The sequence below is a fragment of the Haliotis rufescens genome, unplaced genomic scaffold (assembly GCF_023055435.1).
Source record: "Haliotis rufescens isolate VD_foot unplaced genomic scaffold, xgHalRufe1.0.p SCAF_13, whole genome shotgun sequence".
In the NCBI taxonomy this organism is placed as follows: Eukaryota; Metazoa; Mollusca; class Gastropoda; order Lepetellida; family Haliotidae; genus Haliotis; species Haliotis rufescens.
The window spans coordinates 20,355,039-20,427,127 of record NW_025963813.1 but is presented as its reverse complement, the minus strand read 5'-3'; the positions used below and the strand labels follow the sequence as shown (position 1 = coordinate 20,427,127).

The following is a 72,089-nucleotide window of genomic DNA, read 5'->3' as shown; positions in this document are numbered from 1 at the left end:
GTAGGAAGCATCTATCCGGGAACAATATAACAATGTGCAGCACAAGTAAACTCGACACGTCAACCTGTCAACGCACAACGCATCTCCATGTATATGTGGCAGAAAAATCAAAGTGTCATTTTTCATACGGAATGCTTGGACAGTATTCGGGTATCATACCACTGGATGAATTACAATTCAGATAAAGGAACAAAATTCACGAATCAAGTTTCTATCGCCTATCACGTATTACCCTCCAAGTTTGACTGATGGTCATATCTGTCCGACTCGACATTATCAGGGTTCCACATGTTCACTACAACTGTCTTTCGGCAGACACTGGATCAGATGTGCCAAAATAGGCTTCATGAACGATAGGATCTTGTATCGCTCCAAGGGCATCTGCATTGGAGGAAGAACATCTAAGTACCAACAACCATCTGCTCCTGAAGCTGTGATGAAGTGGATGCCACGTTAGATCAGAGCATCGCACAGAATAAACGGATGGTCTTAGTCCTCACACAGTAGTCGCGAAGGGACGAAACCGCCGGATTGCCTTAATTGCGATCCTTTCCGCCAAGCCAGGATGGCAGTGGTGGTTGCCATAGAGGTTCGTGAACAGGAGGACACTCTGTGCCATTAGGTCATTAAACAGAGCCTCACTTGACTGTCAAAGCCTTACACAAACGTGTAATACGAAATGGTATTATTGACGTCATCCCCTTGTACACATGTCACGCAGGGTCACCACGCACTATATTAAGCTAACCATATCAACTGCATGACGTGATGTTCATGTATTCTGGCCTACTGGCATATATAATTCTCCTCCTATGACACTATAAAGACCCGACTGTGCTGCAATTCATGTCTTCATAAATTCATCACCTGTAATTAACTTCCACACCACTGTTAATTGTATGGCGTATTAACAGCCTCGTTTCAACATATTGTAATCGTGGAAAGATGAACAAGACATGATGAGACACACTTATTTATTCTGCTATTTATCTGTTGCATATATGTTCGATGTATATAGCTATGTGTATATTTTTTATTAATGTGACATCATTTGATCATTCATTGTTTTACTTTAGCCTATTAAGCATAAAGTTTACTTTTAGGAAGAGAATATATGGATGTCAACTTCTTTATTATGAGGAACACAACGTTTCGGAATATATCCTTACTCCTCTATTCACCTGATGAAGGAGTTAGCATATACTCCGAAACATTGTGTTCCTCACAATAACGAAGTTGACATCCATATTTCTCTTCCTTGTGTGTATCACTTCTAATGCCTTTCAAAAGTTTTTTTGTTTTGTTTATTTATTTAAACTATGTATTGATTTCCAGAATGTATTGCTATGTGTCAGCATACTCATTTATTTATCTAACTGACATGGTGATTTGTATATTTCGCTCTAGACAATTCTTATCAATTTTTAATGTTTTCATGTTACCGCATGCAACAAATCCCTGCAGTTATTGCAATCACTACCGCCAAAAGTGTTGACTTGTATTGTGTTCTCAGAAATGAGATAAAATGTTTACGAATCACATCAACATGGAGGGGCGTGTGTTTTAGACTCCTGCAATATGACACATTGACAGAGATCCACCACAACAAACCTCCTGTGCCTGTGTATATAGGCTCCCTCGGTGTGTTGCCGTGGCAGACAGGATGTCCTTCACCTTGCTAATGGTAGACCAGACAGGAGCAGAAGACAGGTCATAGGTCAACAAGGACTAATTCACAGAGTTGGTCCTGATTTCGTCCTCCGTGACATTTATACTAAGACATCATGTTATTCCGCTTTGAATATTTTAGTTTATGTTTCTCGAAACTGTAGGATTATAAATCAATGGTAGCTGGAAAACCGCTGCTCAAGTTGAAACAGATGTGATTCACTCTGCCAGTTTGTTTAAAAACTCTTTATTCGGAAGGGTTTACGACACAGTGGCCCTTGATACTGGCATGCTGGGATCATGGTTAATTCATTTCTCATTCTCATTTAGCTGAATATAGCCATGACAATACAGTATATAATTGAGCTGGAAACTCTGCTCACCGCAGGTATGTCTAAGCTGAAATCTCTGCTCACCTCATGCACATCTGAGCTGGACACTCCTCTCACCGCAGGTATGTCTGAGCTGGAAACTCCGCTCACCTCATGCATAGCTGAGCTGGAAACTCCGTTCACCGCATGTATGTCTGAGCTGGAAACTTCGCTCACTGCATGTATGTCTGAGCTGGAAACTCCGTTCACCATGTGCATATCTGAGGTGGACAATCCGCTCGCCTCATGTATATCTGAGTTTTAAACCCTGCTCACCACGTGTATGTCTGAGCTGGAAACTCCGTTCACCTCATGCAGGTCTGAGCTGGAAACTCCGCTCACCGCATGTATGTCTGAGTTGGAAACTCCGTTCACAACGTGTATATCTGAGGTGGACAATCCGCTCACCTCATGCATATCTGAGCTTGAAACTCCGCTCACTGCATGCATGTCTGAGCTGGAAACTCCGCTCACCGCATGTATGGCTGAGCTGGAAACTTCGCTCACCGCATGTATGTCTGAGCTGGAAACTCCGTTCACAACTCGTATATCTGAGGTGGACAATCCGCTCGCCTCATGTATAATTGAGCTTGAAACCCTGCTCACCACATGCATGTCTGAGCTGGAAACTCCGCTCACTGCATGCACGTCTGAGCTGGAAACTCCGCTCACCGCATGCACATCTGAGCTGGACACTCCTCTCACCGCAGGTATATCTGAGCTGGAAACTCCGCTCACCTCATGCATAGCTGAGCCGGATACTCCGCTCGCCTCATGCACATCGGAGCTGGACAATCCACTCGCCTCATGCATTTCTGAGGTGGAAACTCCGCTCAGCGCAGGTATGTCTAGTCTGGACACTCCACTCACCTAATGCATATCTGAGCTGGACATTCCGCTCGTGTATGCATATCTGAGCTGGAAACTCTGCTCACCGCAGGTATGTCTGATCTGGACACTCCGCTCATCACATGTATGTCTGAGCTGGAAACTCCATTCACCGCATGTATGTCTGAGCTGGAAACTTCGCTCACTGCATGTATGTTTGAGCTGGAAACTCCGTTCACAACGTGTATATCTGAGGTGGACAATCCACTCACCCCATGAATATCTGAGCTTGAAACTCCGCTCACTGCATGCATGTCTGAGCTGGAAACTCCGCTCATCGCATGTATGTCTGAGCTGAAAACTTCGCTCACTGCATGTATGTCTGAGCTGGAAACTCCGTTCACAACGTGTATATCTGAGGTGGACAATCCGCTCGCCTCATGCATATCTGAGCTTGAAACTCCGCTCACTGCATGCATGTCTGAGCTGGAAACTCCGCTCACCGCATGTATGTCTGAGCTGGAAACTCCGCTCACTGCATGCATGTCTGAGCTGGAAACTCCGCTCACCGCATGTATGTCTGAGCTGGAAACTTCGCTCACTGCATGTATGTCTGAGCTGGAAACTCCGTTCACCATGTGCATATCTGAGGTGGACAATCCGCTCGCCTCATGCATATCTGAGTTTGAAACCCTGCTCACCACATGTATGTCTGAGCTGGAAACTCCGCTCACTGCATGTATGTCTGAGCTGGAAACTTCGTTCACTGCATGTATGTCTGAGCTGGAAACTCCGTTCACCATGTGCATATCTGAGGTGGACAATCCGCTCGCCTCATGCATATCTGAGTTTGAAACCCTGCTCACCGCATGTATGTCTGAGCTGGAAACTCCGCTCACCGCATGTATGTCTGAGCTGGAAACTTCGCTCACCGCATGTATGTCTGAGCTGGAAACTCCGTTCACAACTCGTATATCTGAGGTGGACAATCCGCTCGCCTCCTGTATAATTGAGCTTGAAACCCTGCTCACCACATGCATGTCTGAGCTGGAAACTCCGCTCACTGCATGCAAGTCTGAGCTGGAAACTCCGCTCACCGCATGCACATCTGAGCTGGACACTCCTCTCACCGCAGGTATGTCTGAGCTGGAAACTCCGCTCACCTCATGCATAGCTGAGCCGGATACTCCGCTCGCCTCATGCACATCGGAGCTGGACAATCCGCTCGCCTCATGCATTTCTGAGGTGGAAACTCCGCTCAGCGCAGGTATGTCTAGTCTGGACACTCCACTCACCTAATGCATATCTGAGCTGGACATTCCGCTCGTGTATGCATATCTGAGCTGGAAACTCTGCTCACCGCAGGTATGTCTGATCTGGACACTCCGCTCATCACATGTATGTCTGAGCTGGAAACTCCATTCACCGCATGTATGTCTGAGCTGGAAACTTCGCTCACTGCATGTATGTTTGAGCTGGAAACTCCGTTCACAACGTGTATATCTGAGGTGGACAATCCACTCACCCCATGAATATCTGAGCTTGAAACTCCGCTCACTGCATGCATGTCTGAGCTGGAAACTCCGCTCATCGCATGTATGTCTGAGCTGAAAACTTCGCTCACTGCATGTATGTCTGAGCTGGAAACTCCGTTCACAACGTGTATATCTGAGGTGGACAATCCGCTCGCCTCATGCATATCTGAGCTTGAAACTCCGCTCACTGCATGCATGTCTGAGCTGGAAACTCCGCTCACCGCATGTATGTCTGAGCTGGAAACTCCGCTCACTGCATGCATGTCTGAGCTGGAAACTCCGCTCACCGCATGTATGTCTGAGCTGGAAACTTCGCTCACTGCATGTATGTCTGAGCTGGAAACTCCGTTCACCATGTGCATATCTGAGCTGGACAATCCGCTCGCCTCATGCATATCTGAGTTTGAAACCCTGCTCACCACATGTATGTCTGAGCTGGAAACTCCGCTCACTGCATGTATGTCTGAGCTGGAAACTTCGCTCACTGCATGTATGTCTGAGCTGGAAACTCCGTTCACCATGTGCATATCTGAGGTGGACAATCCGCTCGCCTCATGCATATCTGAGTTTGAAACCCTGCTCACCACATGTATGTCTGAGCTGGAAACTCCGCTCACCGCATGTATATCTGAGCTGGAAACTTCGTTCACCGCATGTATGTCTTAGCTGGAAACTCCGTTCACAACGTGTATATCTGAGGTGGACAATCCGCTCGCCTCATGTATAATTGAGCTTGAAACCCTGCTCACCACATGCATGTCTGAGCTGGAAACTCCGCTCACTGCATGCAAGTCTGAGCTGGAAACTCCGCTCACCGCATGTATGTCTGAGCTGGAAACTTCGCTCACTGCATGTATGTCTGAGCTGGAAACTCCGTTCACCAAGTGCATTTCTGAGGTGAAAAACTCCGCTCAGCGCAGGTATGTCTAGGCTGGACACTCCACTCACCTCATGCATATCTGAGCTGGACATTCCGCTCGTGTATGCATATCTGAGCTGGAAACCCTGCTCACCGCAGGTATGTCTGATCTGGACACTCCGCTCATCACATGTATGTCTGAGCTGGAAACTTCGTTCACCGCATGTATGTCTGAGCTGGAAACTCCGTTCAAGTGTATATCTGAGGTGGACAATCCTTTCGCCTCATGTATAATTGAGCTGGAAACTCCGCTCACCTCATGTATGTCTGCTTTGGAAACTCCGCTAACGGCATGTATGTCTGAGCTGGAAACTCCGCTCACTACATGCATGGCTGAGCTGGAAATCCGCTCACCGCATGTATGTCTGAGCTGAGGGCTCTGTTCACCATGTGCATATCTAAGCTGGACATTCCGCTCACCTCATGTAAGTCTGAGGTGGAATCTCCGCTCACCCCATGTATGTCTGAGCTGGAAACTTCGCTCAATGCCTGTATGTCTGAGCTGGAAACTCCGTTCACCATGTGCATATCTGAGGTAGACAATCCGCTCGCCTCATGTGCAATTGAGCTGGAAACTCCGCTCACCTCATGTATGTCTGAGTTGGAAACTCCGCTCACTGCAGGTATGTCTGAGCTGGAAACTCTGCTCACCTCATACATATCTGAGCTGGAAGCTCCGTTCACAACGTGCATATCTGATCTGGACACTCCGCTCACTGCATGTATGTCTGAGCTGGAAACTCTGCTCACTGCAGGTATGTCTGATCTGGACACTCCGCTCACCTCATACATATCTGAGCTGGACACTCCGTTCACCATGTGCATATCTGAGGTGGACAATCCGCTTGCCTCAAGTAAATCTGAGGTGGAAACTCCGCTCACCTCATGTATGTCTGAGTTGGAAACTCCGCTCACTGCAGGTATATCTGATCTGGAAACTCCGCTATCCACATGTATGTCTGATCTGTACACTCCGATCACCTCATGTATGTCTGCGCTGGAAACTCCACTCACCTCATGTATTTTTGAGCTGGAAACTTCGTTCACAACGTGTATATCTGAGCTGGAAATGACGCTCGCCTCATGTATAATTGAGCTGGAAACTCCGCTCACCGCATGTACGTCTCAGCTGAAATATCTGCCCACCTTATGCATATCTGAGCTTGAAACTCCGCTCACCTCATGTTGGAGGAAATAAAGTATATCTATCTATCTATCTATCTATCTATCTATCTCATGCGTCTAGCTAATCATAATGAACATAAACAGGGCGTGCATTTCTGTACAATCTAACGAGACTGCCTTCGTGGTCTCGTGGTAGAGCGTCTGCCTGGATAGCGGAAGGTCAGGGGTTCGATCTCATGTCCCGTCTACCAAAGTATTTAAATTTAAATGATGGTACTTGTTGTTACTCTGCCTCGCGCTCTGGATTAAGGGCCTACAACTAGGACTTTTCGGGTCGGAGTCAGTTTACTATGTCTGAGTGGGGCATTCATGTTAAACTGCGGAATATAAAATTGGCATTGGGCTGGACTAGAACGATCAGACACACACACACGCGCGCACGCACACACACACACACGCACACGCGTGCAGGCACGTCGTTATATAAGTGTAATAATCTCGAACACGACGTTAAACTACATTTCCTCTCACCTCACTTCAATTTAACGTTCAACGGTCACAATCCGTATTTTAACCCCAAGATCATATTTTCAACAACTAGGTTGATATAATGTCTTTGCTTGCGACTCGTGACACAATTTGGTTTACATTTTAAAATATTCGACATTTTATCTCATAAATAACTCTTTAATCAAACTGAAAGGAATACACACTTTTCTCCCACTGAATGGTACTTCACCTTCACCTTTGTTTTTATATGCCGGCAGAATTAGGCTGAAACTGATCTATATTCGCTGTAAGTCTCGTCAAGCTTAAATGTCAGATGAAGGCTGTCATATGTTTTTGTCTTATTACTTGGCAATAAACCTATTCCATAGAATTTCATTCCACTCATAAAATACTAATATTTCAACTTCTACATATATTCCATGTATCAGGATTATACAGTACCTACACCAGTCAGTCAGTTAGTGAGGGAGCATCTATGTCTATTGCTTGGGGCTGCCGTTGGCCACATTCACGTCGGCCTGTGCATAATCGACCGTTTATACATTCTTCATCTGTCTTCTGCCGATCTGAACCGATGGGTCAAGATTATATACTATACATCAACCAGTTTGTGAAAGTAAATAACATGTTATGCAGACATCAGTTTTACATAATACAAATATCACATGACTAGTTGTCGAGCTCCCTTGATTACTTTTTCACAATACGCCAAACTGCAAACAGTCTATGGTCTCACGTGCTTCAAACAATCTAGGGCGGCGTGTAACACAATCAGATTAACATGGTCAAGCTGGCTTATTGTGGTATTCGTTCAAAATCTCCCACAGAGTATAGCAGAATATCCACCATTAGTATCATATTTAAATGTATTGAAGAAATACAGGGTTGCAAAGTAAGTTCGCTGCCACTGAGTATCTCGCCACCGTGCTGGGACACAATGTAGTGCATGTTAGACACTCTCCACGGGGCAGCACAAGTTATGCTGACAGAAGATACACGCCACACAACCTGCTTGGAACCAAGTGGTCTTTGTAACGACAGCACAGTATGCATACCGAAGTTTTATTTGTGCAACTTGGTGCTATTGTTACCACCCTTGATGATCATCTACCAGTATATCTTGTTATAGGTTTGCTGCTTTTCACTGTGCGTATCGAATGTAGACATGTCGATGCCATGTGCCTGCACGTCACGTTCCACGTGGTGTTTTGCATACATTAGTACAATATAGGAATGGGTAGAGAGTGTAGGCCTATTCAAAAGATCATGCATTAACGAGCCTCTGAAGAGAAAATCTACACAACGTGTCGTCAGGTGTTGCACACGGGCCAGCATTGTCCAGGAATAACAGCACTTTGTGACATGTCATGACACATCGGATTCCCTCCTGTTTCCCTGAAAACAAACAGTGCAGTGAACGCCTCTCCTGTGTGGACGTGAGGATAATGTCCCATTTTGTGCTTTTGTACTGGGAGTCTATATGGTGGTTCGAGTGATCTTTGTTAATCTGGACTTAAATTGGCAAGCAACAATTGCTCTTGTCATACACAGAGAGGGGGGGGGGGGGGGGGGGAGGGGCGAGAGAGAGAGAGAGAGAGAGAGAGAGAGAGAGAGAGAGAGAGAGAGAGAGAGAGAGAGGTGACAAACATGACATACACACCTGCCTGATAGCCTGTGCGCATGCATACATACGTCTGCTGAGTCTTATTTCGTAAGGTTATCGGACTTGACTGCTAAATATTCTCAACCAACTCAACCGAAAAGAAGTTCAGAACAGCGAATCTAGCAATATGACAATCTTAATTCCAAATTAAGGTACAACAGTCAGAGTTGGGCACACACACGTTTAAGTGTAGATCCTTACGATGTTATTTTCCTGCACTTCGAAAGAGAAAGAGTCTTCACCATTGCCACATGTCACACGATGTGGTAACAGAGAGCTGTGATTTCAACCCGCTGCTTCCAGGAATGTCAGTACAATGCATTAATTCGTTAATACTGTGAGAGGAAGTATGTCCTGTCGCCATTCATATAAAAGTTTCTTTCCATTCAGCTGCCCGCACTCTTCATATGTCAGAGCTTGTCGTGTTGCTGGCAATAAAGGTGTAGCTCATCGTGACGAGGGAAATGTATTAAAACGTATGTGGTTTTAAACGTATGGGCCCGGAAAGAGAAGTCTCTCCATTATGACGCCCATTGGCGTGAATTGATGAGAAAGGTTTCCGATGACAATGATGTATGTAATTGATACTGCTATGGCGAGTGGTACACCCGTTTGGGCCTGGCTGTTTATATTCCAATTTTACTTTTCCCCTCTCTACTCTTATAATGAAATGTCATGATCAGTTCATTAAAGCAGTCATCTCACATATCCGAAAACTGTCATATTAGTTACTTCGTCTCACGTCATACTAAAGTGCTAAAGTCATGTGCTCTCTTCATTCATACCTAGCACATGTTGCCCTACGGCATCGCAATTAACTCGCCAGAAACCTATAAGTGTGTGTTCGAATCCCGGTTCGCCCCATAACGCTTCTAGGTTTGTCAGCACCATACCCGTGCACGTGGGTTTCACTTCGGGCTTTCCTCCCACATTAAGCTGATATAACTGGAATACTGTTAAACCCAACTAAAGGGATACCTGGCACATTGTTGTTTTATTGTGTTTCAAGATGATGACACGTAGAGATTGCTTAGTGTGTGGGTAGCTGACTGGGGTATGGTGACTCAGTCCTCTGAGACCCCGGAATTCACCGTCATAGTTGCGTCCCTCCGTGTGTTCGAATCTTAGTCTTCTGGCCATGTGGCCCGGTTTGTCATCAGCACCCCCGGGGAAGCGGGTGACGTCTAACACCTGCATCACTTCGGGCTTTCCTTCCACACCAAGCTGGCAGGCCGTGATATACAGAGAATACTACACTTAATCTCGAATGTCAGAAGTATGTTTGCACACACAAATAACAGGAGCAGTTTGTTTATGCGTATCTTAGCAATGTCAACAAGGATATATGGCAAGATGATATAGCCTGATTGCACTATGTATAACTAATATAGAATGAAAAGCGAATTTGGTTTGATTTAGTAAAGTGTTAATCTCGAATCAACGAATAAAACAATGTCAGCCTTGTATGACGCACACGTGACGTACGGATTTAGTATTTCACAACCAGTCTCTTTACAACGTGGATAACTAAACTGAAATACTGTCCAATGCCGCGTTAAACAAAACTCACTCACTCACTCAATAGAGGCCTGACTATTATCATAACTTTATATACATCTTTAAGCGGCACCTTCAGACCGACTGTAAGCTTTAAATTCGTAACTTAAGGAATTTTTATGAGGCTTCGAAGTTTTGAAATGTAACCTAACGGATGTCACTGAGGTGTTTGGGAATGTGCACGGCACCATACCAGACGTAACCAGCCGGACATTAAACGTTCACTGTCAAGGATATAATTTGCCGCATCATACCCGTGTCGGTGGCCGTGTTAGACATACACAGTGGTCACTGGGACATCTCGGCCAGAGGTGCCGCCATGTCGATGAGTGACAGAACGTGTTATGTGTAACGCTGCAATACACACCCAGCTGACTGCGGCACAGATGTGCTGACAGGTGCTTGGTGTGTGCTGTTTACCGTACAGAAGACGTCTCAATCAGAGTCTAATCTACTTACCACACTATCGGATGTCGGTGGCGGTGTGAACTTTTGACATGGATTGATCGTAGATTTTCATTGCATAAATACTTTCGGTAGGGGTGACAAGACATACGACTCCCGCCCTTAACATGTGTAATGTAAGCATCATGTTCCGAGCGTGTTCTGTGTTAATTAATTCATCTGAGACACCATCCATACTAAAACATGGAATTGCGGATAAACGCTTTAATCTGAATAGCTGCGTTTTGAAACGTGATCTTTTTGTAGATCACAAAGTATATATTTCACTTAAGTTGGTTTGATTGTATGTGTTAGAGTGTGGTTGGACTGTATGTAAGCTGTGAGCATTTAGAGGTGTTATGTAAGATTGCTTGGGTCAGGAGTGAACGTCTTTTGTTGTATGAGCTGTGTGATTGAATGGGTATTTAAGAAGACTGTCAACTACATTTCAGTGCATTCTATGAGAATTCTTACCTTGGTTAGACAGTTTTTGTTTTGGTGTGTTGTCCCAATCTTGTGGCGTAAGTTACATTTTATTTGAATATTGTTTATGCATACATCCTTGTAGCTTGATCATGTATGTATTATCTGTATAGTGACACTGTACATATAATATGTAATGATATAATAGTAAACGGATGTAGGGATATGTCTTTTGTCGTGTGTATTCATCGTGGTTTAAGTCAATACAATCTTAGAGATCTCACAAAAACAAAGTCTTGATTTGGCCGTTTTTTTGGCAGTCGTCGTTGTGTTGAATACAACCACCATAATAATATTATCATGTACATTTACTTTTGATATTTACATTGGTTATTCTAAGTAGTTCTTGCTCAATGTATGTTAATTAACTCTATGCTTTTTTAGTTATTCTCAGTATTGTACAGGCTTGATGTATGTTTGTAGTTATTCTGAGCATCTTCCCATGCTCATTTGCATGGTGAATAACTATGTGTGTACCATTCTGAGAAAATAATGCTCGATGTAAGGTGAATGGTTACAAGTGTATACTCTTTCGTGTTTACGTTTGCTGTATAGTGTCCGGGGACCCAGAGGGGCACCTGTATGGAATATGAGGAGGCAGGGACATCATTTCATGAAGCCTGACCCCAGGGCAACAGATGGCCGAGAATACGAGAATCTAATCTGGACTGGATGAGACCTGTGTGAGCCAGTGTGCAAGTGTATAGTGCGATGACGTGGAAGGAGGCGTGGAAAAAATGTCTTTGTGCATATTGTGTACATAATGTGAGATAATTGATTGTTGACATGCATGTATTGAAGTGTTGGAAGTATAAGATGTAAATGTATTGAGGTATTGATGTTGAGATCTATTGATATTCGGATATTGATGTTGTGATATATTGATGTTCGGATACTGATGCAATGATATATTGATGTATTAGGAGATAGAGTATTAGTACAATAGTAGTGTATTTGTTGGTAGGTTTGAGTAACCTTGTGTATTTGGAAAGTGTATGTTAGAGTCACAGAGTCTGTGTGAAGTATGTGAAGTGGGTGAAGGGTGATTGTGGAAGATAGCTGGAATGGGGGTGAGTGCGTTGGTTACGCCATTATAAACATAATTCTTAACTTTAGTTAATAAATATATTCTTAATCCAAATTTGGGTTGTGTTATTTTTCCGTGTTGTGACAATTACTATTAACTAACGGTATTAAGCGATGTTTAACTCGACATTCAATGACACAGCCGGAACTACTTTCAATCTACCCTAATATGGTGCTATGGATTTCAGAGTAGCAGCATGAAGATCGGTGAACCGAAAAGTTGACAACATTGAGCCACTCATGATAACAGTTGAATCCACTTTCGCAAGGTCACGTCATCAGGTCAACATGTTATTTTAGTTGAAAAGCCAAATAGCCCCCTACTGTATGAGAGACTTAGACTGGACAGGGGGTCAAATAAATAAAACTAGAACAAAGGTATAAATAAAAAGTTCTGCAAGATAAAGTCATTTTATATGTTGACCCGGGCTACTACTTCGTCAGTCAAGACAAAGGTAAAGTCCTTTTCTACAATTTTAACTTACGAACGATATTTTGAACCACACCAGATCGATATCCTCTTGGTTTGCATGAAACATCGAATTTGTAAAGCACACAGCATATCCCAGATATTATAAAAGTAGGTCGTCATCACTAGTTTTACCTATAGGAAGCCAATATAACACGCGAGAATTAATATAAATTCGTTGAATATGTATATATATGCGTGTGCGTGTGCGTGTGCGTGTATGTATGTATGTATATCACATTTCTTGTCTGGACAATGAGGATGTTCATTGTTTTGTAGTTTTGCTGCAAAAAATGAATAGGATAATCACACAGGTATCTTATTCATCTACTTGCAATAATCATGTTTGGGTTTCCTTTACCTGCGTGCAAGACATGTTACACTGTTGTCACTGGGGGTGCTTATGAAACCATACGCTCAGCGTCAGTTCTTATAAAACCTCTGTATTTATATCTTGTGATGGGTATGTATTCCGTTTTTTAGAAATATTTAAATGTTTTCAACAGTTTTTAAAATTTACAAAATTCTGGAAGGAATGTATCTATGTATCGAGGTCCCCCAGCACATTCTTTCGATAATTCTGGGCCATTGTGTTGAGATTTTGTGGAATGCGTTAATTCTTCAAGTGTTGACTTACTGCCTGTGATCAGTTTGTGAATGCGTTACTGGTATATTTAATGTTGCCAAAATGTCTTGACCTATATAGCCTTGCTTTTGCACATCCTTCCCGGCTGAAGGTTCTCGATTTCTCGTTCTCGAATTGACTTTAATTCTGTCATGTTTGGTTTCCCGGTTTTTTTATCTTTCATCTCCAGCTCTTCTCTCTGTTTTCTATTTGTTCTTCTCTTCGTGTTTGTGAAGTATGCAGGGTAGCAAATGACATTCTCTCACTTTAATCAAAATGTATGTTAATGGAATTATAATAATTTTTGTCAAAAGGAAGATTCTATTTCTTTTTTCATATTGCGTGGGTTCTACTTATTTTTTTTGTTATTAGTTATCACCAATTTGTATTATCATGCAAGAGTAGAGTTTGTTATATGTAGAATATTTCTTGTTCTGACAGTGTTATAACAGAGATACCCTATTTGTAAAACCGCCACTTCTGTAATTCCTGGGTTTGTGAAGTTAGAAAATATTCCAGATTTCTAGATTTTACCACCACATCCATCTTGTGTCGTCTCTGTTTACGCCTCTTTATATGTCCGTTGGTTTTCACTAATTTCAATTAAGTGTTTCTTTCTGTTTTACCATTACTCTTCTCATAGTCCGTTGTCAAGTTTCATAAAGAATATGACGTCACCTGTTTTCAGACATCTAAATTTTCAAGGATAAAAACTTTCATTAAGAAAAAAATCGCATTTGAGCAGATACTGGTATCTGGATACGATATCTGTATATTATACTAAAAACTTATAATTATGTTCATCGGTAACCGTAGTAGGACTGCGATTGAGTTACAGCTAACATCCATGGTTGTTTTTTACTGTGCTTTGATACATTGTAATCCTATTCTACTGGGTATAATGTGTCAGTCTAGTGCGATACGGAAATGGCTTGTGAAAGATTATAGCAGAATTTCTATTTATCATACTCAAACAATATAGGTATCTTGCGGAAACAAATGTGAATACTCTCTAACTGAAAATATGTTTCCTACTGTAGCAAATACACAGTGAAATAGACTGACACGTCGCTCCGATAGGGCGTTGTAACCAGTCACAGGCGTTAACAACTCTGAAGTCTGTCTACCAAATCGAAGAAGACGTTATACTTATCGGAACTCCTAGCAACTGCAATTAGTTAGAATATTGCTGGTTGCACAATAAAGAAAACATGCTACGTGAATACTAAACTGTTAGGATGCGTCTGTTCACGTTGATTAAGGCAATGTATCGAGGTTTATACAGTAAAGTCCCGTTAATCCGACATCGTTGGTTGCATATGATTATGTCGGATTAACGAGAATGTCGGATAAACGAAATTAAGTAGTATCAACGTTCGTGATCGAAAATCGGACAACTACACGATAGGTAACGATACAAACAAGTAATAAAAAAATAAAAATGAAATATTCATATTGTTTAATTACATTGTTAGCGGAATATGTTTTCTAATCATGCAAACTTTAAAGGTAAGCACAAAATAACTGTTACGGACTGTAGGACTTATTCAAAATAATTTTAAAAGGATAGTCTGGATTATGGAAGTCGACAGTTTGAAACTGGTACCGCAAAGCTTGAGAAAGCTGCTTTCTTAGTGGCTAACGTTGACTTCCTGAACATTAGGCATTGAGACTTGACTGTATGTAGCATATTTGTCATTTTGTCAACAATGTATCAAGGGTTAGATGTAGCATATTTGTCGAATTGTAAACAATGTTTCAAGGAAAGTACTGTTCAGTGACCCGGTGATGAGTGTTTCAGAGCAAGTGAGGGTTTAATGGGCAAGTGGTGACTATTTCAGAGCAAGTGACGGTTTATTAGGCAAGTTATGACTGTTTCCGAGCAACATTTTGTTTAGTGGGCAAGTGGTGACTGTTTCAGAGCAAGTGACGGTTTAATGGGCAAGTGGTGACTATTTCAGAGCAAGTGACTGTTTAATGGGCAAGTGGTGACTATTTCAGAGCAAGTGACGGTTTAATGGGCAAATGGTGACTATTTCAGAGCAAGTGACTGTTCAGTGGGCAAGTTGTGACAGTTTCAGAGCAAGTGGCTGTTTAATGGGCAAGTGAGGACGGTTTCAGAGCAAGTGACTGTTTAATTGACAAGTGGTGACTGTTTCAAGGCAAGTGAGTGTAAAGTGGGCAAGTGGTGACGGTTTCAGAGCAAGTGACGGTTTAATGGGCAAGTGCTGACTATTTCAGAGCAAGTGACGTTTTAATGGGCAAATGGTGACCGTTTCAGAGCAAGTGGCTGTTTAATGGGCAAGAAATGACTGTTTCAGAGCAAGTGGCTGTTTAATGGGCAAGTTATGACTGTTTCAGAGCAACTGTTTGTTTAGTGGGCAAGTGGTGACTGTTTCACAGCAAGTGACTGTAAAGTGGGCAAATGGTGACGGTATCAGAGCAAGTGACTGTTAAATTGGCAAGTGGTGACTGTTTCAGAGCAAGTGACTGTTTAATTGGCGAGTGGTGACTGTTTCAGAGGAACTGATTGTTTAATGGGCAGGTGGTGACTGTATCAGAGCAAGCGACTGTTATATGGGCAAGTGGTGACTGTTTCAGACCAAGTGACTGTAAAGTGGGTAAGTGGTGACTGTTTCAGAGCAAGTGACTGTTTAATGGGCAAGTGGTGTCTGTTTCAGAGCAAGTGATTGTTTAATGGGCAAGTGGTGACTGTTTCAGAATAAGTGACTGTTTAATTGGCAGGGGAGACTGTTTCACAGCAAGTGATTGTTTAATGGTCAAGGGTGACTGTTTCAGAGCAAGTGATTGTTCAATGGGAAAGTTATGACTGTTTCAGAGCAAGTGATTGTTTAATGGGCAAGTGGTGACTGTTTCAGAGCAAGTGATTGTTTAATGGTCAAGGGTGACTGTTTCAGAGCAAGTGATTGTTCAATGGGAAAGTTATGACTGTTTCAGAGCAAGTGACTGTTTAATGGGCAAGTGGCGACTGTTTCAGACCAAGTGTTTGTTTAGTGGGCAAGTGGTGACTGTTTCAGAGCAAGTGACTGTAAAGTAAGCAAGTGGTGACTGTTTCAGAGCAAGTGACTGTAAAGTAAGCAATTGGTACGGTTTCAGAGCAAGTGACTGTAAAGTAAGCAAGTGGTGACTATTTCAGAGCAAGTGACTGTTCAGTGGGCAATTGGTAACTGTTTCAGAGAAAGTGACTGTTTAATGGGCAAGTGGTGACTGTTTCAGAGCAAGTGATTGTTTAATGGGCAAGTGGTGACTGTTTCAGAGCAAGTGACTGTTTAATGGGCAAGTGGTGACTGTTTCACAGCAAGTGAGTGTAAAGTGGGCAAGTGGTGACTGTTTCAGAGCATGTGCCTGTAAAGTGGGCAAGTGGTGATTGTTTCAGAGAAAGTGACTGTTCAGTGGGGAAATGGTGACTGTTTCACACCAAGTGAGTGTAAAATGGGCAAGTGGTGACAGTTTCAGAGCACGTGACTGTTCAGTGGGCAAGTGGTGACTGTTTCACAGCAAGTGAGTGTAAGGTGGGCAAGTGGTGACTGTTTCAGAGCAAGTGCCTGTAAAGTGGGCAAGTGGTGACTGTTTCAGAGCAAGTGACTGTTTAATGGGCAAGTGGTGACTGTTTCAGAGCAAGTGACTGTTTAATGGGCAAGTTATGACTGTTTCAGAGCAAGTGACTGTTTAATGGGCAAGTGGTGACTGTTTCAGAGCAAGTGACTGTTTAATGGGCAAGTGGTGACTGTTTCAGAGCATGTGACTGTTAAGTGGGCAAGAGGTAACTGTTTCAGAGCAAGTGACTGTTCAGTGGGCCAGAGGTAACTGTTTCAGAGCAAGTGACTGTTTAATGGGCAAGTGGTAACTGTTTCAGAGCAAGTGACTGTTGTGTGGGCAAGAGGAGACATTTTAATGACATGTAACTGTTCATTGGGGAGGTGATCAATATAATATCAATATGTATACCATATATATTTAGTAATAATTAAATAAGTGGAGTAAGTCTGGCCTTACATACTGGTCTGGCCTCAAGCTTGTGGACGCACATTACACATAACCTTTGTTGTGCAAGTGTACAGCCGATAAATACACTTTCGGGCAAAAGAAATAATACACTTGAAAATTTGGATTCGACAAAAAAAAATTCAAACAATATCGAAACGTTACTAGGCTGAAAACATTCACCGAAACTACGCAAACGTTAGGTAAAAAACACAACTGTGATGCAACACTCGTATCAAATACATTAATACAATCGAAAAGCCATTTCTGTTCTTTGTCATTTTGCCACCATCAAGCATGGGTGTAACTCCTCCAGTGCAACACTCGAGGTACAATATGGATATATAGTAACCATGTCCCAGGTCTGATCAAGTGTGCTAGATATACTCCAGGATATGCGGCAACAACACAGTCAAACACAACACACACACATGCAGATACACGTTACATGACACTGGCTTTGCCTCATTTGTATCCGTGTATTATGAGAATGAATTCTGCGACATTATTCACACAATCGCAAGCACGCACGCACGCACACGCACACTATGTTAGTAACGTTCTTTATGAGATGCTTACTTCATTGGAGCATGAATCACACGATGTCACCGTACGCTATAATTCAGACTAGTGTATATACTTCAATGGTATGTTTCATTGTCTTGGAGGCTGGCGGGTTGTGGTTTGGTCGGGTTTTAAAGATTAAACGAGAGTTATTTCCAAGTTGAGAAAACTACTTTCCTCGTGGTTCACTATGCATTACAGAAGGATTTGTCAGTGGAAATGACTTATCATATTGACATATATGTACCGTTACGAATGGCATTTACCAGCCTTCTTGTGTGACCCGAAATCACCTGTCGCACCCGGGCGGACACAGTGACAATTCCTCCGTGATAAAGGACGTTTTCTCCCTTACGTAGAATGCTATGTACTGAGGATGAAATTTCGACTGAATTCCTTTTTTGTACTTTCAAATACATTCATTGTGCAGTAGGAGTATTACATGATACACATGATACATACAGTGTATGAGTATAACTAAATAATACATATAAAACACATAATGCTTGTATTGTTGTCAAGTAATTGATTTCTACAGCAATAAGTAATTGATATTCTGACTGAACAGAGGATGATGTTTTCCAGCTCTAAGACAATACCCAGGGATGAAGTAAACAAATGTCCTCGAACCATGTCTGTCTCCTCTTTCAAACCTACATCCTTCAACATTGTACAACGATACCTGACATCAAAGCGATCTAATTTAGGCGTTATGTTATTAATCCACAAAACATTGCTCAAGTGTCGGTGTTATATTCTTAGCCAACAGCGCAACGATCTAGTGAAGACTTTACGTCATCAGTTAATACCACAACGATCTAGCGGAGACGTTATGTGATCAGTTAACACCACAACGATTTAGTGAAGGCGTTCTGTTATTAATCAACAGAAACATGATTTAGGGAAGGTCTGCTGTTATCCTTCATCAGCACAACGACCTGTGGAAGATGCTATGTTATTTATAAACATCACAACGATCTGATGTATTCCCGATGCTATTAACCAAAAACACAACGATCTCGATCAGACGTTTTGTTATTATTCAACAACTCAATGATTTCGAGAAGATGTTATGTTAACTAAACAACAATAAAACGATCTCGAGAAGACGTCATTTCATTAATCAACGGCACAACGATCTCGAAAATCTTGACAATTGAAAGAAACATGCCATGTGTAAGAATAATTATTCTCGTTACTGTGTGTTGATGGCCAGGATTAAAATGTCAGAGATAGTATTACCTTTTTCTCGTGCGGAGAAATCGAGTGTCTAAATCAAGGCGTCACTTAGAATCAGTGCATTGCAGTTTGTTTGTTGTTTAACGCCATAACGCCAGCAATATTCCAGCTATATGATGGCGGTATGTAAATAATCGAGTCTGGACCAGACAATCCAGTATTTGACATCATGAGCATCGATCTGCGCAATTGGGATCGATGACATGCATCAACTAAGTCAGCGATCCCGTTAGTCGCCTTTTCTGACAAGCACTGTCGCCTTTTACAGCAAGCATGGGTTGCCGAAGACCTTTCCTACCCCGGGTCTTCACGGGTCGGCTCATTACAGTAGATGCATCCGATGTTGCTTCATCCAGTTACTAAATGGATTAAAGGATTAGACAGGTTCTTGGATCACAGATAATCCAGTTTAGATTGCCGAGCTGAGTACCTTTTCCCGAGAGCGACATAGGCTCGGCAGAAAAATGTCCATTTGGGCGAGAGTATCGCTCTCGCGACAATATGCCTTCCTATCACCCGTCACGCCATGACGGGTCAATGTGGCAGCCTAATGGTAAGAGAGTTCGAGTTACACCATCGGGGAAACCAAAAAAAATTCTTAGATTGCAATATACATTGTTCTTGAAGGATTCCGTGGCACCTGATCTGCATTCATCTGTTTCAGGTGGCTGTAGTGTGATATACCTGGATGACACAATCATATCTCTGCCACCGTGACTGTGGGCGGAATTAAATAGGACAAACCTGCAAATAACAATGTAATCTCGGAAGTCACCGCGAACCTGTGCAACCACAGGAATATATAACCATGGTGAGATGTGAGATGAGATGGGGTTTAACGTCGCCTTCAAATATTACATTGGTATGGCGACGTGCATGCATGTGTATGTGACTGCTGGTACCAGTCCGAACTTCTGCTCGTTGCACAGCGTTCACCAACTGAGATTCCATGCCGAAGTTTAATATGCATATAATACTCAGTCACATCATACTTGCTTTAGATTTATTTTATCTGTCCTCTCAGGACATGTCATCATGAGGAGATGTAACCACGAGGAGATGTAACCATGAGGGGATGTAACCATGAGGAGATGTAACCATCACGGGATGTAACCATGAGGGGATGTAACCATGAGGGGATGTAACCATGGGGAGATGTAACCACGAGGGGATTTAACCATGAGGAGATGTTACCATTGGAAGATGACATCATGAGGAGATGTAACCATTAGGGGATGTAACCATGGGGAGATGTAAACATGAGGGGATGTAACCATGGGGAGATGTAACCATGGGGAGAAGTAACCATGAGGGGATGTAACCATGAGTGAATGTAACCATGAGGGGATGTAACCATGGGGAGATGTAACCATGAGGAGATGTAAACATGAGGAGATTTAACCAATAGGGGATGTTACCATGAGGAGATGTAACCATGAGGAGATGTTACCATGAGGGGATGTAACCATGGGGAGATGTAACCATGAGGAGATTTAACCAATAGGGGATGTTACCATGGGTAGATGTAACCATGAAGGGATGTAACCATGAGGAGATGTTACCATGAGCGGATGTAACCATGAGGAGATGTAACCATGAGGAGATGTAACCATGAGGGGATGTCATCATGAGGAGATGTTACCATGAGGGGATGTAACCATGAGGAGATGTTACCATTGGAAGATGACATCATGAGGAGATGTAACCATAAGGGGATGTTAACATGAGGAGATGTAATCATGAGGGGATGTTACCATGAGGAGATGTAACCATGAGGGGATGTAACCATGGGGAGATGTAACCATGGGGAGATGTAACCATGAGGGGATGTAACCATGAGTGAATGTGACCATGAGGGGATGTAACCATGGGGAGATGTAACCATGAGGAGATGTAACCATGAGGGGATGTAACCATGAGGAGATGTAACCATAAGGGGATGTAACCATGATGAGATGTAACCATGAGGGGATCTTACCATGAGGAGATGTTACCATGAGGGGATGTAACCTTGAGGGGATGTCACCATGGGAAGATGTAACCATGAGGGGATGTCACCATGGAGATATGTAACCATTAGGGGACGTTACCATGGGAAGATGTAACCATGACGGGATGTAACCATGAGGCCATGTAACCATGAGGGGATGTAACCACTGGGAGATTTAACCACGAGGGGATGTAACCATGAGGAGATGTTACCATTGGAAGATGACATCATGAGGAGATGTAACCATCAGGGGATGTAATCATGATGAGATGTAACCATGAGGGGATCTAACCATGAGGAGATGTTACCATGAGGGGATGTAACCTTGAGGGGATGTCACCATGGGAAGATGTAACCATGAGGGGATGTCACCATGGAGATATGTAACCATGAGGGGATGTAACCATGAGGAGATGTAACCATGACGGGATGTAACCATGAGGGGATGTAACCATGAGGGGATGTAACCATGGGGAGATGTAACCACGAGGAAATGTTACCATTGGAAGATGTCATCATGAGGAGATGTAACCACGAGGAGATGTAACCATGAGGGGATGTAACCATGAGGAGATGTAACCATCACGGGATGTAACCATGAGGGGATGTAACCATGAGGGGATGTAACCATGGGGAGATGTAACCACGAGGGGATTTAACCATGAGGAGATGTTACCATTGGAAGATGACATCATGAGGAGATGTAACCATTAGGGGATGTAACCATGGGGAGATGTAAACATGAGGGGATGTAACCATGGGGAGATGTAACCATGGGGAGAAGTAACCATGAGGGGATGTAACCATGAGTCAATGTAACCATGAGGGGATGTAACCATGGGGAGATGTAACCATGAGGAGATGTAAACATGAGGAGATTTAACCAATAGGGGATGTTACCATGAGGAGATGTAACCATGAGGAGATGTTACCATGAGGGGATGTAACCATGGGGAGATGTAACCATGAGGAGATGTAAACATGAGGAGATTTAACCAATAGGGGATGTTACCATGGGTAGATGTAACCATGAAGGGATGTAACCATGAGGAGATGTTACCATGAGGGGATGTAACCATGAGGAGATGTAACCATGAGGAGATGTAACCATGAGGGGATGTCATCATGAGGAGATGTTACCATGAGGGGATGTAACCATGAGGAGATGTTACCATTGGAAGATGACATCATGAGGAGATGTAACCATGAGGGGATGTTACCATGAGGAGATGTAATCATGAGGGGATGTTACCATGAGGAGATGTAACCATGAGGGGATGTAACCATGGGGAGATGTAACCATGGGGAGATGTAACCATGAGGGGATGTAACCATGAGTGAATGTGACCATGAGGGGATGTAACCATGGGGAGATGTAACCATGAGGAGATGTAACCATGAGGGGATGTAACCATGAGGAGATGTAACCATAAGGGGATGTAACCATGATGAGATGTAACCATGAGGGGATCTAACCATGAGGAGATGTTACCATGAGGGGATGTAACCTTGAGGGGATGTCACCATGGGAAGATGTAACCATGAGGGGATGTCACCATGGAGATATGTAACCATTAGGGGATGTTACCATGGGAAGATGTAACCATGACGGGATGTAACCATGAGGCGATGTAACCATGAGGGGATGTAACCACTGGGAGATTTAACCACGAGGGGATGTAACCATGAGGAGATGTTACCATTGGAAGATGACATCATGAGGAGATGTAACCATAAGGGGATGTAACCATGATGAGATGTAACCATGAGGGGATCTAACTATGAGGAGATGTTACCATGAGGGGATGTAACCTTGAGGGGATGTCACCATGGGAAGATGTAACCATGAGGGGATGTCACCATGGAGATATGTAACCATGAGGGGATGTAACCATGAGGAGATGTAACCATGACGGGATGTAACCATGAGGGGATGTAACCATGAGGGGATGTAACCATGGGGAGATGTAACCACGAGGAAATGTTACCATTGGAAGATGACATCATGAGGAGATGTAACCATGAGGGGATGTAACCATGGGGAGATGTAAACATGAGGGGATGTAACCATGGGTAGATGTAACCATGGGGAGATGTAACCATGAGGGGATGTAACCATGAGTGAATGTAACCATGAGGGGATGTAACCATGGGGATATGTAACCATGAGGAGATTTAACCATGAGGGGATGTTACCATGAGGAGATGTAACCATGAGCGGATGTAACCATGAGGGGATGTAACCATGAGGAGATGTTACCATTGGAAGATGACATCATGAGAAGATGTAACCATGAGGGGATGTAACCATGGGGAGATGTAAACATGAGGGGATCTAACCATGGGGTCATGTAACCATGAGGGGATGTAACCATGGGGAGATGTAACCATGGGGAGATGTAACCATGAGGGGATGTAACAATGAGTGAATGTGACCATGAGGGAGATGTAACCATGGGGACATGTAACCATAAGGGGATGTAACCATGATGAGATGTAACCATGAGTGGATGTAACCATGAGGGGATGTTACCATGAGGGGATGTAACCTTGAGGGGATGTCACCATGGGAAGATGTAACCATGAGGGGATGTCACCATGGGGATATGTAACCATGAGGGGATGTTACAATGGGAAGATTTGACCATGACGGTATGTAACCATGAGGGGATGTAACCATGAGGGGATGTAACCACTGGGAGATGTAACCACGAGGGGATGTAACCATGAGGAGATGTTACCATTGGAAGATGACATCATGAGGAGATGTAACCATCAGGGGATGTAACCATGGGGAGATGTAACCAAGAGGGGATGTAACCATAAGGAGATGTAACCATGAGGGGATGTAATCATGAGGAGATGTAACCATGACGGGATGTAACCATGAGGGGATGTAACCATGAGTGGATGTAACCATGGGGAGATGTAACCACGAGGAGATGTTACCATTGGAAGATGACATCATGAGGAGATGTAACCTTGAGGGGATGTAACCATGGGGACATGTAAACATGTGGGGATGTAACCATGGGGAGATGTAACCATGGGGAGATGTAACCATCAGGGGATGTAACCATGAGTGAATGTAACCATGGGGAGATGTAACCATGAGGAGATGTAACCATGAGGGGATGTAACCATGAGGGGATGTTACCATGAGGGATGTAAACATGAGGGGATGTAACCACGAGGGGATGTAACCATGAGGAGATGTTACCATTGGAAGATGACATCATGAGGAGATGTAACCATGAGGGGATGTAACCATGGGGAGATGTAACCATGAAGGGATGTCATCATGAGGAGACGTACCATGAGGAGATGTAACCATGAGGGGATGTAACCATGGGGAGATGTAACCATGAAGGGATGTAACTATGAGGAGGTGTAACCATGAGGGGATGTAACCATGAGGGGATGGAACCATGAGGGGATGGAACCATGGGGAGATATCACCATGAGGGGATGTAACCATGAGGGGATGTAACCATGGGGAGATGTAACAATGTTGAGATATAACCATGAGGGGATGTAACCATGGGGAGATATCACCATGGGAAGGTGTAACCATGAGGGGATGTAACCATGGGGAGATGTAACAATGGTGCGATGTAACCATGAGGGGATGTTACCATGGGTAGATGTAACCATGAAGGGATGTAACCATGAGGAGATGTTACCATGAGGGGATGTAACCATGAGGAGATGTAACCATGAGGGGATGTAACCATGAGGGGATGTTACATAGGGAGATGTAACCATGAGGGGATGTTACCATGGGAAGCTGTAACCATGAGGGGATGTTACCATGGGTAGATGTAACCATGAAGGGATGTAACCATGAGGAGATGTTACCATGAGGGGATGTAACCATGAGGAGATGTAACCATGAGGGGATGTAACCATGAGGGGATGTTACATAGGGAGATGTAACCATGAGGGGATGTTACCATGGGAAGCTGTAACCATGAGGGGATGTAACCATGAGGGGATGTCACCATTGGAAGATGTCATCATGGGGAGATGTAACTATGAGGGTATGTCACCATGGGAAGCTGTAACCATGAGGGGATGTCACCATTGGAAGATGTCACCATGGGGAGATGTAACTATTGGGAGATGTCACTATGAGGGGATGTAACCATGAGGGGATGTCACCATCGGAAGATGTCACCATGAGGGGATGTAACCATTGGGAGATGTAACCATGGGGAGATGAAACCATGAGGGGGTGTAACCATGGTGAGATGTAACCAAGAGGGGATGTAACCATGAGGGGATGTAACCATGAGGGGATGTAACCATGGTGAGATGTAACCATGAGGGGATGTCACCATGGGAAGATGTAACGATGAGGGGATGTAACCATGGTGAGATGTAACCGTGATGGGATGTCACCATGGGGAGATGTTACCATGAGGAGATGTAACCATGGGGAGATGTCACCATGGGGAGATGTAACCATGAGGGGATGTAACCATGGTAAGATGTAACTATGAGGGGATGTAACCATGAGGAGATGTAACCATGAAGGGATGTAACCATGAGGGGATGTAACTATGGGGAGATGTCACCATGAGGGGATGTAACCATGAGGGGGTGTAACCATGAGGGTATGTCACCATGGGAAGATGTAACCATGAGGGGATGTAACCATTATGGGATGTCACCATGGGGAGATGTTACCATGAGGAGATGTAACAATGGGGAGATGTAGCCATGGGGAGATGTAACCATGAGGGGATGTAACCATGGTGAGATGTAACCATGAGGGGATGTAACCATTGGGAGATGTAACCATGAAGGGATGTAACTATGAGGAGGTGTAAGCATGAGGGGATGTAACCATGAGGGGATGTAACCATGGAGAGATGTAACCATGGGGAGATATCACCATGAGGGGATGTAACCATGAGGGGATGTAACCATGGGAAGATGTAACCCTGAGGGGATGTAACCATGGGGATATGTAACAATAATGAGATGTAACCATGAGGAGATGTAACCATGGGGAGATGTAACCATGAAGGGATGTAACCATGAGGAGATGTAACCATGAGGGGATGTAACCATGAGGAGATGTAACCATGAGGGGATGTAACCATGAGGGGATTTACCATTGGGAGATGTAACCATGAGGGGATGTTACCATGGGAAGCTGTAACCATGAGGGGATGTAACCATGAGGGGATGTCACCATTGGAAGATGTCACCATGGGGAGATGTAACTATGAGGGTTTGTCACCATGAGGGTATGTCACCATGAGGGGATGTCACCATTGGAAGATGTCACCATGGGGAGATGTAACTATGGGGAGATGTCACCATGAGGGGATGTAACCATGAGGGGATGTCACCATTGGAAGATGTCACCATGAGGGGATGTAACCATGAGGGTATGTCACCATTGGGAGATGTAACCGTGAGGGGATGTAACCATGAGGGGATGTAACCATGGGGAGATGTAACCATGAGGAGATGTCACCATGAGGGGATGTAACCATGGGGATATGTAACCTATTAGGGGATGTAACTATGAGGGGATGTAACCATGAGGAGGTGTAACCATGAGGGGATGTAACCATGAGGAGATGTTACCATGAGGGGATGTAACCATGAGGGGATGTAACCATGGGGAGATGTAACCATGGGGAGATGTCACCATGGGTGTATGTAACCATGGGGAGATGTAACATAGGGAGATGTAACCATGGGGAGATGTAACATAGGGAGATGTAACCATGAGGGGATGTAACAATGGGGAGATGTAACCATTGGTGTATGTAACCATGGGGGTATGTAACCACTGGGAGATGTAACATAGGGAGATGTAACCATGAGGGGATGTAACAATGGGGAGATGTAACCATGAGGGGATGTAACAATGGGGAGATGTAACCATGAGGGGATGTAACAATGGGGAGATGTAACCATGAGGGGATGTAACAATGGGGAGATGTAACCATGGGGGTATGTAACCATGGGGGTATGTAACAATGGGGAGATGTAACCATGGGGGTATGTAACCACTGGGAGATGTAACCACAGGGAGATGTATCCCGGGGGTATGTATTCATATATTGTATTTTTAGAATAATTCAAATACATTTGGTTTCTCCCTTCAGCTTCAGTTTCATTGACCCTGAAAGCTGCTGTCGGGTGAGATGCTAGGAAACAGAAACAGATCGCATGCTCAGTGCCTGTGTCCCCGGAGAGATGAGAGGATAACAAGATCTTCAATACGTGATCGCGAATAAGAAAAAGATTTCAAGTTCAAACAGGACGATCGTTATTGTGATATAAACTTTCCACTGTAGAGAAAAGGATGGCTTTAAATCTCATTGTGATAAAGCATGTATTTGTTCGTGACATGAAACTAAAAACATCTTCTCAAAACAAAAACAAAGTCAATTATGTGTATTTAGAAATACGTGTAAGTCCGATCATCACCCAAAGCACTCAGCTAATGAGGTTACCATTGACATAAACCAAACATCTCATTCTGTGCACCGACGATAACCAGAGCAATATTTAAATATTAAAATGATACACAAAGGACGCTTTACGACTTGAAGAACGGCGTGTTTCCTTTGCAGTGAAATGGCGTAAAATCATGCTTGGTTGTTCCTGCGAGAAAAAAATTTTATTGTCTCCAAATGACAAAATGGTTTGACATTTCGATAATGTAGCGTTTTGTTCCAAAATCAAGCGAAAAAATACCACTGGTGATATGCTTTCTCTATTTCATGTTCGTCATGACGATACTCGGACATCACAGAATGTGGGATTAGGAAATGATATATTAACAAATGAAGCCAAGGATGTTATAGGTGGTCTAAAGTGATGGAGGAAAATGTGTGTTTTATATTAACTGCTTCACCACTTACTGATTGTGATGAGACCTGTTAATATCCGCGTAAGAATTGATCTTCAGCAACCAATCCTTGTCATAAGAGGCGACTAACGGGATCGGGTTCAGACATGCCATCGTTTCCCAATTGCGTGGATCGATGCTCATGACATCAATCACTGGATTGTCTAGTCCAGAATATTTTCAGACCTACAGACGAGATGTCTCTCTCGGAACTACTCTGTATAACGTTTGTTTAATACTTTACGGTACTTTCCACGACAGTGATATATGCCTATAACCTGATTGCCAAATACTGCCCTGAAAGCACCACCTACGGCTTACATAACAAAACAGCGTACGCCCACAGATGAAAGACAGTTACTTATCCAGGTATTCACGATGCTAAAACAAGAAGTTGCCCACACAATATTAGTTTCGCAGCATGAACATTAACACAGGCCGAACTGTGATACCCCCTGCACGTCCAAACTGGGTTAAAACGTAATTTCCGACCATAATGCATCACGTGACCCCTATAGGCAGCCACACCAAATGTTATAGATATATGGAAAGGTCGTGCAAATGTGTAATCGACAGTATCACCAAAATTAACCAAAATAATAAATTTATTGCCTATTGGAGTTATGAAAACATCAACAGTTTCGGTGAATCTTCACTTTCTAGCAGAAACCCCTTCTTACCCTTCACGACCAATATAGAAACCCCCTGTCAGTATGGTATCTGCGAAAAGAGCAGACCCTGGACGGTAATATTAATACAGACAAAAAGGGGAACAAGTGTAACAACAAGTTAAAATAAAATGTCCACACGCATGCATTTAAGCCGGCCGAAGTGGGCGCAGAATGTTTCCCAAACTTTCAAATACAGCTTTGAGATGCTCAGGGTATTACTTCTGTGAGTGCCTTCTAGAAACTAATAATTTGACCTATGTCAAGGCAATCATCTTGTGACTTCCGATATTACCCCAATTCCCCAAAACACGTGTTATAGCCCTCGGCTGTACTACTGATATAAGGTTATTGCTGTCCCCAACCCATGGTCACCACGCGTCTCCCACCGTCACACATGCCCAGCTACAGTACTGGGCAACTCGGGTTACTGTTAATGATAAAAGATAAATGCACGTACGACAGCAGCAGGCGAGGAGGAGCAGCTAGAAGGCATCCTCCTTCCATCAGCCGGCCTCCTATTGGACATGTTCTTCCCACTCACAGTGGTGTCATTCTTGTTATTGATTACCAGTGTGACACAAAACTGCATTACCTACTCCAAAGATACATATACCTTCGCTACCATACTGTTTTCAAAAAGTCTTTGTCACAGCGAGTACATTTCATGTAATGTCGGGACATGGATAGGGGAGAGTGACGACCAGTTTGAAAATAGCCTGCGACCTTAAAATTTGCCGAATGATGGTCTAAACTTTAGCTGGTTTTTAAGTTGTTGTTTTCACCTTGTACACAACGATATTTATCTTTGGAAGGTTTATAAAAGAGTTAGATTCCCCATGGTGAAACTCCATTCCCGGATGAGGGACCTCTCTCGCCCGCCGCACACACCAACCACCAACACCGCCCCGCCGCCTCTACAACAATACCACAGTCACACACACAAACCACTAACACCGCCCCGCCGCCTCTACTTCAATACCACAGTCCCACACACACCAACCACCAACACCGCCCCACCGCCTCTACAACAATACCACAGTCACACACACAAACCACCAACACCGCCCCGCCGCCTCTACTTCAATACCACAGTCCCACACACACCAACCACCAACACCGCCCCACCGCCTCTACAACAATACCACAGTCACACACACAAACCACCAACACCGCCCCACCGCCTCTACAACAATACCACAGTCACACACAAACCACCAACACCGCCCCACCGCCTCTACAACAATACCACAGTCACACACACCAACCACCAACACCGCCCCACCGCCTCTTCAACAATACCATAGTCACACACACAAACCACCAACACCGCCCCGCCGCCTCTACTTCAATACCACAGTCCCACACACACCAACCACTAACACCCGCCCCGCCGCCTCTACAACAATATCACAGTCACACACACAAACCACCAACACCCGCCCCACCGCCTCTACAACAATATCACAGTCACACACACCAACCACCAACACCGCCCCACCGCCTCTACAACAATACCACAGTCACACACACAAACCACCAACACCGCCCCACCGCCTCTACAACAATACCACAGTCACACACACCAACCACCAACACCGCCCCACCGCCTCTACAACAATACCACAGTCACACACACCAACCACCAACACCGCCCCACCGCCTCTACAACAATACCACAGTCACACACACAAACCACCAACACCGCCCCGCCGCCTCTACTTCAATACCACAGTCCCACACACAAACCACCAACACCGCCCCGCCGCCTCTACTTCAATACCACAGTCCCACACACACCAACCACTAACACCCGCCCCGCCGCCTCCACAACAATATCACAGTCAGACACACAAACCACCAACACCCGCCCCACCGCCTCTACAACAATACCAGTCACACACACAAACCACCAACACCCGACTCGCCGCCTCCACAACAATACCACAGTCTCACACACAAAGCACCAACACCCGCCCCGCCGCCTCCACAACAATACCACAGTCACACACACCAACCACCAACAGCCGCCCCACCGCCTCTACAACAATACCACAGTCACACACACCAACCACTAACACCGCCCCACCGCCTCTACAACAATACCACAGTCACACACACACAAACCACCAACACCGCCCCGCCGCCTCTACATCAATACCACAGTCTCACACACACCAACCACCAACACCGCCCCACCGCCTCTACATCAATACCACAGTCTCACACACAAACCACTAACACCCGCCCCGCCGCCTCTACAACAATACCACAGTCACACACACAAACCACCAACACCGCCCCACCGCCTCTACATCAATACCACAGTCACACACACAAACCACCAACACCGCCCCACCGCCTCTACAACAATACGACAGTCACACACAAAAACCACTAACACCCGCCCCACCGCCTCTACAACAATACGACAGTCACACACACAAACCACCAACACCGCCCCGCCGCCTCTACTTCAATACCACAGTCCCACACACACCAACCACTAACACCCGCCCCACCGCCTCCACAACAATATCACAGTTAGACACACAAACCACCAACACCCGCCCCACCGCATCTACGACAATACCAGTCACACACACAAACCACCAACACCCGACTCGCCGCCTCCACAACAATACCACAGTCTCACACACACAAACCACTAACACCCGCCCCGCCGCCTCCACAACAATACCACAGTCTCACACACAAAGCACCAACACCGCCCCTTCGCCTCCACAAGAATACCACAGTCACACACACAAACCACCAACATCCGCCCCACAGCCTCCACAACAATACCACAGTCACACACACAAACCACCAACACCCGCCCCACCGCCTCTACAACAATACCACAGTCACACACACCAACCACCAACACCGCCCCACCGCCTCTACAACAATACCACAGTCACACACACCAACCACCAACACCCGCCCCACCGCCTCTACAACAATACCACAGTCTCACACACCAACCACCAACACCCGCCCCACCGCCTCCACAACAATGCTACAGCCACACATACAAACCATCAACACCCGCCCCGCTGCCTCTACAACAATACCACAGTCACACACACAAACCATCAACACCCGCCCCGCTGCCTCTACAACAATACCACAGTCACACACACCAACCACCAACACCCGCCCAACCGCCTCCACAACAATACCACAGTCTCACACACAAACCACCAACACACGCCCCGCCGCCTCTACAACAATACCACAGTCACACACACCAACCACCAACACCCGCCCCACCGCCTCCACAACAATGCTACAGCCACACACACAAACCACCAACAGCCGCCCCGCCGCCTCCACAACAATGCTACAGCCACAGACACAAACCACCAACACACGCCCCGCCGCCTCCACAACAATACCAGTCACACACACCAACCACCAACACCGCCCCGCCGCCTCCACAACAATGCTTCAGCCACACACACAAACCATCAACACCCGCCCCGCCGCCTCCACAACAATGCTACAGCCACACATACAAACCACCAACACCGCCCCGCCGCCTCTACAACAATACCACAGTCTCACACACCAACCACCAACACCCGCCCCGCCGCCTCCACAACAATGCTACAGCCACACATACAAACCATCAACACCGCCCCGCCGCCTCCACAACAATGCTACAGCCACACACACAAACCATCAACACCGCCCCGCCGCCTCCACAACAATTCCACAGTCACACACACCAACCACCAACACCGCCCCACCGCCTCTACAACAATACCACAGTCCCACACACACCAACCACTAACACCCGCCCCGCCGCCTCTACAACAATGCTACAGCCACACATACAAACCACCAACACCGCCCCGCCGCCTCTGCACCCGTGCTATACTCCCCCACATACAAACCACCTACACCGCCCCGCCCCGCCGCGTCGACAACAATACTACAGCCTCACACAAACCACCATCACTTTGTCAACTTCACACCCATCAGCCACCATCCGCCACTCCCACCCCTACTCCCACCTCCTCACACGCAAACATTCTGCCGCCTGTTTACCTAATCTCCACAGCCACACACAAACACACACAATCACACATACTTACGTACACACAGACACATCTCGACCACCCAACAACCTATATACCCATATCACAGCCCCCCCCCCCCCCCCCCCCCCCCCCACACACACACACACACAGCCTATTTCCCCATATCACAGCCCCATACACCCCCGCTGCCACCCTACCGCCTACACACCCACATTACAACCCCACGCACCCACCGCCATTTCTATGTTAAGTACATATCTGTTTCAAAATCAACCCAACACTGCCTCACTTTTCCGTTGAAATGTTTAATCCAATCTACGCAACAGAATTTTGAAACGTGTTCTGGGATTTAGAATTGTATCAAATAGAAGTAATATAAAATCAGCATGAGATTTTTCAAGGGAATGTAATTGTTAAAGTCCCACCAAAAATCCAAACAGATAAAAACTATTTGAAGAGCCAATATTTAGCTCCCGAGGGATCCAAGAGAGCTCTGATTAACCTCTCCTACTTTCACGGCAGCGTGTCGTGATGCAAAACATCAATTCCCCTAATTCCGTGTCTCAGATTCATTAAGTTTCTTTTAAACCGACTGCCCTTACAAATATGACATGACAGGGGTTAAACATCGCAGCTTGTGATATCCACATTTCAACCTTCAACAGATTACTGGATCTTAAACATCTTTACTCCTTTTGCAATATGGCAGTACAATTTAATTCATTGGGGCAAAACGTTTCAATGAGAGAGACCCATTGAGACGACCAGCCTGGTCGGAAATAATTAACAAGTTGTTTTTGTAGTTCGGGGTTGCTGACATGACTTTACACATGGCAAGTGAGAGAAGTCAGAAAGTGATAGTTACCACGTCCTTTGAAACCTACTGTGACATCATTTCTGTTTCGGGGATGTCTGACATGTGACCTTTAATGCCGGGTTCAACAATATGCGTGGCATCAGGTGTAATTTTCAAAATTTTATAAATAAGCGGTACTCATTCGAAGTGGATCATTTCGTGAAAAAAATTGAAATAACAAGAAATTTTGTTTTAAAAATAATAGAAGTATGCTACCAAAGTGGCACCATTGTAACTATGCAACCTCTCACACCTGAATATTTATTTGCTTGCCACGGCGGCCTCTGAGGAATTACGCATAGGAGTAAAGATTTTGAAGTCATGTTTTTAAACTTTGAGGAATTATTATTTGAGGTGTTTTTTTTGGTTCTTATAATAAACTGAAATGAGCAATCGCATCTGATTTCATTACGATGTGTCTTCCATATTATTTATAAGAAATAACTACGCGCTCGTCGTTGACACTAGAAACACGCGTTGCGCGTGCAAAATTAACTAGGCGCCTGTCAAGTCCTTCTGCAGTGTTCTTACCGTCTAACCTACTTCTTGGTGGACAAAACACGCAAATGTTTGCTTTGCTCGACATTTGACATATTTTGTCGATTTATGCTGTCTGACACGTTAGATCATTATTGGTCGTTAGCTTGAAAAAAATCCTCGGTTTTGCTTGTTATTATTAAGCCTATGGATAGAAGGTAGCAGGTAAGGATGACCACGGGGAACCGAAATCTCGGAGTGGTTTCACAAACACAAATGTGAGAACTCACATGTGTACACTGTCCAGCCAGCCAGCAAGGTTCCGAGTGTATTTTACGAACGCTTCATACACTTAGGCATGAAATGTCGCCTCACGATACACTGTAGGGTATATGACTAGATGCATGTCTCACAGACACCATGGATACACTGTAGGGTATATGACTAGATGCATGTCTCACAGACACCATGGATACACTGTAGGGTATATGACTAGATGCATGTCTCACAGACACCATGGATACACTGTAGGGTATATGACTAGATGCATGTCTCACAGACACCATGGATACACTGTAGGGTATATGACTAGATGCATGTCTCACAGACACCATGGATACACTGTAGGGTATATGACATTTCAAGTAATGTGCTATTTAATACAATAATATCATCTATAACCTAAACTTTAAGTAATTTTCTCATGAATATGATTATCTGTAATCTACAGTTCATCTTATGCACTCTTTAAGATGATTATCTTTAACCGACATTTCAAGTTATAAACTTTTGAAGTTGACCGAACTATGTTTACTTCTTACACAACAGTGATGGGGCATGTGCTGCCAGCGACCAGTGCCGGCTTGGTCGTGCTAACCCCCTGAGATACTATGCCACAGTTCAACAGGAATACCCAGCTCCGACCCAACTCCCAGTCCGCTTGTTTTGTCCAATTAATGCCTAGCGTTAGGCAGTGAAACAACAAATATTTGAACGTCTTGTGGTAGGACGTGACCGGGAATCAAAACACCTCCCGGTCTATCGGCGGGCGCTCTATCCTCCAGGCCACGGTGTAGATACGGCTGAGATAATAGTTAGCGTGTAATAGTGTATCATAGTAGGTTAGCTCTGATAATGCATGTAGACGTAATAAAATAACCAAGAAAACGGGAGACACGTTTATCTATGCATTCTGATAGAAAATCCAACTGGCGAAGAAGCTTGACAGTTTATGTCTCAAGGGCTCTGAACAATATTATTGTCCATTCCTCCCAGCCCTTTCTGTGATGCAAAAGCCCTATAACGAAGCAAGTCTAGATTGTCCTCATGTTATCTCCCATCTCACCAGGGCTCCTTTTTTCAATGTAAATGGAGTTATTCGTTTCTATCAAAATAATATATTTTCAGAGACAAAGCGTTAGTCTAGAGCTTGACGTGCACAAGCAGCATAGAAGCCTTTCCACGTGCACCGCGCAAGGACGACACATCCAGTACAAATACCGACTACAAATACTTCTGTTTAGTTTTTTCAAGCTATGTTACTCAGAACAATGTTTTGTCCCATTCTATCAATATGTTTCGCCCTAAACGTGATGTACCTTGTGTTGGTGCCCTCGTCTACATGCGGAATGTTACAAAGAGGTCGTAAAATGCTCAGTCTACACCCAGGTGGCCATCAGCCAACCTGGCGGGAGAATGTGTACCGTTACAGAATCGCATCCTAGAGACAATCGCAAAGGATATTTACACCAACATTAAATACATCACTCTTAGAATTATCCAACATTAAGATAGTGTGGGCATAGACGGGGTTGAGTGTGATAACAGGAATTTCAGTTTATTCAAGACAAAAATACTGTAGTCCTCGCCGATTGATACAGAATCACGAAATGTCGCGACGATTAATTAACGAAGAGAGATGCATGTGTGCTAATACTTATAAAGAGAAAAGAAGCCATTCCTGTGAAAATGAATTATGTTACTTACAGTTAGGAAAACACTTACAAAGTTCTTTTTAAGAAATTACCATTTTTCTCAGCAATAAACACTATTACTGAGTTCAGGAGGACTCGTTTGGAATCCCGTAGAACCTTCTTCTTCAGAAGAGACGTCGTTGGAGTTGTCTCTTCAGTTGCACGTACTTGATGGCAGTGCAATAGCCAATTTTGCACATCGACGGTGAACACGTAGTCACTTTGAAGCCTGCAGCAACATGCTGCCGTGTTGTGTATTTGGCTCAATGTCAGCATGGAAAGTATTGTACACAGTACATCCAAAATGTTGTGAATGCACTTAACATTCTTCTTAGACTCAGACCTTTTCAGTGTTAAACGTGGTTCTGCGCACTCCATCGGTGTGTGTAGGTATGATAATGCCAGTCAAACTTCACCTTCCGATTGTACATGACATTATATAGAGGGAGCATGTGGGACAGTTGAATTGCATAAAGGTTCATGCTCATAAAGGTTCCTCTGTATAATAACCATAAGCATGGCAAAGACGGTAATAAAATGATTGAGCTACGCCATCAGTCGCTTAAGATACTGTGTTTGTACCAAAGCTACTGACAATGTGTTGGAGAGTCTCAATAAATTCATTGCATAATCTACTTTTCATGTTTACATGCAAAATCACACATTGACGGTTTCGTGTGGGAAGTGACTGGCCCTAAGCAGCAAACAGAAAACCTTCTGTTTCACTTTTCAGGCTATCCGAATTCATCCAAACAAAACATTCTGCAAGGTACTGCTCTTCTCAACACATTGCACATAAACTCGATGCAGTGATCGTTCAGAGTCAGCGCAGATTTGATATGGCACTTCGCTTGGTTGACACTCAGATCTGTACCGCTATCAACAAAATCAACATTGTCATTGGGATTATGTCCCACATCTTGGCGCTGCGATAACCCTGGAATGCCTTGTTTCCATTATGAGTTTTGACATGCTTCACAAGACGATCATCAAACAAATAAACGTGTGCAAAAGTGCACAATACAATTCTATCATGAAAAGCCTCCACGTTAATCAAACCACACCCTCCCATTGTCATTGGTAAATATAAGCGATTGAAGGAAGAGCAAGGTGGTGGGAACTATTGTCTGACATGATTTTTTGTGTGAGTTTGTCAAGTGTTGAAGTTTGAATCTTGGTTTTATTCAAGAGATCCTTGTTTTAGCCCCTTTATGCCGAGCGCCAGACAGGGTAACAACAAGTACCATGTTTTAACGTCATTTACTATGACGCGGCCGGGGATCGAATCCCGGACCTTCGGAAGGAAGTCTTACCTCTCTTTGTACTTGTATGACTGAATATGCTATGTTTTTAATGTTTTTGTGATTAGTTCTGTGTGGTATACTGTATGTAATATACGGATATATATATATATATATATATATATATATATATATATATATATATATATATATATATATATATATATGACGTAGGACTCCTGGTAACAAAATGTATATGTTATATTAAGATGTTATTGTGGATATGTTGCAGCACTGTGGTCAGGAAGACACCCCAGTCTCACACACAGGTTATTGCATGTAGAGCCTGTTTTATTTTGTGTAACATGAAGTAAGCCACTCCATAATTATCATGTAAACTATTATCAGATAAGTATATGTGTATCAACTAACCTGCTACCTTTTCATCATATGCTGGAATGTATTTTATAAGAGATTCAGAATCGCATTACACTTAGAATAATTATCCATCTACCTGTACAACCAAATATAAAAGTAAGACATTTTGTCATGTCACTGAAATGTACTTCTTTGATGTTGAGGACTAAATTACGTGTACTATTCTTTTTACATAATATTATTCCTTTTCATATATTTCAGGGTGTAAAAAAGTTATCACGCACTTATATACTATTGGTGGAATAAACGTCTCACACACGTAGCGTGCGTACGTCAACATTTCACATTGACTGCCCTACTACAGTGGCCGGGAAGGATAGCAATGAGCAGACAACGGCACAGGTCATCACAGAAACACCAAAGAAGAGTACCATCCCTCCGCCCTACCGCCTGGCTGGGTCAGTCCAATGTTTGTAACTCGACCTTTCTCCTGGGGTATGTCCTCCCAGTATGTTGAAACCTTTCTCCTGTTGTATGTCCTCCCAGTATGTTGAAACCTTTCTCCTGGGGTATGTCCTCCCAGTATGTTGAAACCTTTCTCCTGTTGTATGTCCTCCCAGTATGTTGAAACCTTTCTCCTGGGGTATGTCCTCCCAGTATGTTGAAACCTTTCTCCTGTTGTATGTCCTCCCAGTATGTTGAAACCTTTCTCCTGGGGTATGTCCTCCAAGTGTGTGGAACCCTTTCTCCTGGGGTATGTCCTCCCAGGATTTTGAACCCTTTCTCCTGGGGTATGTCCTCCCAGTGTGTTGAACCCTTTCTCTTGGGGTGTGTCCTCCCAGTGTTTTCAACCCTTTCTCCTGGGGTGGTCAGTCAAGTGTGTTCAACCCTTTCTCCTGGAGTATATCCACCCAGTGTTTTCATATCTTTCTCCTGGGGTTGGTCAGTCAAGTGGTTTGAACAATTTCTCCCAGGGGATATCCACCCAGTGTTTCATAGCTTTCTCCTGTGATGGATCAGTCAAGTGTGTTGATCCCTTTCTCCTGGGGTGGGTCAGTCAAGTGGTTTGAACTCTCTCTCCTGGGGTATATCCACCCAGTGTTTCAATATCTATCTCTTGGGATGGATCAGTCAAGTGTGTTGAACCCTTTCTCCTTGGGTGGGTCAGTCAAGTGGTTTGAACTCTCTCTCCTGGGGTATATCCGCCTAGTGTTTTCATATCTTTCTCTTGGGATGGATCAGTCAAGTGTGTTGAACCCTTTCTTCCTGGGGTTGGTCAGTCAAGTGTGTTGAACACTTTCTCCTGGGATGGGTCATTCAAGTGTGTTTAACCCTTTCTCCTGGGGTGGGTCAGTCAAGTGGTTTGAACTTTTTCTCCTGGGGGTATCCACCCAGTGTTTTCATATCTTTCTCCTGTGATGGATCAGTCAAGTCTGTTGAACCCTTTCTCCTGGGGTGGGTCAGTCAAGTAGTTTGAACTCTCTCTCCTGGGGTATGTCCGCCCAGTGTTTTCATATCTTTCACCTGGGGTTGATCAGTCATGTGCTTTGAACCTTTTCTTTTTGGATGTATCAGTCAAGTGGTTTGAACCCTTTCTCCTGTAGTATGTCCGCCCAGTGTTTTCATATCTTTCTCCTGGGGTATATCCGCCCAGTGTTTTCATATCTTTCTCCTGTAGTATGTCCGCCCAGTGTTTTCATATCTTTCTCCTGTAGTATGTCCGCCCAGTGTTTTCATATCTTTCTCCTGTAGTATGTTCGCCCAGTGTTTTCATATCTTTCTCCTGTAGTATGTCCGCCCAGTGTTTTCATATCTTTCTCCTGTAGTATGTTCGCCCAGTGTTTTCATATCTTTCTCCTGTAGTATGTCCGCCCAGTGTTTTCATATCTTTCTCCTGTAGTATGTTCGCCCAGTGTTTTCATATCTTTCTCCTGTAGTATGTCCGCCCAGTGTTTTCATATCTTTCTCCTGTAGTATGTTCGCCCAGTGTTTTCATATCTTTCTCCTGTAGTATGTCCGCCCAGTGTTTTCATATCTTTCTCCTGTAGTATATCCGCCCAGTGTTTTCATATCTTTCTCCTGTAGTATGTCCGCCCAGTGTTTTCATATCTTTCTCCTGTAGTATGTTCGCCCAGTGTTTTCATATCTTTCTCCTGTAGTATGTCCGCCCAGTGTTTTCATATCTTTCTCCTGTAGTATATCCGCCCAGTGTTTTCATATCTTTCTCCTGTAGTATGTTCGCCCAGTGTTTTCATATCTTTCTCCTGTAGTATGTCCGCCCAGTGTTTTCATATCTTTCTCCTGTAGTATATCCGCCCAGTGTTTTCATATCTTTCTCCTGTAGTATGTTCGCCCAGTGTTTTCATATCTTTCTCCTGTAGTATGTCCGCCCAGTGTTTTCATATCTTTCTCCTGTAGTATGTTCGCCCAGTGTTTTCATATCTTTCTCCTGTAGTATGTCCGCCCAGTGTTTTCATATCTTTCTCCTGTAGTATGTTCGCCCATTGTTTTCCGCCCCTTTTCCTGGGGTGGATCAGTTCAACACTTCTTCCTGGTATACATTGTAGTCATTATACATTACTGACGTGATTGTAGTGAAGGCATATGTTCCAGCGTTTCCAAAATATATCTGGACCTGCTCTAAGTAACAGAAGATGGTTAGGAGTCAGAGGTTCAGCATCTTTGTGATCATCTGATACCACTGTGATTGGTCGGCCATTCACAATCGACTCAATCTCGCAAAAGAGAGTATGAAGTCCTTCATCATCCAGTGGACGGTTCGTCTTCAACAAAGCATTCATGACTTTACGAACTGTCCTTATGAGTCTCTCCCAAGCACCTCCCATGTGAGAAGCTGCAGGAGGGTTAAACATCCAACAGATTTCTTTTTTGCTCATGAACTCTCCAATTCTCTTCAAATTCCAGGAATCAATAGCTCGTGTCAATTCAATTTCTGCACCACGGAAATCTGTTCTAGTGTCTGATGCATCCATAACGTTTGACCACAGACCGGCCCCGTTTCACCATAAATGGCCCAAAGCAGTCCAACCTGACACTGGTGAATGGTGGATCTCCTGGAGTCACTCTGCTTGTCTCTAGGCAGGTCCGCCATCCCTTGGTTACTCGGCGACTTCTGTCGTCTTTTTCGGTATCCAGAATCTTTGTCTGAATCTTTATCCCTTGGCAGTATCATATTGTGCTGGCTCTCAACAGGTACGGGTGCTGCTTGCAGCCTTCCACCAACAACCAAGACACCCTCTGGAATAAAGATTGGTTCCAGTCGATAAATGATACAACTTCACATGCCTTGAACTCCTGTACATATGTGTCCTCTGTGACACTTGAACTCCTGTACATATGTGTCCTCTGTGACACTTGAACTCCTGTACATATGTGTCCTCTGTGGCACTTGAACTCCTGTACATATGTGTCCTCTGTGACACTTGAACTCCTGTACATATGTGTCCTCTGTGACACTTGAACTCCTGTACATATGTGTCCTCTGTGACACTTGAACTCCTGTACATATGTGTCCTCTGTGACACTTGAACTCCTGTACATATGTGTCCTCTGTGACACTTGAACTCCTGTACATATGTGTCCTCTGTGACACTTGAACTCCTGTACATATGTGTCCTCTGTGACACTTGAACTATCGCAGTCTCAGCATTCTTCAGCTCCAATACACTGAGCACACTATCCAGCAATTTAGATTGTGTTTTCTTGTGAGTCTAATTATAGAGAATTCTTTTTAATTTCAGGATCCATGCTACAGCTCGTTTTAAGCTGTGCCACGAAGAGTATGTTTCAAACACGTCCACAGCTATTTACCTTTAATAACAATCGCGGAACTTTCTTGAACTAAATTGTAGGTTTCAAAGTAAAACTAACCCATCATAGTCTGCATTTTCTCATACACTGCTTTAGTCTGTGACATGATGTATACAAACAGTCAATGTTCTAGGCATACCATACGAAGCAGTAACTTCTTTCAGTGGCATTTAGAAGTTGGTGTGATGAAGAAAGACGAGTTCTATGGATGAACAACTTCTTTATTACAATGAGTGCGACGTTTCGGTGTAGATCCTAACACCTTTATATTTAGCAAGTGATAGGTATATATACCTATGTTGTTCAGCACTATCCATCACTTGCTTGATAAAGGTGTTAGGGTCTACACCGAAACGTCGCACTAATTGTAATAAAGAGGTTGTTCATCCATAGAACTTGTCTTTCTTCATACGAAGCAGGTTCAAGCTGAAACCACACAAAACTACAAACTTAAATGCATGTCCTCATGTACGAAACACAGCCAGCTTGTCACAAAACAAACTCACTCCGTGATAATAACAAAAACACGGTAAATACGGTAATAATATGGACACATCACAACACGGTGGTAACTCTCAAATAATTCTGGCTTAAAACGAACAATGGATTAAATTACACTCCTTTCATAAATAAATATATGATGCAGGCATATGCCATGTATTACTTACACATTTTGTGGCGGGATCATACAGCCGTACATCAGTTTATCACTCACGGCGATGCACACTTTCAAATACATACATACATACACACACACACACACACACACACACACACACATACACACACACACATGCGTTGATATACATACTTCCGGTGTAGAATAGGTCTTCAACAACCCATGCTTGCCGTTAAAGGTGACTATGCTTGTCGTAAAAGGCGACTAACGGGATCGGGTTTAGAATATAGCTGTAAGCATGCATTATAAGAACGTGCGAATGAAGGCGTGCTCCAACCCCATGTGTCTGAAGTCTGCCAACAACCCTGAAGCCAGTGGCATCTCACTCTCAATGACACACAGGTGCTAGCCAGCCACATCTCACACTTCGGGGAAACGTGTGTAAAGGTCACGACTGCTGAGAACACGAATGCCCATGAGCTAACCCCGTCAGACTCGCGGAGGAAACTCGTGTCAGGAACCGTTTTGCATTGTAAGCTTTTGGCTTTTTGACGTTGGCTAAAAACGAAGAAACATAATGGCGATTCGACGGTGAAGCAGACACCGAACACTCCGTCTTGTAACGTTTTGATCACGATTGTAATTTCTTGGTCAAGTCCAATTCTCAAATGCATACTTTCTTTTGCCCGTCAGTTAATTAACAACCAGTTGGGGAGTGTATGCACACCTTGGTCGCAACAGATGAAATTTTCTTGCTCTCAAAATTAAAATACAAACATTAAATATCCTTAGTATGATATTCAGAACGGATGGCATCAAAGTTCACATTGAAAGCGGTACATTACGGAACATGTTTAGAAAGATAGTATATACTTTGTCTTTGATTGATGAAAATTGCTCAACTGTGTTCGTGTAAAGAACAACACCAATTCCAGATAACCTGTACATTTGAATATTGTATGAATTCGCTTTGAAGCAGTTTCTAACTGACTGCATCACCAGTCCGAGGTCATCACTGGTTGTAGCCAGTGTCCCTTTGGCGAGGCATCTGTTTGTACTTGAAGAAACCAAATGTTGTTCAAGAGAATGACATCAAGCAGGGAGTCTAATGTCTTGGTCGACTCCCTGCATCTAGAAAGGGAAAGCCTGAAAACATGACATAAGATAGCTTGAGGTATGAGGGGCGGTCGGGTAGCCTAGTGGTTAAAGCGTTCGATTGTCACGCCGAAGACCCGGGTTCGATTCTCGACATGGGTACAATGTGTGAAGCCCATTTCTGGTCTCCCCCGCCGTGATATTATAGGAATATTGCTAAAAGCGGAGTAAAATCAAACTCACTCATCCACGGTCGTAATGACTCATAAAAATTTACCCATAAAAACAAAACTGTGTGCACCCTCTCTTAATGAAACAAGTTAGTTACAAAAACTACAGATCTGATTCAGGTCTAGTTCAACGGATATGTTACCAAACAAACACTTGCATAACAAAACTGATTCTGTTGATATACTGATTTCATTGCAGCCCGGGGGGGGGGGGGGGGGGGGCACGGTGGCCCAGTCGACTAAAACGCCGCGATTCGCTGTGCAGAGCTGCGTCCCTTAGGCACGCCAGAAAAATGTGATCGTGGGTTCGAATCCCGGTTCGCGCCGATTAAGTTTCTAGGTTTGTCAGCACCATACCCGTGCTCGTGGGTTTCACCGGAGTGGTAAACGTCTGATATCTGTGTCATAGTTGTAAAATTGGTAATTTTTTCCTCAATATTTATATAATAGCTAACTGTGGTAATAGTCTTTATTGTGTTATATTAAGTTAAATGTAAGGTGCTGTATTCAATCAGTCTCACATGTAAAGGTCGCAGCTATCTAGAAAATTACATAACATCCTTGGAGCATGGTCAGTATTATCTACCTGTACGTGTCTCAGCCTCCATCGCAATGACCGCTTGCCATACGTTTGCTGATACGTCCAACTCATATCAATATTTTCGGACTACTTCATCAATTATTATTCAACTTATGTGGACATCACTTGGTCAAACTTCTTAGGATGCCTTAATCCCTATTCTCGGCGCACGAACTCAAATTTTCTTATCAAGCTGATAATTGAACATGCAGTAAATTCGTGACCATTCAAGGTGTCTAGAGTATATATACTGGCTAGCCCCGGGGGTACCTCACTGTCGAGAAATCCCCAATAAAGGAGCTGGCCATAGACATTTTGTTTGGTTTCTTTGAAGGTAAGTCATGTTCACTTAACTATTTCTCTAAATTTATAAGTTAAATTGTTTTATAATTTGTATCGTATGTGGAGCAATATTATCAGCTGTAAAGATATTTAATCTTATGTTATTGACCATGTTTAAGAGCAAATATATTAAGTGGGTTATATCTATTTAACGGACTTATCTGTCAAATGTATGTGCGTTAGGTTTAGACAAAACTATCGTTTAAGTATTAACTCCACGGTATAGCATATATTGAATATCAAACATGTTCCGAGTCGGAAATAAGATGTTAACACTCGGGTGTCGTGGTAGCAAGCTGTGTATTTTATCTGCGTGTTGATATTTTAGTGTGATTCAGTTATTTTGTATATGTGAAAACGTCCTGTAAATGCAGACGAACTATTTCACTTTGATCAGACTTTTTATATCACACGAGGTATGTACATTATCTTTTAATGTAAGGATTCTATGATGAACCATACATTGCATGTATTACTTGTTCATAAACAGAATCCAGACTGTTTTAAATAATGTTTTATTAGAGTTATTTGATGGAACTAGCCTGGCAGAAAACGTTAATTTCTATAGCTAATATGTGATGTATTTACATCACACATATTTATGCTAATAGCACAACTAAGCCAGAGCTCAAATCAGTAATAATATCCATGTAATCATTTAGTTAATCTGTTAGCGATGTACAAATAAGATAGGTAACTCTCTTGTACTTACATAGGTCTGAGCATAATGCATTTGTAACACAGCTTCAGCAAACATGTCTACATTACGAGCAATGCCTAAAATGTACATATATCCATATATTATACCATTCAGTAATGTGAATGGACATTTGTTAATGGGCCCGTTAACTCGGTGTATGTGAATGCTATCAGATATAGTTTGTTTGCTGCGGTAGTTTAGATAAATGATAGATATGGCCTTCAAGTATTACATATACCAGCATAAAACAATGAATGATATATGCTCAGAAGTTACAGCCAACGCATGTTGTTATTTATATTTAAATCTGCGTACATTCGATACCGATATTGGGTTTAACTAGGTTTATACGTATATAAGATATACCTTATGGCAGTCCCATTTAGCAAGGCGTAATCCTAATTAGGAGTGGCTGAAAATAAGTATCACATAAGATTATGTAAGCTTTGTTCACAGGTATCTTTGTAGACTGACTTTAATATTGTTATTTGTAATTGGTTGTTTTATAACTTAGCCCATAATACATTTGTATATCATGAAATTTACACTCTTATATATAATCGTTGTTTAATATCACGCACTGCTGTGATAACTGCTTCGTTTATGGAAACTGTAAATGTTCTATATGACTTTGTACTTTATATGTAAAAATATTTCTTATTTTAAATGTGACTGACTGTCGAGAAATTCCCAATAAAGGAGCTGGCCATAGACACTTTGTTTGGTTTCTTTGAAGGTGGTGCCCGATCCCGAGCTAATTCCCCAAGGCTAATTCTAGATATTGTGACGATTTGAATACGAAAGTGTCAAACCATCATATCTGCATCACCTCGGGCTTTCCTCCCACATTAAGCTTACACGCCGTGATATAACTGGAATACTGTTAAAAGCGGCGTTAAACCCAACTTACTAACTCACTCATTGTTGCCCACGATGATTTTTGAAGCGTCCTCGCAACGTAATTAAAATGTTGATACACTGATATCCCTTGACCAGATCATCACAAAAGTGTCAAATTTGGAAACCGGGATGCAGGGTTACGAGACGAGGTAAAGAGCTGAACTGACCTGTTTCAGGTCAAAGACTCTCGTTCGCTGATGTCGAGCTGTGATACGCGTATTTAAATACAAGATTAACTGAGCAGGTGTTATGTTCTGACGTCAGCGAACCTCCGTAACGGTATTATTTTGTCTGGAACGCCGAATTTGAAGAAAATAGTTTGTGTAATATTTAGATTTTACCTGTGATCATTTATGTAATACCGATGCTTTAATTGATTAGTGACTGCATGACTATGGTTTTACGCCGCCTTTAGCAATATTCTAGCAATAACACGGCGGGGGACACCATAAATGGGCTTCGCACATTGTACCCATGGCGGGAATCGAACCCGGGTCTTCGGCGTGACGAGCGAACACTTTAACCACTAGGCTACCCGACCGACCCCTTTAAATAATCAATAACCTGCAATTCTGTTCAAGTTTATTATGAGAATATCCACCCATACTTGATGACGAAGAATAAGTGTGGTAGATAGCGGTGTCGTTTGTTATTTAATAAGACGATGATTGTTTATATGGAAACGTTCGGCTCGTTATAGTGAAATAATTAGAGCTGTTTTTAATTGTTTATTGAGAAATATTCTTTTCAGCATTGCAGTTTATTTTTACATAAATAATTCCCATGTCTGACATAGATTAATATCTGTTACACGCGTCTTTTGCAGACACACGCGAACGTACATCGATCTCCTCGCACAGGATCCAGGGTGAAACTAGAGCCGATGTTCACTAAACATCCATCCACAGCTGCTGTGGTTACATTATATCATGTACCATGGTGGGATATTAATATCAATTGCTATCTTTGTCTACGCATGTGGAAAATCCACCCTTAAGTCACTCAGAATCAGATTAGCACAGAAACAGGAAATTTATTGCTGAAATTTGTGTAGCTCTATTAATTGATTTTGAATTTGAAAACAGGTTATACAAGTATCCGTCAATTCCCAATTAACTTTAATACATCGCCGACACAGACACAAATAGATAGATACATATATCATTTAGTATAGAATGTGTAGTTCCTTTGCTAGCATAGTTATACTCGTGCTAACAAACCGAGGGAACCAAACAACAGATACCAATGATTGAAATAAATCAATAAGTTATGCTGTCTTGTAAACCCCATGCGCTTATGTCTACTGATGCTCATTGTGGTGATCGATATTAGCGAAATCATCATGTGATTTTGTAGCATTTATAATTCTTATACTTTACGTAAACGAATAAATGTCAATGATGTTAAGCAAGCAAGCTTTCTGTAAAATATGTGTTCTTTACAATTGACGTCAAGCACGACTGGTGACCTTGAACCACGTGTGACCTGTAACCCATGTTGCGCACATAGCCGGAAGCCGGCAACTGCTCAAACAACTGTATCGAGCGAGTCGCTGAACGAAGGGACACGTAACCAATTCAACTGTCATCTTGTTCTTACCTCCACAGACATTAAACGGACATGGCATGTGAAATCCCAACCGTGGAAAGTACTCTGAAGCAAGCGGCTGCAGTTTTCAGAGATAAATTTGGCAGTGATCCGAATTTAGCAGCATGCGCGCCTGGTCGAGTGAATCTGATCGGCGAACATACGGATTATAACGAAGGGTTTGTGTTCCCAATGGTAAGTGAACATGCATCTCATACAATGTTCATGTAGAAGTCGTACATATGGGAAATGTCAATAACAGCTTTGAAAACAGTGGTGTTTATTTTTATATTCGACATTCATGTTAAAACACGATAGTTATTTTTGTCCGCTGAGCGAGTTCAGCTTGGTTTTCGTCAAGAATCCTGGTTTATAATAATATTTGTTTGAGCCCGACCGCCACGATTTATGTTGTCTCTGCTTGGCTGCTCAAGCGTTGTGTTGGCCTATATACATAGATACATTCTGATTGTAGGAGGGTAAATACACGGACCTAAATATTCTGATCCGTGGTAAATATTATAATCATGAACAAAGCGAAGTCTAATTAAACGAAAAGCACGCTTTGTAAGTAATATAGCCAGAATGTAGATCAGGAGAAATATTTGAGATACGGTTGCCAGTTGTACTTTATCATTGCGAGCCTCGAGCTAACCGCTAATGCTACATAAGCTGGGGTGCGTGCTGGACATGAGAATAAAAAGATGAATGACATTGTGATACACAACCCGAGCGAGGTCGGTCACATGCAGGGTATCTTCCGGAACATTATTGTTCGCTGACATTCACAAGCGGCTTATATATTAATACCGCTACTAGGTGCAGTATACCCAACCCTGTCATGCGTCCGATGTAATTCATGAAACGTCAGTCAACATGAACTGATTCAACTCGAGAAGGCGATCTCTCGCGCATAGTCCTGATGATGCAATGCAGACGATTCAACTCGTCAGTGATTGGCTCATATTTACACACCTTAAAAGCTGATTGGCTGATCGCCTCTCGTTCGTGACACACCAACAAAAACAAGACGCGGCAGTGTGCACGCATGATTTACTGGACTTGCGTAGTCTTTGAACACCCCACCCTCCGACAGCGTCACATGTTTGGGGGGTAACCGTCAGCGTCGTACCTGGGTTTTACCTTAACTATTGAACTTGAGGGCAAGATTCCCCTAGAAGAAAACTTTAACACGTTATGATTCCCTTAACCTTTTTATGATAAATGAGGAGAAAACTATTATACACTAGAGCATCGAGGATGGATCCCTTTTGCCCATTAATTGTAACAAGGGGTTTATGCAAGAATTATATATAGACTTAATATATATATATATATATATATATATATATATATATATATATATATATATATACACACACACACACACACACACAAAATAAAAATAAATAAATCCAAATGGAGCCAACTTAATTTTGGAGCTGAGGCAATCGAGATTTGCCAAATCATTCTGGACTTGAGTTGATCTCATCTTTCATTTTTTTTCCTGGGTCTGGGAGACACTATAGTGACGCAGGCATTGGTGATATCATCGAGGCTGCAAACCCCCCTTTTGTTTCGCGGGATTCGTTGGTCTATTGAGAGGGTATTCCCGTTACTCAGCGGTGGAGTATGCGGGGCGCAGATAAGATCGTATTTGGCACTCAGATTCAACATAAGAAAAACATAATGGTGAAGGAGACGGTTTCCTTTTTATATAATATACTATATTTCGGTATTGTTTCAGCAATTTAACTTCAAAGTGCACCATTTTCGAAATGCTTTTGAGGATTGTGTTCAGTAGTATATTCGAGATTCAAGAGTGAACAATTATATATAGGGGTATTCGGGATTCAAGAGTGAACAATTATATATAGGGGTATTCGGGATTCAACGGGCTGGGTGTGTTGGCACCCTCATAGCGAATACACTGAGTAGGGTAACAGCCTATAACATTCCCCACGTTTTCAGTCAGACAACCGGACTGGCAACAAAGTTATCAGACCAAATAATATGTTGCCAGTCCAGAATTTTCTAGACCAACGAACAAAATTAACAAAAGGTTTAAGAATAGTACTGTTTTATGTTAATTCTCAGAAAATAACAATAAACTGCTGGAATGTCAACTCCCGACTCTATGCAACCTCTCAAAACTGAACGACTGTCAACCAAAAAGACGGTTATGTGTATGTTGCCGGTATTTATTTCAATGACGTGGACTATTCTACAGTTATAATCATAAGTGTGTATGCATGCCTATCGACTGGAACACGTCATGCATGGTAGTAGAGTATGTCACGGATTGACGTGTCTCATATCATCCAGACAGCCGGAGCGGTCGGGTAGCCTAGTGGTTAAAGCGTTCGCTCGTCACGCCGAAGACCCGGGTTCGATTCCCGACATGGGCACAATGTGTGAAGCCCATTTCTGGTGTCCCCCGCCGTGATACTGCTGGAATATTGCTAAAAGCGGCGTAAAATCATACTCACTTTCTCACTCCAGACAGCCGCTTCTTATACTGGCGTAACATTATCAACAGTGTATAGAGCCCCAATAACAAAAAAATACGTGTCTAGCATCATCCAGACATCCTCTACATGTATAGGTGTAACATTATCTACAGTCTCAAACTTTCCCCCGCATACTATTGTTCTGTATCCACTTCCGGACCGCCTCCGTGGTCTAGAGGTAGAGCGTCCGCACGGAGAGCGGAAGGTCCGGGGTTCGATCCCCGGCCGCGTCATACCAAAAGACGTTAAAAGATGGTACTTGTTGTTACCCTGTCTGGCGCTCGGCATAAAGGGGCTAAAACAAGGACTGGTCGGTTCGGAGTCAGTGTACTGTGTCTGAGTGGGGTATTCATGTTAAACTGCGGCATGGTATCTCAGTGAGCTAGCACTATAAATCGGCATCAGTCCGGACTAGTACAAGCAGCCACACAAACACACACACGTACATGCATGCATTATATAAGTGCAATAATCTTGGACGCGACGTTAAACACCATTTCACCTCACCTGTATCCACTTCCATTATCACGGTTATTCGTGGCATCTGTGCCGGTATAAAATGCCACGGTGACCACGCATTGTACATTATACATTCACAAGGGAGGAATGGGTGCATCAGTGTCAACCTCTGTGTATGTGTGAGAGTACATGTATCACATTCCACAGGTATTTGTTGCAATATATTCCATGAAAGACCAGATGCAGTGTACACTACAGCTACAGTGTACATCTACACAAACACGGGATACATGAATGACAAGTATAGCGCGAAAATAAAAGAAGTCTTGAAATTAAATGATGGATATGTTTATTTATGATGATGTATTGGTTGAAATTGTAAATTATATGAAAACACATGGGGTTGAGATGATATCATTATTAGCGATCATAAAGTTGAACAGACAATCTTCACCTAAGTACTTTATTAACTAATTCATCATATAGTATCTTTCTTTCTTTGCTATATGTTTTATAAAATGAATTAGATGCGTTTCATCGTCTACTGACGGGCATGTTGAGCAGTTTTGTGTGTCTGTGTTAGGTTTATGGTCACCAAGTTTAACTAAGAAAAATACACACGATATTTTGTTGTGTTTCAGTAGTGAGGATATTGTCCTAACTTGATAGCACATATAAGACAGCAGCGGCCTGTATGTGGTAGAGTCTGGACCGACAAACCAGTAATATCCTGGGCAACGCCCCATATCGTCGGGGTCCGAGGAATCGGATTCATTCGGATCACAGAGTCTGACCACCCGAACTGTGTGCATGTGCGTGCGTGCGGGCGTGCGTGCATATTTATATGTTTCTTTTTTCACGAACTATCATTCCTTGTTGCAGGCGTTGCCAATGGTAACAGTGGTGGTCGGAAGCAAGAGTGATGCCGGTAAATGCCGGGTATTGACGAAGGCTGACGGAGTTGATGCTCCGCATTTCATAGAATTCCTTCCCCATTCTGAGACAACCCCCCTCTCCCCCGGAACTCCCAAATGGGCGAACTATTTCAAAGGAGTCATTGCCAACTTCCCAGGTTTGTTATGGACTTACACTATATTCTTAAGTATTGTGTAAACATACATATTAATGAGGAAACGCACAAGATAGATAGATAGATAGATAGATAGATAGATAGATAGAGCTTCGGTTTCTTTTAATCCCTATTATTTCCAGTCACTGGATGATGAAATAGAGTATGAAAGTGTTTGGAATTCGTTATCATGATATAATAAATGGGAAAAATAATACTTAAATGGCTGAAGTATTTTTACGTTTTGTAAATTGCCCAAGTGAAAATTTCAGTCATTTTACACATTGACTGTGTATTGACCTGTATATAGTTTATCGCTGAATTGAATTTGAAACCTGACGTAAAGAGTGATTAATACCCACCTGGAGCAGTCACATGTTCTGACCTCTACAATCACAAGTCGGCCATGATTCAACTACTGGCACGTTGCAGCCATGACTTCCCTTGAAATGGGTAGACTCACAGATAGGTGATGTAGTTTGCCTGGTTGAAAGAACAAAGCCAAAATATAAAAATACATTTCTTTGGTCATGGAAATATTATACCTTAACTTTAACTGTGGTTGCAGTGATGTTGATACCAGATTTAACCAAAGCTAGACATTCTTATTGACAGTCTCCTTGATCCAGCATCGCACTGGACACACGGCTGTGAAGACTGAATCATCCATTGTTATATCAATAATATAAGACATGAAAAACGCTAATTATCACGTTTAGATGAAATGTTTATGTCGTGGTGCAGGCTCCGAGAAAAAATAAATATATCATTAGGGGAGAATACAGTTACATTCGCCTGGGTGATATCAGTGGATTTTTTTATCAAGTGTTATGCAGAAATAAACTATAAAAATATATATATTACATTGAAAGTTGTGTGGAAAATATGGCCGTCAGCCCGCCCTGTCTGTGTGAGACGGCAGTTATGGGACTGTGTCTGTCAGGAGAGTTATGTAAAATTGAGTGACAACGTTAATGCCAGAATACCTAAGCATAACTAGCGTGAGATAGGTAACATCATGAGGCACTGGAAAAAAATATTAGTCTTTAATTGATATCACACCTATAGACGGGGCGAGAATATGAAATGTATACTCTCATTTAGGATTTCGTGTTGACACGGCGGTGGAACATACTAGGTGCCTGGCTTGGAATATCCCTCTCGGGCCGGTAATATGACTATTAGCATACTCGACGTGCAGAACGTGAGTCAACACAGCCGGTCATGACTGCTGCTCTGTGTTTGGGTAATGATCTCCGGGAGAGCTGTACATACAAGCCTCAAGTCGTACTGACATTGTGTGACACTGTGTGACATACCTGGTGGTGTAGTGTGACACTGTGTGACATACCTGGTGGTGTAGTGGCACTGTGTGACACACCTGGTCGTGTAGTGACACTGTGTGACATACCTGGTCATGTTGTGGCACTGTGTGACACCTGGTCGTGAAGTGACACTGTGTGACATACCTGGTGGTGTAGTGGCACTGTGTGACACACCTGGTCGTGTAGTGACACTGTGTGACATACCTGGTCATGTTGTGGCACTGTGTGACACACCTGGTCGTGTAGTGTGACACTGTATGACATACCTGGTCGTGTAGTGTGACACTGTGTGACATACCTGGTGGTGTAGTGGCACTCTGTGTGACACAACTGGTCGTGGAGTGACACTGTGTGACATACCTGGTCGTGTTGTGGCACTGTGTGACACACCTGGTCGTGTAGTGTGACACTGTATGGCATACCTGGTCGTGTAGTGTGACACTGTTTGACATACCTGGTCGTGTAGTGTGACACTGTATAACATACCTGATCGTGTACTGTGACACTGTGTGACACACCTAGTCGTGTATTGAGACACTGTATGACATACCTAGTCGTGTAGTGACATTGTGTGATATACCTGGTCGTGTAGTGACACTGTGTGACATACCTGCCGGTGTAGTGTGACACTGTGTGACACGCCTGGTCGTGTAGTGTGACACTGAATGACATACCTGGTCGTTTAGTGGCACTGTGTGACACACCTGCTGGTGTAGTGTGACACTCTGTGACACACTGGGTCGTGTAGTGTGACACTGTATGGCATACCTGGTCGTGTAGTGACACTGTGTGATATACCTACTGGTGTAGTGTGACACTGTGTGACACACCTGGTCGTGTAGTGTGACACTGTGTGACATACCTGACCGTCTAGTGACACTGTGTGGCATACCTGCTGGTGTAGTGTGACACTGTGTGACATACCTGGTCGTTTAGTGTGATACTGTATGACATACCTGGTCGGGTAGTGACACTGTGTGACATACCTGCTAGTGTAGTGTGACACTGTGTGACATACCTGGTCGTGTAGTGTGGCACTATGTGACATACCTGGTCATGCAGTGACACTGCATGACATGCCTGGTCGTGTAGTGTGACACTGTATGGCATACCTGGTCGTGTAGTGTGACACTGTTTGACATACCTGGTCGTGTAGTGTGACACTGTATAACATACCTGATCGTGTACTGTGACACTGTGTGACACACCTAGTCGTGTATTGAGACACTGTATGACATACCTAGTCGTGTAGTGACATTGTGTGATATACCTGGTCGTGTAGTGACACTGTGTGACATACCTGCCGGTGTAGTGTGACACTGTGTGACACGCCTGGTCGTGTAGTGTGACACTGAATGACATACCTGGTCGTTTAGTGGCACTGTGTGACACACCTGCTGGTGTAGTGTGACACTCTGTGACACACTGGGTCGTGTAGTGTGACACTGTATGGCATACCTGGTCGTGTAGTGACACTGTGTGACATACCTACTGGTGTAGTGTGACACTGTGTGACACACCTGGTCGTGTAGTGTGACACTGTGTGACATACCTGACCGTCTAGTGACACTGTGTGGCATACCTGCTGGTGTAGTGTGACACTGTGTGACATACCTGGTCGTTTAGTGTGATACTGTATGACATACCTGGTCGGGTAGTGACACTGTGTGACATACCTGCTAGTGTAGTGTGACACTGTGTGACATACCTGGTCGTGTAGTGACACTGCATGACATGCCTGGTCGTGTAGTGACACTTTGTGACATACCTGGTCGTGTAGTGTGACACAGCTGGTCGTGTTGTAACACTGTGTGACTTACCTGGTCGTGTAGTGTGACACTGCTTGACATACCTGGTCGTGTAGTGTGGCACTATGTGACATACCTGGTCATGCAGTGACACTGCATGACATGCCTGGTCGTGTAGTGACACTGTGTGACATACCTGGTCGTGTAGTGTGACACTGTTTGACATACCTGGTCGTTTAGTGGCACTGTGTGACACACCTGCTGGTGTAGTGTGACACTGTGTGAAACACCTGGTCGTGTAGTGTGACACTGTATGGCATACCTGGTCGTGTAGTGACACTGTGTGACATACCTGGTCGTGTAGTGACATTGTGTGACATACCTGCTGGTGTAGTGTGACACTGTGTGACACACCTGGTCGTTTAGTGTGACACTGTGTGACATACCTGCTAGTGAAGTGTGACACTGTGTGACATACTTGGTCGTGTAGTGTGGCAATATGTGACATACCTGGTCATGCAGTGACACTGCATGACATGCCTGGTCGTGTAGTGACACTTTGTGACATACCTGGTCATGTAGTGACACTGTGTGACATGCCTGGTCGTGTAGTTTGATACAGCTGGTCGTGTTGTAACACTGTATGACTTACCTGGTCGTGTAGTGTGACACTGTGTGACATACCTGGTCAAGTAGTGACACTGTGTGACATACCTGGTCGTGTAGTGACACTGTGTGACATACCTGGTCATGTAGTGACACTGTGTGACATGTCTGGTCATGTAGTGTGATACAGCTGGTCGTGTTGTATCACTGTATGACTTACCTGGTCGTGTAGTGTGACACTTTGTGACATACCAGGTCAAGTAGTGACACTGTGTGACACACATGGTCGTGTAGTGACACTGTGTGACATGCCTGGTCGTGTAGTGACACTGTGTGACATACCTTGTCATGTAGTGACACTGTGTGACATACCTGGTCGTGTAGTGTGATACAGCTGGTCGGGTTGTAACACTGTATGACTTACCTGGTCGTGTAGTGTGACACTGTGTGACATACCTGGTCGTTTAGTGTGGCACTATATGACATACCTGGTCATGTAGTGACACTGCATGACATGCCTGATCGTGTAGTGACACTGTGTGACATACCTGATCATGTAGTGACACTGCATGACACACCTGGTCGTGTTGTGACACTGTCCGACTTACCTGGTCGTGTAGTGTGACATACCTGGTCATGTAGTGACACCGTGTGACACACCTGGTCGTGTAGTGTGACATACCTGGTCGTGTAGTGTGACACTGCATGACATGCCTGGTCGTGTAGTGACAATGTGTGACATACCTGGTCATGTAGTGACACTGCATGACACACCTGGTCGGGTAGTGTGACATAGCTGGTCGTGTTTTGACACTGTGTGACATACCTGGTCGTGTAGTGTGGCACTATGTGACAAACCTGGTCAAGCAGTGACACTGCATGACATGCCTTGTCGTGTAGTGACACTGTGTGACATACCTGGTCATGTAGTGACACTGCATGACACACCTGGTCGTGTAGTGTGACACTGTGTGACATACCTGGTCGTGTAGTGTGACACAGCTGGTCGTGTTGTGACACTGTGTGACTTACCTGGTCGTGAAGTGTGACACTTTGTGACATACCTGGTCAAGTAGTGACACTGTGTGACACACCTCGTCGTGTAGTGTGACACACCTTGTTCAGTTGTGACACTGTGTGACACACCTGCTGGTGTAGTGTGACACACCTGGTCGTGTTGTGACACTGTGTTATTAACCTGGTCGTGTAGTGTGACACTATGTGACATACCTGGTCATGTAGTGACACCGTGTGACACACCTGGTCCTGTAGTTTGACACACCTGGTCGTGTAGTGTGACACTGTGTGACATTCCTGGTCATGTAGTGACACTGTGCAAGTTACCTGGTCGTGTAGTGTGACACAGCTGGTCGTGTTGTAACACTGTGAGATATACCTGGTCGTGTAGTGTGACACTGTGTGACATGCCTGGTCGTGTAGTGTGGCACTATGTGACATACCTGGTCATGTAGTGACACTGCATGACATGCCTGGTCGTGTAGTGACACTGTGTGACATACCTGGTCATGTAGTGACACTGCATGACACACCTGGTCGTATAGTGTGACACTGTGTGACATACCTGGTCATGAAGTGTGACACAGCTGGTCGTGTTGTGACACTGTGTGACTTACCTGGTCGTGTACTGACACTGTGTGACATACCTGGTCATGTAGTGACACTGCATGACACACCTGGTCGTGTAGTGTGACACTGTGTGACATACCTGGTCGTGTAGTGTGACACAGCTGGTCGTGTTGTGACACTGTGTGATTTACCTGGTCGTGTAGTGTGACACTGTGTGACATACCTGGTCATGTAGTGACACTGTGCAACATACTTGGTCGTGTAGTGTGACACACCTGGTCGTGTTGTGACCTGGTATATTAGGTCGAGTACTATCCTATACTTGTTTACTACTACGATTGTTCGCTTAGACACCAATAGCTATCAAACTGACTGTGTTCAAGTCAGACTGCTTGGCGAAACACGCGAGGCCTATCTTTATGCCTGAGTACACTATCGTGTGCATTGATGCAGGGTTTTTCAGATTGATAGATAAGTTTATACAATAATGAGGTCCCAATATTTGTGACCACAAACCACGATGCGCCTCGCCTCCATGACTTCAGTTCGAATTTGATTAATTTCATACATTCTAGCCTAAATAATTCGAAGATGTCGTCTCTGTGAAGCCGGTTTGCAAGGTCAAAGAATAGCTTAGTCTACACCTATATGGGCATACGTCAATACATACGTGTCATGATATTCACATACATTTCGTATCGTTAACATTATCGTACATATCGTAGCGTTATATACCCAGTGATTCCCATCACGGCGGCTCCTACAGTCCAGCCCAGTTCAGGCAGTGACAGCATCATCCATAGCATTGATGCTATGAAACCGTCAGCCGAGTGGCAGCGTCCGATTATCGACCCAAAAATTTGATCGGATCTTACATAATCTACTGGGGACGAATTATGTCACCCCCAAGGTTCCATAGATGACAAGATGTTCAGTTGTAGAGAAATAAATCAAATAGTGCTCAACAATTATTAAGAACCCTCTGACTCATATTCTGCACTTTCGTGTTCAAGCAGGGAAGCAGTTAAAGAGATCTTTGTGTCAAGTTGCGGGGAGGATTCGAAGTCCCGTTTTCACAATAGTGTGTAAAGCGGCATAAAACTTTACTCATTGACCCGTCGACCCGTGAAGATGCGGGTTAGTACTGGTATTTATCAACCCACGCTTTTCGAAAGAGAAGACAAACGGGACTTGGTTGATACATGATGTCAATCACTGGAATGTCTGGTCGAGACTCGATTATTTACAGACCGCCGTCATATGGAATGTACAGTTATGTGTATAGCATCATAGGTATCTTAATGTGGGGAGAATGGCATCATATACGTACAGTACCCTGACTAACATGTTGTCTCTGATATAAAGTTATCTTAAATGTTAAATAAACTATACTAGCCACAAAAAGAAACTGTAGTGTTGAAATTCTTTCTAAATTTGACAATATAACAACAATAAAAAGTTTTCATGTAAACTTTAATTGGTGTATACAAACTGAGATAATAAGAAGACGGCAGAACAGCATATTTAATGTCTATGACATTGACGTCCAAATGCGGGGCAGGGGTCAAGCAACAATGTCACAACCTCAATGACGGGTATGCCTACCGTCATCAGTGATAACAGCAGTGCATCGCCGACGCATGGAGTCAATCAAGTGGGCATGGAAGGCTTGTGGAATGGCTCGCCGTATTCTCTGCAACTCTGCTGCCAAATCACGAACGTTATCTGACGGATTTGGTACACAGCGTAGACGTCGTTCCATTTCATCCCACACATGCTCTATACGGGAGAGATCCGGTGAATTTGTATCCATCTGTCCTGCCTTTGCGTTATGACGCGTGGACGTCCTGCACGTGGGCGATCCTCAACTTCATTATTGTTCTGATAACATCTCAACAGTGCTGAAATGGTGTCTCGGTTGCAATGGAAATGTGCTGCCACCTGACGTTGAGACATTCTCCCACGGACCATGCCAATAGCCTCATGACGTTGTGCAGTGGCATGATGTGCGGTTCATTAGCCGTTTATTTTTTTAAACGATCAAGCGTCAAACAATTAGGCTTCCTTAATCGACAGCAGTCTTAGACACCCATGTGCTCCACGCAGTGTATCGAGATGCACATGCACAAACGTGTTGCACGTGGACCTGCCGAAATCTTTGACGTCATGAAACGTTGCACACGCATATGTGTTCAATTCAATTCACTAATTACTGTGTTTACATCTGTATCTGTGCACACATGTAGTTCCGATATATATTGATGTCCTATCTGCACAGTTTCTCTGTGTGGTTCGTATAACTCCCTAAGGGAACGCTCGAGTATTGATAAACCGTCAAGACCTTCATAGTAATGTCACACGTACATGCACGTCGCTATGTAAGTGCAATAATCTTGGTCGCGACGTTAAACCCATTTCACCTCATAGTAATGTCAGATAATGGGGAGAGTACAGGTTGCAGCTGCTACAGCTCACCTCACCTCACCTCACCTCACCTCACCTCATAGTAATGTCAGATAATGGGGAGAGTACAGGTTGCAGCTGCTACAGCTGACAAGGGATCAGAATGGAATGGGGGTGATTGTGTTATCGGCTATTTGCAGTGAGAGATTAGTATAGAACAAGGCTGACACCCACCCAGCCCCACATTCAGCGCTCGAGTCACATAGTAATGGAGAAACAAGTGTGCGTTCAACGAAAGCGTGTTGCTGTGTTTCAGGTACGGTACCGGCTTTCGACGCCGTGATAGTGTCTACAGTGCCGGTAGGGGGCGGTGTGTCTAGTTCTGCGGCGTTAGAGGTGGCCACGTTCACTTTCCTGCAGCAACTCTGTCCAGACGATGGGCAGAACGTCAAGACCATGCAGAAGGTGTTGGCGTGTCAGAAGGCCGAGCATGACTTCGCCGCCGTGCCATGTGGCATCATGGACCAGTACATATCAACAATGGGCAAGGCGTCACATGCACTTCTGATCGACTGCAGGTTTGTTTGTTTGTTGTTTAACGCCGCACTCAGCAATATTCCAGCTATATGACACCGGTCTGTAAATAATCGAATCTGGACCAGACAATCCAGTTATTGATCTCATGAACACCTATCTACGCAATTGGGATACGATGACATGCATCAACCAAGACAGCGCGCGTGACCACCCGATCCCGTCAGTCGCCTCTTACAACAAGCATGGCAGGTGCAGAGACATCTTCTCTAGGCAGGGGAGTTAACTGACTGTAAAAGTCCAGTTTCCAACCTTGCCGAACAAGGCGGGAATTTCTGGGCTCGATCGAAGCGCCTCAAGTGGCAATTACGAGTTATGTACCTGCTGCTGACCAATCAGATTTGCCCTCTTATATCGCTAGCCTTAGCTTTAAACAAAATGACGGCGCCCAGTCAAGATAATCAAAATCTATGTTGTGATAAAACGTGTCTTACTTAGCGAATTGCATCAAATCAAGTGAGCACCTTGATTAAAAACATGAAGAGATTTGGAAAGTATCAATTGCAATCAATCCTGCAACCGACCGAAATCTGCACGGCAGTTTACGAACCGGATGTCGATTTCGTAACGCGAGTTTGATTTGACAATGCATGGACTCGTTAGTCCAGCAAAAATATAACTCCATAAGTCCAGCCTAGTTCGGCAAGGGTGGAAACTGGACTTTAGCAGTCAGTTAATTCCCGACCCGTGAAGATTCCGGGGTAGAATAGGTCTTCAGCAACCCATGCTTGCCGTAAAAGGTGACTATGCTTGTCGTAAAAGGCGACTGACGGGATCGGGTGGTCAGGCTCGCTGACTTGGTTGATGCATGTCATCGATCCCAATTGCGTGGATCGATGCTCATGATATCAATCACTGGATTGTCTGGTCCAGACTCGATTATTTACAGACCGCCGTCATATAGCTGGAATATTGCTGAGTGCGGCGTTAAACAACAAACCAACCAACCAACCAAGTTAATTTCCTTGCCTCGGGAAGATGAAACCTTACATACAATTGATACTGTGGCGGTACACTGAGACATCTAACGTCAAATCAGTCGGGAGTGACTATCAACATATTTGGGTTATGACGTCACATTGAAGGGGTTAGACTGCCCTAGTCGTTCAAGGCGGATAACATCGTGCTGGGTTGTGTTCCGTAGCCGCACCAGGATCTACTGATCAGGGGTTTGTCCTGGTGTGGCCCTTGGTATTTCAGCACCACCCGTGCACGTGGGCTTCACCAAGATGGTAATGTCTACGAACTTCACCACACGACGTAATATAACTGAAGTAAAGTTCAAATTGGCGTGACAGTTAACCTACTCACTCACACCGCACTCAAGTGTTGGTAGGCGGTGAGTTAGCCTAGCTTGTGGTTAATGTGTTGTCCCGTCACGCCGAGGACCCGGGCAGCGGTGATATGGCTGCAGGGTTAGACAAGGCAATGTCACCTTCTTAGTAATTGTATACCCATACTTTAATCAGTACTTCGCCAATCCAAAATGAGTTGGGTGATCAAGTTAAGCCTTCAATCCGTTTCCATGGTAAACCCATTTGTTTTTCAGGTCACTTGAAAGCCGACTAGTGCCCGTGACAGACCCCGACGTGGTCGTCATGGTAACAAACTCTAACGTCAAGCACGAACTGAATGGGTCAGAGTACCCCACGCGCCGACGACAGTGTCAAACAGCGTCCATGACGATGGGCAAGAAAAGTCTCAGAGAAGCCGCCGACTTAACATCAGACCAGTTGGCAGGTAGGTGGTAGTCACGTGACAGAACGAATGTCAGTAACTCAGGCACACTACAAACCCGAGAAGCGAAACTACGTCATCAAGCGTCCTGAAAATGCTGTTCTCTTTCTCGCTGACTGAAGCCAGCGTTTGCCCTGCACTCGAAGGTGGGAGCGGGCAGCTGGTGAAGGGATGGGAGGGACTGTATGTACGTTTGATCACCAGTCCTTCTCGTCTCACATACTCTTGTATGACATCCCTAGTAATTGGAATACTCCTTTAGCAGATCGACAATAACCGATACATTTCGGCATCAGTACAAAACAAATCGATTTTATTAGGTGAAACACGATCTTCTGTAGTGTTCTTCAGCAGGCGACAGCGGAAAGATCCAAGTGTGCGCACACTTCCTTCTCTACAAGTCAACTCCATTCTGACCAGACTCTTCATTAAATGCTATAATTGGTCAATGCTGAACAGCAGCGAAATTACACGGCCTTTACAGGTGAAATGTAAATATTATACATACCAATAATCACACATTCTACCCAAGCAAAAACCATGCTTGCCGTAAAACGCGACTATGCTTGTCGTAAAAGGCGACTAACGAGATCGGGTGGCCAGGCTCGCTGACTTGGTTGATGCATGTCATCGATCCCAATTGCGTGGATCGATGCTCATGATATCAATCACTGGATTGTCTGGTCCAGACTCGATTATTTACAGGGACCAGACAATCCAGTGATTGATATCATGAGCATCGATCCACACAATTGGTATATGATGACATGCATCAACCAAGCCAGCGGGTGTCGAGCATACATGGAGACACATATGGGCATGCGCGTTTGGAATTATTTGCACAATGTGTCTCCAAGAATAAGAAATTTTATACAGTATGACGTCGATCATAACAGGCCTAGCACCTGCTACAAGATGCACTGTTAAATTGTTCAATATGTCTGTCTGCAGATTTCCAGGATAAACTGGACGGCGAGACGTTCCGGAGAATACGTCACGTGATCACAGAGATTCAGAGAACAGAAGAGGCCGCTGATGTGTTGGAGAATGGAGATTACAAGAAGTTTGGTCAGCTTATGGTAGCGAGCCATAACTCATTAAGGTACGCCTTGTAATGATGTCCATATTGACCAATGACCAGTAGGGTGGGCCGTAGCCTCGTGGTCAAACTGTTGCCGGTCGTGTAGGCGTTCGAGTCCTGATTAAAGCATAGTCTATGCAAAATATATAATTTTGATGGAAACAAATGACTCTATTCAATTGAAAAGGAGCCCCATTGAGATCGGAGATTGAGAACCTGTTGAAAATCTAGACTTGCTTTTTGGGGGGAATTTTGCATTACAGAAAGGGCTGGGCGAAGGGGGAAATAATATGGTTCAGGGACGGTAAGACAGACAGGCGCCACGTTCTTGCAGTCTGTTCTTGATACACGTTAAAATAATGGACCGGCTTCGCTCATGTATTAACAATCACATGACTAGCACATGGTAAATATAGTAACATTGGAAAAATGAACAAATATAGTATTTCGATACATATATTTTAAACCTCCAGACTGCCGTGGGTCAAAGTGATAACGCGCTTCTCCGTCCTAGTCTTGGGCCAGTATCTCTTGTGGTACTGGTCAGAGAGAGTTGGCAAAACAAATTAAGATGTTAACATCTTATCTGTAATTCTGGCTACGCCCATCGTCCCACGTACATTGCGACGGTGGCACACAGCAACTGATGAAATCACACGTCCCACGTACATTGCGACGGTGTCATACAAGCAAACAGTCAGGTGTTCTTTCTTATACCAAACTTCACCCGTACATACCTTTATCATTAATGGCCGTGAAGATCCGGGATAGAATAGGTCTTCAGCAACCAATGTTTGCAATAAAAGGCGGCTATGCTTGGCGTAAGAGGCGACAAACGGGATCGGTGGTCAGGCTCACTGGCTTGGTTGATGCATGTCATCGGTCCCAATTGCGTGGATCGATGCTCATGATGTCAATCCGTTAATTGTCTGGTCCAGACCGCCGTTATATAGCTGGAATATTGCTGAGTGTGGCGTAAAACAAACAAACAAATTTATCATGTCTCAGTCAAATTTAAATATATAATTTTGTCGAGATAGCGTGACTAGTTTACCGAAACAACTTTTTCGCCATTTTTTAATCAGAAAATAAGATTTGTAGTAGCTAGGATAGGTATAAGTACGGACGATAGTCCGTCAGACATCACACGGTGACCGACTACTACAGGTTTATTAACTCAGGTCAAGTGATACATTGTCTGGGTTGGTCACGGTTGGTTACAGTGGAACCTCTGCTTAAGGGACATTCACACGGTACAACTAGTTGTATACAATTTGTTGCACCGTGTGAATGGACTCCTGGGCTCAATAGGTCTCACAGGTGCTCAATGGGATTTAAATCGGGACTAAGGACAGGCCACTGCATGGTTCTGATGCCATTCTGCTGGAGGAAGTCTCTTGTTGCTCTCGCAGTGTGGGCATGGGCGTTATCATGCTGAAACTCGTGGTTGCGACAACGTGCCAAATGAGGTATGGCGTGTGGTTTCAAGCATTGATCAATGTCCTGAGCTGCTGTGACACCATTGCCTCTCCCTGGACCGATGTTCTGGAAGACCACAGGGCCGACTCTCTGTGCAAGACCAATTTCACCCCACACCATGATGCTCGGACCACCCCACGAGTCTCTCTCAACAACACCAGCATCCGAATAACGTTCCCCACGGTGTCGCCAGACTCTCTCTGCCCATCTGCTGTTGAGATACAGTAACGGCTCTCGTCTGAGAAGAGGGCTCTTCTCCACTGCTTGTTACGCCAATGCTGGTGCTCTGTTGCCCACTGAAGACGGTCCCGGCGATGACGTGGTGTCAGAATGGGTCCTCGGTGTGGCCTGTGACAGTGTCTGCTCGTCAACCGTCGACGCACGGTGTCCGCACTAAGTGTCTCTGGTGTGTCCCCATGGTCTGTCGAGCAGTTTCCGCAGCAGTGACAAAGCGATCTTGATGATGCTCTCGCACAATCTGACGATCCTGACGTCGGGTGGTGACTTTTGGTCTTCCACTACGTGGTCGGTCATCTGTAGTGTTGGTGGTCTGGTACCGTTGCTGGAGCCTGTATATGGTCCTTACGTGGACTTGAAATGGATTGGCTGCTTGCCGGGCGGTTTGTCCAGCTTGCAATCGTCCAAGGGCTTGGTGTCGCTGATTTCTTGTCAATCTTGGCACGTGGTAGCACAGTAACGAATAAATGTTATCCGATCTGGGTGGATTTTTATAGGACAAGAAATGGGGGAACGCATGTGCATTTTAATTTGCACGGAACTCACGTGCATCGGGTTACCATGGCCGTTACTGTGATGCGTTTGGGCGAACGGTTTCATTGTCATATGCTTTGTTTTTTTATCATCAAATTTCAGTTTTCCGGACAAAGTAATGTTAAATTTTAGTATCTTTGACAAAAATAACCCAGATATTTAAATGTTAACTTTTCATGAAATGTTTCTTGGGGTGACGTTTCTTTTGCGGTTCAGTATATATTCATATAAAAATCACACCCCTCCATACATATATGTAAAGAGGTTGTTTTCTGTACGAATATATCATACTATACACGCTATCATCGAGTTCCTGTGTCCCAGGCTGTATTCAGCAATGTAACACGCCTTTATTCGCCGGCTCAAAATGGTAATAACTTTGTCACAAAGCGACACTCTACGATGGAGGAAGACTTCTCGGAAATAAAACCTGGATGTGTCACGTGATTTGGGGAAGTGACATTTCCCGACATGTGCGATACGAGATACTGTTGTGAGTTGGGGGGGGGGGAACATCACCACGGTGAAATAGCGTTTGCAGGGCTGTTGTAAGGGAAATACTTAGTGCACCGATACGGAAACAATACCCCTTCACGTGGCAAAACTCGCCGGTATGAAATATCTTTGAAAAGACGTAATCATGTGCCTTGGTTCAGGAAAGGCCAGGTCATTTGTTTTTTGAGGAAATGACAGTTCTGATTAAACCAATTACATTACGCGTAAAAGTGAACATAAAATATGAAAGTCCAAAGACACACCCAACCCCCTCTGAACACACACAAACACGTACACACCAATAAAAGAAAAGTCTCTTTGTCCGACTTCTCTTTTGCTCAGAAAACTAGCTTTTATAATTTACGTAACGCATACTTGTACACTCATGATCAATGAAATCTGATTTGAATTCTCCACACAGGGACGACTACGAGGTGTCATGTTCCGAGGTGGACCAGCTGGTAGAAGCAGCCATGGAGGTAGAGGGCGTGTTCGGTTCTCGCATGACAGGCGGTGGATTCGGAGGGTGCACCGTGACACTGTTGAAAAGAGACGCTGTCACCAGGTGTATACAAAATATTGAGGTAAATACACAGATTGGGTCGCACCAGTTCGTTAATCCGTCAATGTTTAACACCACAGCCAGTGATTCCCATCACGGCGGCTCCTACAGTCCAGCCCAGTTCAGGCAGTGACAGCATCATCCATAGCATTGATGCTATGACATAGTCAGCTAAGTCGCAGCGTCCGATTATCGACCCCAGTTTTAATCGGATCTTACATAAGCTACTGGGGACGAATTATGTCACCCCCAAGGTTCCATAGATGACAAGATGTTCAGTTGTAGAGAAATAAATCAAGTAGTGCTTTACAATTATTAAGAACCCTCTGACTCATATTCTGCACTTTTGTGTCCAAGCAAGGAAGCAGCTATAGAGATCTTTGTGTCAAGTTACGGAGAGGATTCTCTCCCGTTTTCACAATAGTGTGTACAGCGGCCTAAAACTTTACTCATTACCCCGTGGTCCCGTGAAGATCCGGGTTAGTACTTGTCTTCAGCAACCCATGCTTGTCAAAAGAGGCGATTAACGGGATCGGGTAGTCATGCTCGCTGACTTAGTTGATACATAATGTCAATCACTTGATTGTCTGGTCGACACAGACCGCTGTCAAATGAAATATTGCTGAGTGTGGCGTTAAACAACAGACAAACATACAAAACATTTCCCAGTATTAAGAGAAATATATTATACGAGTTTTGTTGTTTCAGAACCGCTACAAAGGTACACCGACGTTCTACGTATGCCCGGCGTCTGACGGCGCGCGACCACTCCATCTATGACGAGTGGTCAGATGGCAACTGTAAACACTAGAAAACCAGGGCCCAGCCCGCCACACGGAGCATAGCCTAGAGTTAATATATAGTGACATGATTGCAGGGGAACTGTCAGCTGACAAATACTCAAATGGAGTAAATGGTTTGTCTCAGAAATAATGTACTCATGCTTGTTTTGGTGTTTGTGTGATAGAGGAGAGGGGAAGGTGTATATCCTGAAGTCAGTCGTTTCAAGAGATACTGTCGTGGTTTTATACGATATCAAATTTGATTTTTCTTTTGATATATCCGAATTTATTCTCAGCTACACATGCAAGTAAAAGGCTTGCAAATACAAATTGCAATTTCTCTGTCGGTGGTATATAAAAACTGATGCGTGCACTTTTGAGTATTTAACTTTATATGCAGGATTGATTTTGCTGATGGAAGTGGCTTCAGCAGCAAGTTTATTATTCGTGTTCAAGTCTCCTGCAGACTAGAAACAAAGGCTTGACATGCCACGGAGAGTTGCGGCCATCTATAGCGTTCCCGGTGTAGCATGTCATAGACAAAAGGTCAACGCCTTATGTTTGAATTGATTGGTTTCAAGTTCCAAGGTCGGCTAATGTGTGAACGAAGCACATTCGTCCTAGTAACAGTGTTTGAAATGAAGAAAAAAATGCTAAATTTCAGAAGCTGCGGGTCCTGACAAAACTCTTCATCCCCTCAGTATTTGAGTCAAAGTTGAATGAAACATAATATGCTTTGAATTTAAAATAAACAATGGAAATGAACCTGAAAATTTATGTTACTTGATACATTAAAGATTGTACAAAATGGCAGTGATTACTCAATGCATCGCGCATCTGCATGTTACAAAACGTGCTGTTACCGTCAAACAGCCACGAACGTTATCCATCAATAATCACCCATTTTTTCTGAAAAGTTATTTCCCTAAAGTTCGTTGTTTCAGCAACATACCTTCAGTTGATTGTTTATTTCGGAGGCACGATGCCTTCCACATATAGCCACGTGCAGATTTGTCCTGACATTAGAGTATACATGCTAATGCGGTACCTACAACTACACAGCAAGGAGCGTTCAGGACTTGTTTGTACATTCTTTCATGAAAAACGTGGGGTAGCCTAGTGGTTATAGCGTTCGCTCACCACGCCGAAGACCCGGGTTCGATTCCCGACATGGGTACAATGTGTGAAGCCCATTTCTGGTGTCCCCCCGCCTTGATATTGCTGGAATATTGCTAAAGGCAGCGTAAAACCGTACTCACTCACTCACTCACGAAAAATGAATATTTTATTTTAAACTGCAGCTTAATGTAATAAATAAATCGACACGCAGATTTATATTGGAATTAGGCCGTACACGAGATCCATCTGCCTGGCTTACCATCTTCCCGAGGCAAGGGAGTTAACTGACTTTAAAAGTCCAGTTTCCACGTGGAAACTGGACTTTTAAAGTCAGTTTACTCTCTTGCCTCGGGAAGATGCTGGCTTACAGGCAAGCGCATATTCCGAGCATTGCCTATAAATGTAGTTTAGATTTATGTGGGAAGCACGGGCTTTACTTCAGCAATGAGTGCACACCAAGTTCCTTGTAAATATCGCCGTGTTGTCCTGAGTAAACACTCACTTGCAGTTCTGTCAGTATTATTAATTTGTCATACTTATCATGACCATAAATCGATCACCACAGCTACCATTTATATTGTCTTAGTACAAATGACATGTCTGTGCCAGTCTCCGTGATTTGGTCTAGGTGCACACGGGTATTATTCCTGTAGACTTTCTAGAAGGGGTTCCGTAACAACGACTGATTGTATAAACGACAGTATCTCTTCAACGCTGACATTTTTTACCAGGCGATAGAGGACGATATCTCAACATGGAAACAGAAGGCAGCTATTTTGTCCGCACTAACATGCACAATGGGTGGTGACGAGTTGGGCAGTTGTGACACACAGCTATACGTATATATATAGAGAAAGATTTATTCCAATGGTGATGCATTAAATGCATATTTTACTGACTTGTTACTGAGCAGGTTATGGTGTTAATAAACTACGTGTAATAGTTGCAAGGTTGTTGTTTCGTTGATATATGAGTAATTAATGCAGTTTACTGCCGCATGGCATCATAGGACGCTGGTGTACATCCATACGTGAAGATCGCCATTTCCCTGCACCTGTCCACAAGCAGACAGGCAGGTACTTGTTGCAAAAGCCCGGTCGCGTCTAGGAGAAGTCCAGCGTGCCAGTGTCGCCGTCTACGACCAAGTTATACATCCTTCAGGTCGTCCTTGCATACAATCCCTGGGACATTATGTCACTTCTCAGGGACGTGCTTTCTGAGTACATGTTCTTAATATATTTTCCCAAAATATGATTCAACCCCTTACACATCGCATGTCCTTTCGCTAATAATTGTCACCTCGCTACCACTTTGGGCACTGGGGCCTAATGAACAGTAAACAATAGCTTTGAAGCTATACTTGGAATGTTATGAATTGATGTTGGCAATGTGTTACAATATATGTCTAAATAATTCAAACTGGCCCCCAGCAAAATCTGCTGGTCGTGCGAGGAGACGGTACCAACAAACAAAAGATTCCAACAGGTACACATTCCCTACGTTTTGGAAGCAATAGGTGAGAGCGTGTTCGGGTGGTCAGACTCGCTGACTTGGTTGATGCATGTCATCGATGCCAATTGCGTGGATCGATGCTCATGATGTCAATCAAAAAACTGGATTGTCTGGTCCAGACTCAATTATTTTCCAGACCGCCATCATATAGCTGGAATATTGCTGAGTGCGGTGTTAAACGATCAACACACACACACAAAAGCATGTAATTTGTCAGAAAGTTTACCTCAAAAATGAGAGGGAGACTGGCTGTCAACCATCTTTTGGTACGTGGGATTCGGGGGTATATTTACAGGGTATTCGGGATTCAGCAGTTTGGTAAGCGGGGCGCAAAAATAATCGTACTAGATAACTAGATAATTACATACGTAACTCATTCCTTTATATATTTTACATATCGTTTCAGTAATTAACTTCAAATCGCACGGAAAGCCGCATTACGCAACGACATTCTGCGCGACACGTTTCATTCCGAGATGTATAGAAGTATTTCTAAATACACACAAACAGTATAGTAAGACCATAATAATATTCAAACCTTGTGGGGACTCCCAAGAAACCTTTGCTTGTCGTTATGGGTGGGATGGTCAGGTTCGGTGAATAGGATGATAGCGTGACATCGAACCTCAACGGCATGGATCGTTGCTCACAGTGTCAATCACTGGTTGGCCTGGCCAAGTCTCGATATGTACGCTGTATAGAAGTAAAGACATGTAGCTGAATAGAAAATATATGCTGGATATAAAATATCAACTTTGGTATAGCTGGTATTTCAGTGAAGAAATAGTGATACTATAAGAGTCTCTTGCATATTTAATAAGCCAGAATATATGTACATCACCCATTTCGGTTGTATAAAACCCGAATATTTATTACCTTAACATTCCATTAGCAATTCCTGTATTCTGCCGATAGTTATACGAAAGCGTCCTTTTAGTGTACTGTATGTTTGTACTGTTATTTCGAAATAATTCGTTTGAGTATCTTTATCAAATATTTTTGAGAAATTATTTTGTTGCAAATATAATTAAACGAACAAAGAGATTTGCCGCCGTGCTGAGGCATCGCATCAAATTGTTTTCTTGAAATGTAGTGTTAGATCAAGAGGAAACATTGCGGATTGAAACATTTTGTATTTTGTGTTTACCACACTTGGTAATGCTTTGTGTCATGTGTTACCGCAATATGCAATGACCGTCTGGTATCAATAAGCTGGAAGCAAAATACACGAAGAATGAATTCGTCGTCATTAATGTATTCAGGGGTATACTGTTTAAAATCTTCGAACTGTGGACCTAGGACAGCATTCGTTTCTACTGTTAATGTTATTGCGATGTTAAAGATGACATTCCTGGTGCCCCGTCAAATTGTTGTTCTTTCACTCGAATATACAAAATATCCAGATGTTCCAAGATAGTGTCTACCACGGGTTTGTAATGGCACAAAATAGCAAGGTATAGCGGTCACATCAGTGCGAAATAAAAGGATATATAGTACAATCACGGACCTATATCGTCAGTGATCTTGCTAAGTTTTGGGTTATATCTTCAATTTGTCTTTGATTAACTTTGAATGTAAACGGGTAATGTCTACTGTCTAATATCATAGAGATGCCTGGTTTATCACATGACAATCTGACACGAGTTGTCTCCCTTCTCTGGGGATGACAGGCGCTAATTACAAAGAATTGTGAGCATCCTGACCTGGGGCACAGTGACGTTTGGGAAGAAGCAAGCGAGGGATTGCCTTTTCGGACTGCAGTTGAAATAATCCACAACGATACAGTTCTGTTAAAACCATACTTTGGGCCTGGTTCAAGCCATTCCACCCCATGTTTGAGACACCAGGCCACAATAAATACAATGTGTCTGGTGGTTAAGGTAAAATGGGGTTAAACGTGGAGTTCAAGATAACTGCACTTGTATAACGACGTGCATGCACGCATGTGGCTGCTTGTACTGGTCGGGGATGATGCCGTTTTTCATAACGCAAGCCCACTGAGATACCCTGTCTGCCCTGTCTGTCGGAGTGGTGTAACAAGTACCATCTTTTAACGTCTGCGGCCGGGATCGAACTCCAGACCTTCCGCTCTCGGGGCAGATGCTCTACCACTAGACCACAGAGGCAGTCTGGAATGAGCAAGTACTTGGAACAGTATTTCACTCAACAGGTCAGGTTGATGTTGGAGAAAAAGCTGAAGGAGATGCAGAGCTTGGATTTAAATCAGGTGTGGTGTTTACAAACCCCAAAACATAATTCACTGGGATTCGATTCCAGTCATAGATTTCTGACACACATAAGATACAACTATCGACTACTCCTGCCCAGGGTGTCTAACTACTGATCAAAGTAATGAAATCCTGCAAGTGTCAACACCGTGATCACATAATACAGCCTGAATAAACCCTTCAACATACAGATGAACCATAGCCAGCATACAGTAAATACAAACGTATATAAATTGGCTGAAATTTCTTTATTATTACTCATGATAAATCATCATGATAGTTACGCACAGTAGATGCAATGGCTCATTCTGTGCACAGAAATTCTTACATATATTACATGAGCGGCGGCATCATGTACGCCGGGGTTCAATGATTCAATGAATATATATGCATGGAAAACAAACAAATGACCATCACCCAAACTTCCGTAGTTCCACTGAAATATTAATCTTATTGTTTCCGTGGAAACAGCTGCTGAGGTGATTGCCATGGTTACTATCACATGACTACAAGCTTCCACAATGTCTTTGCAGAACCC

General features: G+C 43.8%; 2 protein-coding genes across 4 annotated transcripts in view; one reads left to right on the top strand and one right to left on the bottom strand.

The window, feature by feature from the left end:
• Positions 1 to 44,107: 44,107 nt before the first annotated feature.
• On the top strand, positions 44,108 to 68,756 carry LOC124132279 (galactokinase-like). Of its 3 annotated transcripts, XM_046496128.2 has the most exons (9): positions 44,108 to 44,289; positions 46,724 to 46,764; positions 47,505 to 47,679; positions 51,336 to 51,525; positions 59,508 to 59,769; positions 61,335 to 61,525; positions 62,474 to 62,624; positions 65,770 to 65,932; positions 66,619 to 68,756. In XM_046496128.2, the coding sequence occupies exons 3-9, from the start codon at positions 47,518 to 47,520 to the stop codon at positions 66,688 to 66,690; spliced, it is 1,191 nt and encodes a 396-aa protein (XP_046352084.1). In that variant the 5' UTR covers positions 44,108 to 44,289; positions 46,724 to 46,764; positions 47,505 to 47,517; the 3' UTR covers positions 66,691 to 68,756. The 3 variants fall into 3 exon arrangements, with proteins under 3 accessions (XP_046352084.1, XP_046352085.1, XP_046352083.1); XM_046496129.2 differs by lacking the exon at positions 46,724 to 46,764 and having other exon boundaries at positions 44,273 to 44,289; XM_046496127.2 differs by lacking the exon at positions 44,108 to 44,289 and having other exon boundaries at positions 46,718 to 46,836.
• A 3,028-nt stretch (positions 68,757 to 71,784) lies between these two features.
• LOC124132278 (vigilin-like) overlaps positions 71,785 to 72,089 on the bottom strand; it is an 18,849-nt gene continuing 18,544 nt past the window's right edge. The window contains exon 25 of the mRNA XM_046496126.2: positions 71,785 to 72,089. This exon is cut by the window's right edge and continues 1,028 nt beyond it. The gene's annotated coding sequence lies outside the window, so the exon portion shown is untranslated.

Excerpts from the sequence above, each read along its gene's own strand:
- LOC124132279 (XM_046496128.2), top strand. The coding sequence starts at position 47,518 with ATGGCATGTGAAATCCCAACCGTGGAAAGTACTCTGAAGCAAGCGGCT. Across the intron at positions 59,770-61,334 it reads GCACTTCTGATCGACTGCAG|GTCACTTGAAAGCCGACTAG; the intron begins GTTTGTTTGTTT and ends TTTGTTTTTCAG. Across the intron at positions 62,625-65,769 it reads GCGAGCCATAACTCATTAAG|GGACGACTACGAGGTGTCAT; the intron begins GTACGCCTTGTA and ends TTCTCCACACAG.